Source organism: Lagenorhynchus albirostris, chromosome 6 (assembly GCF_949774975.1).
Source record: "Lagenorhynchus albirostris chromosome 6, mLagAlb1.1, whole genome shotgun sequence".
Taxonomy (NCBI): Eukaryota; Metazoa; Chordata; class Mammalia; order Artiodactyla; family Delphinidae; genus Lagenorhynchus; species Lagenorhynchus albirostris.
The window spans coordinates 2,561,671-2,623,878 of NC_083100.1; the positions used below are offsets into that span (position 1 = coordinate 2,561,671).

The window sequence follows — 62,208 nt, forward strand, 5'->3', positions numbered from 1 at the left end:
ACCACAAAAAAAAAAAAAAAATGAATGCCACCTCTTTTAACAGTGGCATAGATGTAATGTTAAATTTTCTCATAGCCACTTTTTAAAAAAGCAAAAAGCAGCAGGTGGAATTAGCTAACATCCGTGGGGCCCGCATTTCAGGTGTGTGTCCATCACTGCCTTAGCCCGTCCCGCAAGGTGAGGCCCCATCCTCCCCAGCAGCTCAAGGCAGAACACCCGCCTCGGCCAGTGACTTGGTCCAGAAAGCCAGGAACCCCCCCCCTTAACTGAGCCTTGTCCTGGGGGGGCCTGGCGCCCAAGACCCTGGTCCAGCAAGGTGACAGCTGGCGCCCTCGTCGGGACAGTGCCGGCCCCTACTTCGGCTCAGCCCCTCCCACTGCTCTTCGGGCCTCTGCCCCAGCTCCACCTCCCTCATCTCTTGTCTCCCACTCTACAGGAAAACAGGAGCTGCCAGCAGACCCGCCCCCGAGATGCCCCGGAGCGTCCCCGCCCTTGCCTGGCCCGTGCCCAGGCCTTGCAGGCTCATCCTGCTTGGTGCAGGGCTCGGGGGTCTTCTCTGAGCACACCTGCTAACAGTGTCCGGTTTCTCCCTGCGTCTCCCTCCAGCCACCGTGTTGCCATCATCTCATGTGCTCTGCACAGGTGAATTCATCCACATCACGGTTTAGATCACTGGTATACTGCAGAGTGTTTCCCAAAGGGAAGAGCACCCTGGAATTAGGGTGAGCACAGTAGAGTGAGCTTAAAGGACAGAGGTCTGAGGTCAGCAGATATTTCAAACCCTGCCCCGCACTCCCTTCCCTGCAGCTCCTCCCGACGGACAGTGCTCGCTGATGGGCGGGTCCAGCCACTCCGCGGGGTCCCTGGACCAGTACCACCCTTGCAAGATGTCAGGAGCTCACCCAGGAAGACACAATGACCACATGAGAGCCCAGGACAACAGCATGTGGGGCAGAGGAAGGGCACGGGGACAGTCCCTTCTCTCCACATATGCCCCTTCCTTCCCATGGGATATGGGTTACTAGGGTGGGTTATGACCTCCTGGAGGCCGTCCTCCTTCTGTCCGGGATGGAGAAACCCAATCCCCTGGTCCCAAGATGCCAGTGGGTACTCACAGGTTGATAACTGCTCCCCGTTCCTGTGCTGAAGCCCCCAGGTCTACCCGCCGGCCCAGCTGCTTCCCGCCTCATTCAGGGTCAGCCCGGCCCCCTGTGGAGCAGAGGCACCCGGACCCCCACAAGCACCCCAACAGGGCTGAGCGCATTCCTCCCGCCCGCCCCAAATCTGCTCTTCACCAACATCCTCCGCCCCGGTCTTCCCTGCTCCGTCGTCAGACTGGAAGCCTCTTCCTTCAGCTCCCCTCAACCCCTCACCCTACCCTTCTCCTAGGCCTGCTCACTTCACTTCTACATATTTCTGGAATCCCCTGTCCCCCCGGCGTGTTGCCCCAACCTAATCCCTGGTCAGCCTTCCCTGGGACCACAAGTCTCTGCCCATCTCCCCTCCCTTCCAGACCTCGTTCTGTGCTGCCACCAGAGGGACCTGTGTAAATAGTAAAGGACCTGGCACTCTGGGGATCACACCACCCTCTGAGGCCCCCATTCACCCACAGGGTAAGAGTCCAAATGTGTAGTTTGTTTTTATTTTATTATTATTATTATTTTGGTGGGTGGGCTGTGCAGCGCAACATGCAGGATCTTAGTTCCCCGACCAGGGATTGAACCCGTGTCCCCTACAGTGGAAGCGCCGGGTCTTAACCACTGGACCTCCAGGGAAGTCCCTGTAGTTTGTTTTTGAATAAGAAACAAGTCTCTCGATGTCTCAAGGTCAGGAATTGATTATATCAATAAAATTTTGTCTTGTCTGACGGTCATCCTTGCTAAGATCAGATTGCCCCCAGGCACGAGAAACCTAAGTGGAGAAGAAAAGAACTCTCCCGCAAGTAAAGAGCCAGTAAGGACACGCCCTCGGCGCACCACTGGCACCCCTGTCCAGACACCTTCCACCTCCCGAGAGGACAGACAGCACGGCCGTGCTCATCCCCCGCCTCCCTTGCAGAAGTAGAGAGTAACGTTCTTAAAATGTGTTTGAGGTGGATCTAAGTCATCAGCAGATATTCTGTGCACAGGAAAGAGTGCTTCTAACTTTTCAGTCTGAATCCTGGAGGCAGAACAGCATCTGGGCTGATGCCCAAAGCCAGTGCCCCTCCGATGGGCTGCCACAGGGCCCAGCCCTTCGACTGCGACAATTAGGAAACCAAAGTTCAGGGAAGGTGGGGTGATTGCTCCAGGTGGCCTAGCCTGTTTGTGGCAGAGTAGGAACTACAACAAGGGTTCGGAGTGATTCACTTTTTTCCCCTAGTTTATTGGATTTTTAAGTTACAGAGGGGCCGAGAAAGATGGAAGAAACTGGAATTAATACTAATCTGCTTGGTCCAGCTGGGAGCAGGGACACAAGGGAAGGAGGAGGAAGTGGGGGAGCACAGCTTTCGATGCAAAACACAACCCAGTTCTTGGATTCGACTCGACCTGCATGGGGGGCTGTGGCCAGGCCCATGCTTTCCCCCATCTTTTAGAAGCTGTGTGTGACAAGTAGGGACACGGCGAGTCCGTGCAGCGCAGGGATGGGAAGCAGCTCTCCCTGGCACTCTCTCCTGACTGAGCAGGTGCCCATCGGGCCTTCTCCACCCTTGACCTACCCTCTGCCTCCCTTTGGGCACCAGGCTATGAAAAGCCTCATCGTGTGGCTGTCAAGTGGGCAATCACGTGTTGCCCCACAGAGACATCGCCAGACGGTACGACAAGCATCTTGTGAAGCTGGGTACACAGAGTCGGAGAGTCAGCACTCTGTGTGTTTGAGGGACGAATGAACCACAGGATGTCACTGTCCCCAGAACCAAAGGGCACCGACTGTCCTTGTGACCCTGACAACGAGGAGAGAGTCAGCAAGAGTCCTTCTCCCCCCACCCCCGCCCCTACGTGGCGTCGCGTTGGTGCAGCATGTGTCGCAGGTGAGAACGGCAGAACCAGAGCACGAAGAGAGGGCCGGGGACTTGGGGACACTGCAGGGCCTGCTGCTGCCCTGTCCTGTCCTCAGAACACACTGCATCCCCCCTCACGTGCTTCCCAGGAAAACAAGCACCATAAAAAGGGCTGAGGTTGTTTTCAGCCTCCTTTTGAATCTGGAAACCTCATCCCTGCTCTCCCTTCTGAGGGAGGAAATGGTTTGGGTTCGAGGAGCGGGAACGAGGGCGCCTGCAGCCGGAAAGAGGAGCCTGCAGGTCGGCTATGGGCTGCAGTTGCCCGTGTGCCACCCCCCTGATGCTTTCCCGATCTGCTGGAACACTTAAGCAGACCTTTGGGGAAGGGCTTCTGGTACGAAAAATAATCACTGGTTCAGCTAAAAGCCAGAGCACAATAAGAATGGGGAAGCGAAAGCCCAATTTCTCAGTTATTAACTTTATGAACTACACGGGGTTGCAATCGTTCCTTGCATCAGCCTTCCTTTGTCATGGATGAATGTAAACAGACAAAACTTCATTGGAGACTCTGGTCAAAATATTTAAACAGAAAAGTTTATGAGCAAAAGAGCTGCTTTTATTATTTGGTCTGTTACAACCAGCCCCTTGAGTTTTCCCTCAAGTTTATTTCAGCTGGAAGGCAGTCTTCTGTTCATTCTCTAATCTCTGCAACCCAATTAACCTGAAACATTTGATGAAACATGACTGCATCCTAGTTCTTCTTATTATAAAAGGAATTCATGTTTCTTTTACTTCTGGAATGGGAAGCAGACCTACTTTTCCCTAAGTACAGCTAAAAGCCCTGAACATTATATATAAAACAAACATAAAACACACTAAAAGGTGGAGAGAAGATGGCAGACCAGGACCCAAGTGACAACACAATAGGAGATGCCCAGCTTTTCCTTTGCCTCATATATTCCGGACTTGGATATGCACAAGGCTGCAACCCAGAACTGTCAATGGGCAAAGATACCACGCCACCCCACCCCCAGTAAAAACAAGAAAAGTCTGCTCTCTCTAGCCAAAGTATCAGAAAAGAGGCAGCCTGGCAGGGCAGAAAACTTTTAGAGAATGACCGCTCTGCTCCAGCCAAACACCACAGAGAAAACTGTGCCCCCCCTTCACCTACAATAGCAAAGACTTCTTTGCTGGGGAACTCAGACCTGTACTTCCACCAGACAGTAACAAGGCAGGACCCCCTCCTCCACAAGAGCAGGTCACAGGCTTCCAATAAAAATCACCCATCACACCAAGAACCAGGAAGATCTCAAACTGAGTGACAAAAAAGACAATCAATAGATGTCATCAGTGAGCTGGCAGACATTAGAACTGGCTGATAAAGACGTTAAAGCCACCATGATAAACATGTTTCAACAAGCAATTACAAACATGATTGAAACAAATGAAAAAATTGGAAGTCTCAGTAAAGAAAGTCTCAACTAAGAAACAGAATATATTTTTAATGGAAATTTAAGAACTAAAACATTTAATAACTGAAATATAAAGCTTAGCTGAGAAGCTCAACAGCAGAATGGAGAAGACAGAGGAAAGACTCAGTGAACCAGGAGACAGAACGACAGACATCAACCAAACTGAATACTGAGAGAAAGTGTTCTGAAAAAAATAATAAAAAGTCTCAGGGACCTGTGGGAATATAACAAAAGATCATACGTTCACATCATCAGAGTCCAGGAAGAGAAGAGAGAGAGGAAGAGGCTGAAAAATAGTTAAGTATATAATGGTTGGAAACTTCATCAATTCGGCAAAAGACATAAACATCTAGATTCAAGAAGCAGAGCAAACACCAAACAGGAAAAACCAAAGAAATCTGTGCCAAGACACATCATCATTAAATGTCTCAAAACTCAAAACTCAGGACAAAAAAAAGAGATCTTGCAAGCAGCCAGAGAAAAGCATCTTACTGTACAGAAAAAACAACTGGAGTGATAGCAGATTTCTCATAAGAAACCAAAGAGCCCAGAAAAAAGTAGCACAATATTTCTCAAGTGTCAAAAAAAAAAAAAAAAAAAAAAACCCTGTGTCCAGAATGCTATACCCAGCGGAAATATCGCCCAGAAATGAAGGTGAAATCAAGACATTCTCAGATGAATGAAAATTAAGAGAATTTGTCACCAGCAGACCTGTCCTAAGGAATGACTAAGATAAGTCTCTAAACAGAAAGGAAACAGTAAAAGAAGGAAATCTGGAATGTCAGAAAGGAAGGAAAACACATATAAGAAAAAGATATGGAGAATTACAATAGGCTTTCCTTCTCCTCTTGAGTTTTGTAAATTATATTTGATGTGTGAAACAAAATTATAACATCGTGTGATGCAATTCTAAATATATTTAGGGGCTTCCCTGGTGGTGCAGTGGTTAAGAATCCGCCTGCCAATGCAGGGGACATGGGTTCGAGCCCTGGTCCAGGAAGATCCCACATGCCACGGAGCAACCAAGCCCAGGCGCCACAACTACTGAGCCTAGGCTCTAGAGCCCGCGAGCCACAACTACTGAGCCTGCGTGCCACAACTACTGAAGCCCATGCGCCTAGAGCCCGAGCTCCACAACGAGAAGCCACTGCAATGAGAAGCCCTCTCACCGCAACAAAGAGTAGCCCCCGCTTGCTGCAACTAGAGAAAGCCCGCGTAGCAACAAAGACCCAGCTCAGCCAAAAATAAATAAGTAAATAAATATTTAAAAACGAAAAAAAAGAATGGGAGAACAACCCAGACATGTAAGGCACAGGTGTCCTAAAGGGATTCAAGAGTAATAATGAGGAGAGGGGGGTCTTGGCCCATGGGTAGCTGGAGGGCATGAGGTCTCTTCTGTGGGAAAGAGAAAGGGTCCAGGGTCTTGGGTGAGCCCAGTAAGTGGTTCCTCCAACCACCCGCAGGCTTGTGTACCAAACAAGAGGACAGCCTTACCATCAGAAAGGTGATCAGTTTCCAAAACTGAATTAAGACAGCAAATAGGGTCCAGGGGGTACAAAATGAATCTGAACTTTTAGAGGTAGGCTGAGAGAGGATGCTAAATCTTGAAACACCCCATGCTGCAAGGATGACAGGGACTGAAGAAAAGGTTTCAGAAGCAGCAGGTGAGTACGGGGCAGGATGACTCGAGCTTGCACCAGGTGATCAGATAGTTTATGCCAACATTGTGTCCCACGGCGAATGCCAGTCTTGCTCTGGTGGTTGAGTAGCTGAGGCCAGTCACGTAGGCATGCAGTGCCCACTAGCCCTCTGAGGTCTGCTGCGAGGTGGCCGGAGTCCACAGGGACACTGGGGGGCCTAGAATGGAAGCTCCATGAGGGGAGGACCTGGCCAATCTCATTTTCTACTGCGTCCAGGACCTGGCACAGTGCTCAGAGGTACTCAGTGTAAGTTGCTGATGTGTGGATTCCATGATGATGGAGGGAAGAAAGGGGGGAGTGAGGGAAGGAGGGTGGGGGGAGAGAAGACAGAGGCTCAAGTAACCTCCGGAGAAGAGCAAGATGGCACAGGACGTCCCTCCCTAAAACTGCGCTAAAATGTACCCTGGGGCTTCCCTGGTGGCGCAGTGGTTGGGAGTCCGCCTGCCGATGCAGGGGACACGGGTTCGTGCCCCGGTCCGGGAAGATCCCACATGCCGCGGAGCGGCTGGGCCCGTGGGCCATGGCCGCTGAGCCTGCGCGTCCGGAGCCTGTGCTCTGCAACGGGAGAGGCCACAGCACTGAGAGGCCCGTGTACCGCAAAAAAAAAAAAAAAAAATGTATCCGGGATTTTGGCTTTACTCAGGTAAGGTGAGGCCAACAGGTCAGGAGACAAGTGCCACTGAAAAGATAGTTTATTACTCACCGTTCCCAAGAGAATGGGGGCAGGGGGCGCCATGCCATATGGGGCCACAGGAGGAAACACCAAGGCCGGTCACAGGCAGAGAGCATGAGTGAGGGAACTGTGGGAATGTCTTTATGGGGGTTCCCGAGGGAAGGAAGGGGCAGGACAGGGTAAGGGGACTGACCAGGCCAGGATTGGGTGGTTTGGATAATTTTAGCGGGTCTGTAGGGGCTGCCCCTAGTTGTCTGATGCCTGACCCTGGGCCAGTCAGGAAGGGGAAGGGGCTAGTGTCTCAGCAGTGTAGCAGCCCAGATAAGGCAGGTGGGCTGGGGGTCTGCAGGTCAAGCTGTGCTCACCAGCGAGTAGCTCGCTGTCTCTAGAAACTAGCTGACCTGGCGGTGGGGGACCTCTCCCGGGTCAACAAGGCCCCAGATATCAAAACATCAGATACAGAAGCTAGTAAATGTGGTTAACACATAAGCCGAGAGTGGATCTCCCCCAGGTGGTCTGTCCCAGGCCCTGCTGGGAGCCAGGGGAGTGGAGTGGAAGGCCAGGCCTGTCCACCCGTGATCCATGCTGGCAGCTCGGGGCTCCTCGAGAGAGGAACAATTCCAAAGAGAAAAGAGAACTCAAGGATTCCACCCCCTGTACCTCCAAAAGTGCTACTCCCTGGAGGAGGGCTCTGAACCCTGTCCAAGCGTCTCTGTGGAGGGTCAGCATGGGGGGCGTGGTGGGGCCCGAAAAGGCTTGTGCCCTCCCTAGCATGGGCATGCAGTCCCAACCAGTGAGATCCTGGCAGCTTCAGCCTGCCCTGGAGAGAGAAACGGAGAAGAAAAGCAAACACATCCCACAAGAGCCAAAGCACCTCGCTCCAGACCAGGCTTCCCAACAGTGATGCTACTGACATTTGGGGCCATGTCCATCTATGTCAGGAGGCTGTCTTGTACACTGCAGGAGGCTGAGCAGAGTCCTGGCCCCTGCCCACTGGATGCGACCCCCTAGGTGTGATCACCAAAACCGCCTCCTGCCATGGCATTGTCCCCTGCAGTTGAGAACCACACAGCTCCAGGAGCACTTAAGTCACGTTCAATTTTTTATATTCAGCTACTTGCGTTTCTTCAAAACCATTTTTGTCTTATCAAATAGAGTGACTCTCACTCCCCCACAGAAAGCCAACTTCCAAGAGGTACAGATGAATAACTATGCCAGGATGAGTCAAGGATCTTCAAGTGGGCAGACCAGCGATGGGGGAGGGATGCTGGGAAGGGCCCCAGGGCTCTAAGAGCTCAGGGCGGTGGGACCTCCTCCACTCTGGTGGGCTCGTGGCTAGTGGCCCAAAGTGCCCGTGACTTGTGCCCTGGCCCCGCAGATGCCACAGGGAGGCCTGAGGCGGCTGGTGGCGGGGGTGGGTCCTGGGGGTGAAGGCGGCCTCTCTTCCCCAGACAGACACAAGATGAGGACTCATCCAGGCGAGGTGTAAGCGCAGGACAGGCTGACAGACCCAAGGGGCTCTCGTCTGCCAGCTGCCAGCCCTGAGGAAGAATGAACCGCACGGACACCAGACATGGGGGCACACTTCCCACCTCAGGGTCCCTACCAGCCTGAGGGCCCCGCCACATGCCTGGAGCCCAGAGCAGAGCCTGGGACCCACTGATGCCTGTCCAGCCATGAATAGTTGGGCCAGTGGCTGCGGAGGGAGGAGGAAGCAGAAAATTCGGGAAAGAAGAATAGACGCGTGTACACGTGTAACTGACTCACTCTGTGGTGCACCTGAAGCTATCACTACACTGTTAATCAACTATACTTCAGTATAAAATAAAAAGTTAAAAAAAGAAAATTTGGGGAATATCCACCCCAAAGAAAGAGAGCTCAAGTGTACTGTAGGTGAGGTAGGCCGGGGCTCAGACACGGGGCCTGGGAGCAGGGGTTGGACCGGCCACCACGGAGTCAGGAGGACCTTCCACCTCCTGGCCGCTTGTTTGAGGCCACGACCCAAGACAGACGCCAGGCAGGCACCCTCCCGCGGGTCACTCTTTTTCTGGAGGGTTCAGCCGGCCCGCCTGCCACTGTCCAGAGAGCACAGCTCCGCGAGCCGCCCACACATCTCTTCCGATTCGCACCCACAGGACAGTACGTTTCTGTAAACCTGCAGGGGCAGCTCAAGGGTTTGAGACACTGGGGAACTTCAAAGCACAGCATCAGGTGTGAGAACGTGGTGGAGGGGCTTCCAGTCGGCCACCGCCCAGCCGCTCAGCCCCAAAGCCAGGGTCAACGCTTCGAAGGGAAGCTTCATTCTTCCCCATCCACCCGTCATTCCTTCCTTTGTTCCTGCCTGATCCCCAGGCCTCCTGGTACCACGGAGGAGCAGAGGCCCTGTGCTCGGCACCTACACGATTCCCACCCATCCATCCATCCATCCCGAGCAGCCAGGGAGGAGGTCTGGACGCTCAAATGGGCGGCAACCCCGGGGCAGAGGAATTCTGCTTCCAAAGTCGGTCTATAAAATGCTGCTGGCCATTGGTGCATTTTTCCTTCGAGGGGAAGCAGAACAGTTCTAAAAGCTGCCTCTGGGGTACAGGCCTTGCCAAGGGGGAGTCAGTGAGAGGGGAAATTAATGTTCTCTTGAAAATGATGAGTAACTTCACACAGTCACCAGGGCCCAGTGAGGCCTGTGACATGAGCCACGTGGGCCCAGTCTCGGCCCTCCCTCCCTCCCTCCCTCCCTCCCTCCGTCCTGGCCTTTGTGAGGGTGTGGGACCCCGGGGGGGGGGGGGGGGGGAGGGGCACCACGGGCCTGCGGGGAGGGGGCAGACGGGAAGGAGGAGGGGTCTGTGAAACTGAAGACTGCCAGAACAAGATCCCATCGCACGCTCAAAGTCTGATCAAAGGGCAAGGGCAGCCTCCCTGCTTTGGAATAAACTCTAAACACGTTAAGGGAATGTGGACGCCACCTCAGGCCTGTGGCCTCAGTGGCCAGAAAGGAGGCTAATTAGAAGCAACTTTTGGAAAGATGCCGGAACGTGTGGGTCGAGGCACAACGCAGGGTGCAGGTCGGGGAGGCAAGGCTGGGGGCCTCTCAGGGGCACCTGGGAGCCCGTGCCACTGGAAGCCTGGTTCAGACCTTGTCCAGGATGCTACCGTGAAACTTGAACCTTGAACCATGCCCTTTCACCACCATCTGCCTGCCCTCCCCACCCCCACGGGTCCAGATCATTCTGGACAAACCCTCTCCTCTTGAGGTCCACAGGCTCCAGGACACACCAGCCACTAGCCAGAGTCCCCGCGTCACCTGGTAGAGCCCCTCCTCTGGGGCCCACGGGACAACCACTTCCATGTGTCACCTCGGTACCTCTTTTCGAGTCACCAGCTCAAAGTCCCAGGAGGGCAGGACCCGGTCCGTCCTACTTGCCCAGCACCTGGAACAGTGGCTGCTTCTTAGCGGGGGCTCAGGAGACGTTTATGGAACTGCATTTCCCGGAGCTGCCATGACAACGACCAAAAACTGTCAGCTTAAAACAACAGAAATGTATTCTCTCACTGGTCAGGAGGCCAGAAGTCCAGATCACAGCATCGCAGAGCTGGCTCCTTCAGGAGGCCCTGTGGGGAGTCCGTTCCAGGCCTCTCCCCGGACTCCCTGGCTTCCAGCAGCCTCGGCGTCTCCTGCAGCAGCACCGAGCCAGCCTCTGCCTGCGTCCTCGCCGCTCTCCTCCCCTCTGAGTCTCCTCCGAGTGTCTTCACCCAAACCTCCCGCTCCTTCCTTGAAGGGCACCCGTTGTTGGCTTCAGGGCCTCCCCACTCCGGTGTGCCCTCATCCTGATTTGCATCTACAAAGACCCTACTTCTGACTGAGGCCACGTTCACAGGTCCCGGGGGTAAGACTTCAACACACCCTTTGGTGGGTGCAACTCAACCCAGCACCGTGCTGACTGAACAAAGGAAGGACAAACAGCCCCAGCCCGGGAAGGAATCATCGCTCTCAGCTCTGCCAGGGCCTGCAGTGGCGAGCACTTCCCGCACTGAGAAAGCGGAGTGACCAAGTCCAGGTGGTACCAGCGGTGCCCGCGACGAAGGCTTCCCCGCCATCCAGTCCCCGCACCTGGGATTCCAAGCATAGATCCTGATTCCCAGTCAGGAATCGTAACTGCATCCCAAACACACACACCAAGCCACAGCTGAGGGAATACATACGTGGGGTAGGACACGCGTGCGAGTGTGGGATGTGGCGTATGGGGGATGAGGGGTGTGTGTGTGGTGTGCGCGTGCGGGCGTGAGAGCTGAAGCTCTGCTTCACTCCACCCACCCTGGGAGATGTTGTAGTCAGTGGACTTGATGTGCTTCGTGAGATAAAGAACGTTTGTAAGAAACCACGGAAGCCTCCCCCATACAGGTCGGGAGGAGTTGTTCTAGTTTCGGGCTCCGTCAGTGACAGATGAGAGGCGCGCTGGTCAGCTCGGGCTGCTATAACCAAGCGCCACAGAGGGGTGGCTTCAACCACAGAAACTGATTTCCACTGTTCTGAGGCCAGAAACCCAAGCTCAAGGTGCCGTCAGGGCTGGTTTCTGGTGAGGCCTCTCCTCCCGGCACAGAGAACACCTGCTGCCTGGGTTCCGACGGCCTTTCTTCTGTGTGCAGAGAGAGGTCCCTGGCATCTCCTCCCCTTCTGACGGCAACAGCAGTCCTAGCGGATTCGGGCCACGTCCTGACGGCCTCATTTGGCCTCCATCACCTTCCTAGAGCCGCCACCTCCCAGATACAGTCACACTGGTGGTTAGAGCCCCAACATACGAATCTGGGGGCAGACAATTCAGTCCATGACAAGAAGTAACTTGAGGAAATGGATGTCGATGCCACGTCTCTATCTAAAAGGGCACAGCACCAGGGAGGAAGGGTACCAGGCAGTGTTGAAAGAACCCGGAGCGCGGCACACCCTTCCCAGGAGGCCGGGGTCTGAGGGGCTCCGGGAACCTCCAGTGAAGCTGGGAAGTGTGGCCCCTAAACCTGGCGCCCGGGCAGGGAGCGAGTGCTCGCCAGAGGGGTGTGAAGAGTGAGTGTCCGAGAGGGACAGGCCAGCCCAGCCTCCCTCACAGGACCCGTGGTGGCCTCGGGACCACGCACCCAGGGGGCTGAGGGAGGGGTTCCTGGGGGATCGCACACAGATTCAGGAAGCCCGGAGTTGAGGGATCTCCAGGTGAGGTGTGGCGACCAGAGGGCCTGATGCCACCTGTCCTGAGATGACTACCCCACACTCAGCAAACTCGGGAGATGTCAGAGGAGCCAGGGTTCCATCAAGGGGTCACACCAGACACGAGCCATCCGCCATTCTCCCGTGCTTTCCCCAAACACTCCCCAGGGGCCAGTCCATGTCAGCTTCCAGGTCCTCTAGACTGTTCTTCACGCCACACGGGAACAGCCACCTAAGGAGGGCCACTTCCCCTCGGAGGCACAGTGACAATGAAGGGGATTCTTCCCCTTTGCTGCCCTTCCCAAGAGGGAGCCAGGCACAGGAGAAGGGCCCAGGCTCTGTGTCTCAGGTGCCACAACCTCCCAGGGCCTCAACTCCGTTGCCTGCGGGGAGGTGTTGGTGCTTCTCTCAGGAAAGGTGCACCACGTGGTATTCAACCCGTGAAGTCAGTCTGCCCACCATCTCTCCCCACAGTGCTGCCCATGGCATCTGAAGAGGCATTCCCAAAGCAGCCCACCCCCGGAGGGCACCCCACGGTCCCTGAGCCTCTGTTCAACGAGGGCTGGCGTCCGTAGCCCTGCTTCCCAGCGCCTCCGCTCGGAGGAGGTGGTGAGGAACCCGCTCACTGCACGCGGAGCAGGTTAATTTGCTGCCAGGACTTCCCAGTCACTGAGAGTGAGATAACTGAAGCCACGCGGTGTTTGCTTACAGAGCGTTTCACTCATGTTTCATTGAGTGCCTTCTTTTTAACTCAGAGACTGAACCACCGTCCACCAGGTCCTCTTCTTCAGTTACTGCTGTTTCCTGATCCCTGAGCACAGTTTGGATTCCCTTCGATGGTGTCAGGTAGAGTGCAAGTGGCTTTCAGTGTTGAGTAAGGCTTAAAGAAGATGGTCCACCACGAGTTAGCTATGGAAACTCCATCAACCACTTTACCCCTCTAAGCCTCCATGCCCCCATCTGTAAAGTAGGGCCAATAACTCTACTACTTCACAGGACGACAATGGAAATCTGATTTTAAAACCATCTGATAAAATGCAAGCTGCTAATAAAACAAGTGGTCTGGAATTATTTCATCAATCTGCTTCTGGCATGACAGAACAGGTTGTATCAGACCAGACTCGCTGCCAAAATAACAAGGAAAGCTGGATAAGACACAACGCTCCCAAGAAGAAGGGGACTGAGATGAGCCTGAAAGTTAGTGGTGCTTCCACCCTCCAGGTATCTGGAGATTCCTAAGCAGCATGGATTTAAGAGGGTGGAAAGTCAAGCAGGAGTAAGCGCTCCGACGGCGAGTCCGACAGCCCCGAGAAGGAGGCCGAGTTCACGCCCTACCCGCGCACGGACAGCTACAAACAGGAGGAGGACATCGACCAGATCGTGGCGGAGGTCAAGCAGAGCACGAGCTCGCAGAGCCTCGACAAGGCGGCCGACGACATGCCCAAGGCCGTAGGCAGGGGCCGCCCAGACAGCCCCAGGCCGCGGGCACCAAGGGGGCAGCGGGGGGCTGCTGGCGGCGAGGCAGTGCAGCGGTACGGCAAGGAGAAGAGGGATGCCAGCTCGCTGGCCATCGAGGAGGTGAAAACCGGGGCCATATGTTCGCCTTATACCCCCGACGAGGGTGAAAACCGGGGCCATATGTTCGCCTTATACCCCCGACGAGCCCAGAGAGCCCACCTGGGTCATGCGCCAGGACATTAGTCCCACCAGGGATTGTGACGACCAGAGGCCGGTGGATGGAGATTCTCCGTCTCCCAGCAGTTCCTCACCCATGGGCGCAGTCTTCGAGCACATCCCTTCATCTCAGTGACCCCACGGAAGCCTCCACAAATAAAGAGTCAAGAAAAAGCTTGGCTTCATTCCCAACCTATGTCGAAGCTCCCGGACCTTGTGACCCTGAGGACTTGATCCATGGAATCATTTTTGTTGCCCATCACCTTGGCTCCACCCAGCTGCTCTCAGACAAAACTCCCTCCAAAAACATGCGCATGACGCTGGCCCAGGAAGCAGGATCAAGAGACGCATCTTTTCCTGCGACTCCCAACAAGACGACTCCCTGACAATGACCTTCCTGCCCTCCGCGTCTTTCAGACTCAATAATGCTGCTGGTAGAACATCAGGTTCCTGTCAAGCTGCCCAGCCAAGCTTGGCCTGACTCTTTTTCACTGTCTCCGTTACCATAAAGAGGTGACGTTAATACCCACAGATGTCCCCACAGCCTTCTCCATCTTAATTTAGGATCTCCCAGGCACAACGTTCAAAACAAGAACGCACAAACCTCTCTGAGAGAACAAGCTGCTTTCCAGGCACTGTCCTCCCTTATTTCATACAGAGCAGAGAACTTTAAAAACACAGTCTTTGGGGACATAGTTCTGACCCCTCCTGTCCCACAGTTACCAAACATGCTATGATTTTGTTACATTCACATTTGCTAAGTAAACCCCTAGGGTGCCAGATGTTAAGCAAAACGCCACAAGAGAAATTGCGAGAGAAGTTTATGACTCACAGGCCCTGGAGGAAGTACCTGCACACCTGGAGGGGCCACGTGGGGAGGTCAAGGCGGGACCTGGGCACAAGCCTGTCTTTATTGGGGTCTGCGGGTGGAATGCTTTGAGGTTCCCAGACTAAGGCCGGATTTTTCACTTCAAACCAAAATGGGGTTTTGGTGAGCTCCACGGGGGTCTTACCTAAGGGGCACCACAGGGAAGGCCCTGGGAGGCAGGTGGACACTTGTCCACAAGGGCCGTTGAGGGGTCCTTTCAGGAGCTTTACATCTGCACCTGACTCTGCGGGCCACTCCACACAGCACTGCTTGCATGAAGGAGCCATTGTCAGTTTAAGGCCCACACGGGCTGCTTGGCCAAACAAAATGGACGCTGATGCAGTAATACCGTGGAGTAAATCAGCTGAACTCTTAACCCAGCACTTAGTTTCCCAGGTTAGTGGTACAGTTAGCTCCCCCGGGGTCAATGGGTGTGCAAGGACCCGGCATGGTTCTCTGACAGATGCGGACCACCTGTCAGAGAACCACGTGTTTGGAAATGGTGGGGGGGGGTGCTTTTGGTTGTCACAGTGTCTGGGACATTTATATTGGCATTAGTGGCCAGAACCAGAGACACCTGACACTGTGTAATGTCCAGAACGGAGCCACATGACAAAGATTTATCTCCTGCAGAATGCCAGAGCACTTCCCTGAAGAGGAACACTACCAGGCCCCATTCAGATGAATCCTCCAGAAGAAAGCAACAGTCCACCCCCAAATAGTACTGAAGACCCCTGAGACCAAAAACTCCATGTTGCTTTTAGATGAGTTTTTCCTAGGTTCTCTTTATTGGCCTCCTGACAGGTACCCTTGACTCCTACAGCTAGAGTCTGTCTGTCTCTCCCCTGCCCTGTGACACGTATGAGGACTCAGTGACCCTGAGGGGAGAGCAGGCACAGACACATCACCTGAACACAGAGCAGCACTTAGGGAAGACACCACATCCCAGTACCAGATCCTGCCCAGTGCCAAGTGTTCTGTGCACTTTCTGATTTCCACAGTGGTTTCTGAGAGTGTTTTTTTCCCTTCTTTAAAGTGCAGCTCCCTGATGAAAAACCGGAAAGCCTACTTTGAATCTTCAAAGGATTGGTATCCAGAAGTTCCACAGGTCATTTGAACAAAAAATTAGATGGCTTTGTCGATCAGAACAGGCAAGACAGAGGCTCTCTGATTATAAATGGATTTTAGACCTGCCTAGAGCAGAGAAAGCATTTGGAAAACGTATATTTATTTTTACAGCGAATTACTCTAGGGTGAGGAATTCATTATAGAGCAGTAAGATTAAATGGCTGCGTTTCATTTATAAGTATCGTTTCACAATGTGCTTCTTGCATCTGAAGGAACTGTTGCCTAACATGAAATATTTTCTGCCTCATGAAAAAAAAAAGAAGTCAAGCAGAAAGTGGGTACTACGAGTGAGAGAAGTTAAGCAGAGTCTCATCAGTCTTACAGGGATAAGGGGAAAAAACCCTGAGGTTCAAGGCTACCAAGTGAGCCAAAACCTGAGGGCTCAGGAGACCACGGAAATGCTCAGCAGTGAGCCCAACACTGCACCACTTATCTCCCCAAAGTGATTGCTGATTTGCAAACAGTACCCCAGAGGCTGACCAGCCCTGGAGAAGACAAAAGTTGAGAGTCTGAAAAGCCATCCGAGCTCTGGGCACTCTCACTATACTGTGGAGTAACTAGAGCTCAGGAGGCACTGAGGAGCGTCACCCATGAATATGGATGATCCAGCAACGTACTTCACTTTACAAAAACTGAAAATTGCCTCAAATCAGCTTACTACCCGACTGCATTAAATCAGTCTGCGCCAAATGTAATTGCCTGTCATAAGCAAAAGTAAACTCTCTCTGGAGGAAGATAACATCATTCAGAGCCACAACAATTTATGATCAAAATGTCCAACATTCATTCAAAAATTACTAGACACACTGGACATGGGACCAAGAGAAAAAAGTCACAAGAGAATAATACTGTGAAAAAATTCAAGTGTCCGTCAACAGTAGAATAAATAAAATGTAGTATATTCAGGCTTCCCTGGTGGCGCAGTGGTTGAGAGTCCACCTGCCGATGCAGGGGACATGGGTTCGTGCCCTGGTCCGGGAAGATCCCACATGCCACGGAGCGGCTAGGCCCGTGAGCCATGGCCGCTGAACCTGCACGTCCAGAGCTTGTACTCCTCAACAGGAGAGGCCACAACAGTGAGAGGCCCGCGTACCACACATACAAAAAAAATGTAGTATATTCATATAATGAATTGCTACACAGCAATTTTTAAAAAACAAACTATTACTACACAAAAAAGCATGATGTATCTCAGACACAATGTTGAGTAAACATGTCAGATAGAAAACAGTACATACTATGGGATCCATTTATAGGAAACGCATAAATAGATGAAACTATGCCATGATGACAGCGGTCAAAAAATTGGCTGTCTTTGAGGGAAATATCAAATGCAAGGGACATAAGGGAGAGTCTGGGGTATTAAGCACTTTAAATGTCCTGATATGGGTGATAACTGTTTGGATATGGAGATAGATATAGATATAGGTGTGTGTGTATGACAATTCATCAGGCTAAATAAACACTTAGGTAACTTTACAGTCAGTCCTCCATATCCATGGTTCCACATCCACAGAGCCAACCAACCACAGATCATGTAGTACTATTATAAATATTTAGTGAAAAAAAATTAGTGTGTAAGTGGACCTGTGCAGTTCAAACCTGTATTCTTCAACTGTATATGACTTTAAAAGCAGATCATACACAGCTGAAGAGAGAATTAAAGAATTAAAAGACAAGTCAGTAGAAGTTAAATACAGAATGAAATATGTAGATGAAAAATACAGAAAATCAGTTGAGAGAAATTTGGAACAAGGAACATTTGACATGGGAACAAAGAAAAAATAACAAGGTGGTAGGTAGATTTAAGCCCAAATATATCAGTAATTACAATGTAAATTTAAATATACCAATTAAAAGACAAATTATCAAATTGGATAAAAATACAAAGTTCAACTCTATGACACTTGTAAGAGACACACCTAAAATATAAGGATACAGAGAATGTGAAAGTAAAAGAATTTTTTAAAAAGATATACTATTGCAAACACTAACCAAAGGAATGTCAGTGATGTTATACTTTTATCAAATTAAATTCAAAAGCAACAAGCATTAATAAAGAGATATTTTATAATAATAAAAAGGTCAATCCACCAAGGAGACATGGCAATTCCAGCTGTCATGCACCTAATAATATAGGCTTAAAATATATAAAGCAAATATCTATACAAATAGAAGTGAAAACAGATGCAACTGCAATCAAAATGGATCATTTTAACAAACATCTATGGATAGAATGGGTAGAATAAGAAGCCAGAAATATCAATAAATATACAGAAGATCTGATCAACATGTTGAAATCTCACCAATTTCAAAGAATTAAAAACATACAGATCATATTCTCTGTTTTCTGACTACAGTGGAATTAAGCTACCATTGGGGAAAATTTTTAAATTCCAAATACTCTTTTAAATAACCTATGAGTCAAAAAGAATTAATAATGGAAATTAGAAATTAATTTTGAAATTAATGCAAATGAAAATATAACAACAAAATTTATGAGACTAAAGCTAAAGCCATACTCAGAGGGAAGTTTTATCACTTTAAGTGCACATAGAAGAAAAGAAAGGCTAAAAGCAACTATCAAGGTCTTCATCTCAAGAAATTTACAAAGAACAGCAAACTAAACCCAAAGAAGGAAGAGAAGCAAAGCTTAGAGGCTTATCTAGAACAGATTTGTGAATGTAGCTTCTGTCTAATGGGGTAAACCCCAATGAGATTCACATGTAACCCACAATTAAATTAGAAAAATCACTGCCAGCCTAAAATGAACACAATTAAATTAGAAAAAACACTGCCAGCCTACACTGAAAGGGACAGAGGTAGCCCTAAATTAAAGGAGCCAGTTTGACCCCAAAAATTCTACTGGCAGGTATAAAGCCGTGAACACCACTCCACTGCAAACATGAATTATCCTTCACAAAAAAGGAAGGATGACTCAGAGGGTGGAATCAAGAGGCCAAACACTATGAAGAATCATTTCCAGGCCTGAAACCTAATCAAGGAACTGCAACTTGTGTCCAACTGGACCTTAGAATTGCTATGGACCAGGGACTCCTTTGTGCCTCCCATTTCCCCATTTTTAAAGAGAAATACCGGGGCTTCCCTGGTGGCTCAGTGGTCAAGAATCTGCCTGCCAATGCAGGGGACACGGGTTCGAGCCCTGGGCTAGGAAGATCCCACATCCTGCGGAGCAACTAAGCCCGTGCACCACAACTACTGAGCCTGCACTCTAGAGCCCGCGAGCCACAACTACTGAGCCCACACTCCACAACTACTGAAGCCCGTGTGCCTAGAGCCTGCGCTCCGTGACAAGAGAAGCCACCTCTATGAGAAGCCTGCGCACCACAATGAAGAGTAGCCCCCACTCACTGCAACTAAAGCAAGCCCACGCACAGCAACGAAGACACACACAGCCAAAAATAAAAATAAGTAAAACAAATAAATTTATTTTTTTAAAAAAAGAGGAATATCTACAGTGATAGATGATCTTATGCCTATCTGACCATTGCATGTTAGGAAGCAGATAACTTTCTCTTAATTTTCATGGGTCCAAAGGTGGAAAGGAACTATACGCCCAAGGAGCTGTTCTTCAGGAAATGTATTTGAAGAGCCTCAAAGAGGGGCAGCAAACTTGGAGGAGGTGAACCATGCATGGGAGGAGAAGGGTAAGGTGGGTATAGCTGGGGGAGGATGAGGGGTTGAGAAAGATTGGAGGGGGTGTTAAACCAAAGAGACCTGAGCCTCCCATCAAGGGTTGGGAAAGTCTACTCTGCCTCTCAAGGGAGGAACTGGAATGCCACATGGTAACTGGTGTGGATACAAGAAAGGGTGAAAAAGCAGGGCCAGGCTTCAGCTGAGCTCCATATCAGTACTTCCAAGTAACCTAGCCCACATTTTTCACTGGAACGTCTCAAAGGTACCTCAAATTCGGTATTTCCAAGACCCAGCCTTGTCTGGTTGCTTCCATCTCAGTGAATAAGAAGACTCTACCTGGCTGCATACGGCAGAAATCTAGGAGGTACCTTCCTCTTCCTCACAGTTATCCAATCAGCCACCAAGATCAGAAGCTCCTACCTCCTCAGCAACCCTAAGACCTGCTCACTTCTCTCCATCCTCCACCACCATCCCGCCAACCACCACGGCAGTCCAGGCCACCAGCATCGAAGCTGGCCTCGGGAAAGCACCAACTCGTCCCGCCCTGGACGTCCAGGCTGGCTCCCACAGCCACTGTGCTCTTTTCAAGACGCAAGGCCCCTGCGACTTTCCCTGCTTCAGCCATGAAGGGGCTTCTCAAGGCTCTTGGGACGAGGAGCAGAGTGCTACCCTGGCCCAGCAGGTGCTCCGTGGTCTCCACCTGCAACTGGAGGGGCTGAGGGGAGGCAGGCAGCAAGGCTGGAAGGAGGGAGGAACAAGGTCGCTGGGCGCCCCTCCAGCCCAGGCCTCTGCACAAGCTCCCCGCTCCCTCCGTGCTCAGACCGGCCTCCTGTCGACGAAGAATTAATCAGCCGATCTAAGAAAGAACTGGACGTTTTTATTTGAGCCAAATTTGAGAATTATAACCTGGGAAGAGCATCTCAAAAAGCTCTGAGAACTGTTCCACCCGTTGTTAGTCCAGGCACAGTTACGTAAGTTTTCTGAGACACAGGGCTGTACTTCGAATGACGTATGGGTGACAGTTTACATAATCCAGATCTAAGTGTCATCCTGGTGGGTCATCTGACCCCGTAAGATCAAGAAGGAGTGTTATCTTCTAAGGAGCTGTCGTGTTGATGCTGGGAGAATGCTGCTCCCTGTGGCTGAGTGGGTATTCCTGCCAAGGGAGGAGGTCTGGTCCATGCATGATGCAGACACACAGAGCACAGTGGGGTTGAGAAGCGAGACCAAAAGGCAGAGAAGATGTTTTGTGTTTAAATGTTTCTTGCCTTGCCAGGAAATATGAATTTTATTTCACACTCCTCTCCTAACGAACTCCTCCCTGACATCAGATTCCTGCAAAGCGCAGCTTCGTGCGGGGAGCCCTTTCACACGCACGTGCACCACACGCACACACACAAACACGCGGCTCTGATGCATGCCTGAGTAAACAGTGCTCCTTTCCTCAGCACCCCTTGTTCGGGCTCATTTAACCTCTACAGTGAGCCTAAGCTGTGGACAACACACGTGCTCAAGAAGAGACACGGGCCCAGAGAACTGAAGAGAAACGGCCGAGGTCACAGAGCCGGGGACAGTTCCCTCCCGCTGAAGAAACCAGCGTCAGTTCACGTCTGATTAATGGAGGGAAAAAGCCTATCAGGAAAGTACACCTTACCTGGAAAATTATGCTACTAAGAACACGCAGAGAAGTAGAATGCTGTGATAGGGGTTCCTCACTCTTCAATTCCTTTCTTTCTCTCTTTTTCTTTCTCTCTTTTTCCCCACTGTTCTCTTCCTTCCCTGCATTCAGTAGCTGACCTGTCTCCCTTTAAATACTTCCCAAGGAAGCAGCCTGAACAGTCTTTCCCACAGATTTGAAAATTCCCTGCAATAAAAATGTCAAGGGTGAAATAAGACAACGCATTTTCTCAGCCCTACATCAGGCCAAATTACATATTAAAGGACCAACATCTGAACAATAAAACTCAGGAGAAAAGCCCCCTTCAACTTGCTGGAACCCAGGCTGAGGTCTGGGTTAAACGGAGTGGGCGATGGCGCTAAGGCTGCCATTCTTCAGGGTCTTTCTTTGTATACGGGCCCAACTCTGCTTGGCCCGTCCGCCAAGCCCCTCCCCTCCCCACACCTCGCTCCCCTGCCAGAGTGATTCAAGCCTGGAGAGGTTCTGATGAACTGGGGCGGGGGGAGGGGCGATTGATGACTGAGAAACTCTTTTTTCTTGCCAGAAGGAAAAGCCTGCAGAGTGCCCACTCAGAGCTCCTCCAGCAGAGCACAGGTACCCCGGGGGCCGACTGTCCCTGGGGCTCTAGAAGCCGTAGCTCTGCACTAGGTACAATGTACCTGCTGAATTCAGTGAAGGATTGATCACAAACCCCAAACAGACCAGCTCTGGCTGTGACAGCACAGCCACCCTGGGAATCCGGGCGGCACTGGGCCCGTCCCCGCACATCTCCCCCCGCCCCCCCGGGACAGGTGGGTGACGGGCCCTGCTCAGCGCCCCATCTCTTTCATCAGGGCAGCACTCACTCCTGCTTCCCACGGACGGCTCTTTGTTTCTTAACTTTCTCATTCAGGAGAAAGGACACAAAGGCTCCTCTGCCCAAAGTACCTGAAAACCCTCCTTCCATCCAACACCAATTTGCACTTTCTCCTTCCATCGATGAGGCACTTTCTTTCCTGGGCTTTTGTCATGTTAGACAGAGGAGAGAGTTGCCCGAGAGCATCTGACTGCTGGGCACCAGCTCTGGGTCTGTGAAACCCCTCGGGAACGCTGCATCCTCTCTGCAACTGTGCAGGACAGGGTCAGGGCCCAGCCCGGAGGGCCAGGTACAAGCCCTACCCAGGCCACCTCCCATCCCCAAGATGCCCCATGACAGGCCAGTGTCACAGCTGGACGACACACCGATTTAGACTTTAAGGGCCTTTGGGGAAAAATGCTAATTGTTTCTAGAGTCAAACCAGACATGTGAAGTGACCCTGTGAAGTGCTGTGATCCCCACGATTTCATGCTGTTCCGTTACTCACGAAAACTGGATTCAATCTCCTAAGCTCCCCATGTTCTAACTGCCAGAGTAAATTCAATTTCCCCACTTCTGTGAGCCTTCCGTAACTTTGACTTTTGCCATCACAGACGAGAATGGGGAACGCCAAAGATGCTTAGAGTCATTCAGCAGAGACAGCCCCTCTTCCTGATTTACAAATGAGAAAAGCAGGACCCAGAGCGTAGATGACCTTCCCAAGACTGGAGTCCCACTTGGCCCCAGACGCACAGCCCCAAAGCCCTTCCTGCAGGTTCTCTGTCCGTAGGAAGACTCGCTTTAGGGCAGGTGTGTTCATCTCCTTCAACATGAAGACCATACAGGGCTCAGACACTGTGACCAGCCCCCAGCAGTCTCTGCTTGACATCCTGGCTCTGTAAAGCTACTGCTTTTGTTTTCCATTTCATTTTCTATGAAGATTAAGATAATGCTTGAAATCTAAGGTGCTTTTAAGTATCAGTGACAAGGCGACCCTGGGTTTAGGGCTTCCCCTGAGATGGCTGATGAGCTATGACATAGACTTAGTCTAAAGGAAATTAGCACACACACATCCTCCACACACATCCTCTGCACTACACCTCTTCCCCCTGCTCCTCCGGTGTCAGCAGAGGTCTAGTGCAGAGCCAAGACTTTCACCACTGCCCAGTGGTAACAAGGTAACCACCCTGCCACCCCACACCCCTGTGGTTCCAGGGGGGCATTCTCTCCATCCCCCACAGTGTCAGCAGAGGCCAAGAGGGGAACCCGGATTTCCACCCCATCTGACAGTAACAAGGCCACACTCCCTTCTCCCAGGGACAAGGTGGCAGAGGTTGCCTGCTAAAACAGATTTAAATAAAATCCTGAATACCTAAAATGTCTGGGATACAACTGAAAATCACGAGTCATACCAAGGAAATCTCAACTTGAATGAGAAAAGATAGTCAACAGATGCCAACACCAAGATGACACATGTGCTGGAATTATTATCTGACAAGGATTTTAAAGCAGCCATCGTAACCATGCTTAAACAAGGAACTATAAATACACTGGAAATAAATGAACAAATGGACGCCTCAGCAAATAAACAGAAGATATGAAAAAGAAACAAATGGAAATTTTAGAACTGAATAGTATAATAACCAAAGTTTTGAGGGTTTTTTTTTTCTTTCACTCACTGGATGGCTCCACAGCAGAATAGAGAAGGCAGAGGAAATAACTGGGGGAACAACAGAAATTACCAATCTTAACAAGAGGAAAAAAATACTAAAAAAATATAATAATAACAGAGCCTGAGGGGCCTGTGGGACTATAATGAAAGATGCAACATTCATGTCATCAGAGACCTGGAAAGAAGGGGGGACTGACAAATCCTCAAGGAGACAATGGCTGAAATTTTCCCAAATTTGGCAAAAAACAACAAGCCTACAGATTCAAGAAGCTAAACAAGGACCAAAAAGGATAAACCCAAAGAACTCTGCACCAAAACACATCATAATGAAATTTCTGAAAACTAAGGACAAAGAAAAATCTTGAAGGCAGCAAGAGAGAAACATGTTACCTAAATGAGAAAAATAACTTCAATGACACGATTTCTCATCAGCAACCACAGAGGCCACAAGGAGGTGGGATGATATTTGTCAGGTGCTGAACAAAAGTGTCAGTGAAAATACCTTTCAGAAATGAAGGAGGAACCAAGACATTCTCAGATGAAGGAAAACTAAGAGAATTTGTCACCAGCAGATCTGCCCTAAAGAATGACTAAAGAAGATCTTGAAATGGAAAGGAAATGGTAAAAGAAGGATCTTGGAACATCAGGAGGGAAAACTGAACAAGAACAAAAGGTAAAAATATAGGTAAATACAACACATCAGGCTTTAGGAAAATATTCTGTTAAACATTCATGCTTTTTCAGGCCTTTTCAATGGTTATCATTATCAGAGGCATGGATGGTGAGTGCCTGGGAAATTAGCTGATACTTTTTAAATTTTTTTGAAGCTAATTTAGAAGAGTTTTATTCAGGTTTCATAAATTAAAAACAGTGTCTCTCTGATTACTTTGTTTGCTTCTCAAAATACTCACCATCCCTATTTATAGGTCAGATTTCCCACTGACAGAATTACATACTCATAAAGACTTTAACTTTATCCCCAAGTTTCGTCCAAATAGAATTGCCAGATCTAGCAAATAAAAATATGGGGTGTCCAGTTAAATTTAAATATTACATGGGACACAGTTACACTAAAAATTAGTTGCTGTTTATCTGAAATTCAGATTTAACAGGGCATCCCGTATCGCCTGGCAACCCTATAGGGCTTAAATCATCAGCGTCTACAGAACAGAAAAACAACTCTCCTGGAACCTCATCCTCTCTCAGCAAGAACCTGCCCAGGGACCCACCATCTCGTGTCGGCACATATTAAACAATAAATAAAGTCCTTCTCAGAAGTGTCCCATTTCCACAGATGAGGAAGTTTGGGGGTTAAGTTTTAATTCATAAGGGTAAAACTTATCTGCTCCCAGGGACCCTACAGAAGAAACGAAAAGCTTTAGAGCTACCACCCTGCAGAGGCCAGCTGTGGTGGGGGGTTGTATAACGCAGACTCCCTGAGCACATGCCCCCAGCCCTGATCTACACACATTCACGGAGCAGACGTGAAGACCAAAGCCTGTACTCAGACCCTTACGACAAATGTTTAGGGGTGAGGTCACAGGCCTTGGGGAGCACTGTTTTAGCAGGGAAAGAAGGGAAGGCCTCCCAGCAGAAGTGGCATCTTGGGGCGGGGGCAGCCCCAAGAGGGCTTCCAGCACAGCTTGTGAGAAGGAGCATGGCATGTTGGGGGTGGTGGGGGGGAACGAAGCGGCTCCATGTGACCAGGAGGTGGGGGTGGCGGCAGCGGGGCCACATCAGAGCTGGAGATAACGAAATTTACATGGGCAGGTGGGAGGCGGAGCCACATTCGGAAAGCTCCTTCCAGCTGTGGGGGAGGATGGAGCAGAGCAGACAGGAGGTGGGATGCTCTCCCAGCTGGTGCAGGAGCCGCCAGGGTCAGCCACGGGGAACAAGATGGAAGGGGAGAAGGGGGGCAGGAGGTGATGCAAGGGGTAAAGGTACACCCACCCAAGTCCTGTTCAAAAGATTCTTCCCTTCCACAACGTTCTCTGAACCCTGCCATGTGCCGGGCATGGGCCTGGGGGTCTTCCCTGCATTGCCATAGCAACGGCTGGGGGAGGTGGGAGCGAGCTGAAATTGGCAACGCTGGTCCACCAGGCTTTTTGAGGTCTGTCCTCAAGTTGCCCACCCTGGCCATTACTTGCACACTAAGTGTGGTTTTATCTCGCACACCTGGAATTCCATCTGGGTTTTTTTTTTTTTTTAATAAATTTATGTATTTATTTATTTATTTTTGGCTGCGTTGGGTCTTCCTTACTGTGCGCAGGCTTTCTCTAGTTGCGGCAAGTGGGGGCTACTCTTCGTCATGGTGTGCGGGCTTCTCATTGCGGTGGCTTCTCTTGTTGTGGATCATGGGCTCTAGGGCTCACGGGCTTCAGTAGTTGTGGCACGCGGGCTCAGTAGCTGTGGTGCGTGGGCTGTAGAGCACAGGCTCAGTAGTTGTGGCGCACAGGCTTAGTTGCTCCGCGGCATGTGGGAACTTCCCGGACCAGGGCTCGAATCTGTGTCCCCTGCATTGACAGGCGGATTCTCAACCACTGCGTCACCAGGTTAGCACCCCATCTGGGTTTTATAGGCCGTGAAACTCAAGCTCTCCCATGTCCTGGGCCCTTCGGTGCTCTAGAGCCGCCCTCGAACCCACAACCCACCACAGCATGGTTTACGCTCCTTCTGAAACAGTATGGATATCACTTTTGGATTTCAAAATCATAAATGCAGTTTCCAACGCCCCTCCCCAGGGCTGCTGGCCGTGAAGCCAGACACCCCAGATAGGAGATCCGGGGGAGAGGGAGCCTCAGGGGACCCACTGGTGCACGGTCACCTGGGGCCAGACGGCCTGCACGTCAGGGTCTCAGCAAGGGGCTCTCCGGAAGCTATTTCAATCCACAAAATGATTTCACTTTTGCTGAAATACATCATTCACCGGCGTTTATGAGGCACCTACCAGAAGCCAGGCCCTGTAGGAGGGGCCAAGGATACACAGAAAATGAATGGGCGGCCCCTTCAGAACAAAGGGCACTGGTTTCCCCAGAAAACACCAGTTGCTACCGCAACTTACTTCCCCAAAGAACGGCCTCTTTTTTGGCCGGAAAGGCACTGCGACCGACATCCAGGTACAAACAGATATGCAGAGCTGAGGCCCTGGCTCAGTCCCTGGCGCCACGTGGTGGGGGGGGCGTGACCACGGCAGGCCACGCCCCCTCCTCCCTGAGTCTCAGCGCTTGTGGAGAAAGCCAGACTGAGCCAGGGCCTTCTCCGACCAGGAGGGTCAAAGCCAGTGTCCTCGTGCTGGGGCCGCCATTCCCCAACGCTCACAGTGGGGTCACGTCCCTGATGCATGTAAAAAAGCCCCTTAAATCATCTGCCCTCTGTCCTTGGCCCAAGGATAAGCCACTTGAAACCACGGAATAGGCTTTACTCGTGTCATCAGTACATGTGTTTATACCCACAAGCACCTTGCCCTGGACCTTTGTGTACATCGATGTGCAGGACACAGCCTTGCAAGCCCGCCTGCAGCACACAGGAGACGTGCTCACCGCAGTTCCTGGCCAACATCAGGGCCGGCTGCCCGCTCCAAACAAAGCCGGCGTGGAGGCAGTGTGGCCCCCCATCCACGCAGCAGCGCCCTCCTCGCCACTTGCTGTCAGCACGGGTCCCCACATACCTTTTTCAGCACATCTCCCATCCTCCTGGAGCATAAATTTTCAATAATAAACAGGACCAGAAGTTCCAATTGTCCCCCCTCAGACATGTTCTGAGTACACGTCTCTGGCTGACTCACAGTCTGCACATCAAGGCTAAATCCAAGCCGAAAGCAAACTATTCGATGACGTGGCCTTGGGACAGAGATTCTTCCACATCCCATCATGTATCAACTAAAAACATTTGATACAGAAGCTCTGAGTTAACCCTTTGAGTTCTCCCAGGCAAGAAGGGCCAGGAACCCTGCCTTCCTTTTCCAGCTTCTCGAGGTGGCTCACTTTCTTTGGCTCATGGGTGCATCACCCCAGCCTCTGCTTTGTCATCTCAGCTCCACCTTGACCCTCCTGCCTCCCTCTTATAAGAGGAAAATCCAGGATAATCTCCCCATGGCAAGATCCGTAATTTAAGGCCATCTGCAAAGTTCTTTCTGCCCTACTAGGTAACATATTCACAGGTTTCAGGGATTAGAGCACGGACATTTTGGGAGAGCCATTATTCTGGCTATCACAACACAACAAAGAATTTTTAACATGAAAACTTAAGCATAAACAATAATTGGTAAGTTTCATGAAAATACGAAGCCCAGAAAAACTGCACTCTGTTGCCCAGATGGTAGCCCCCGGAAGTAACACAAGCCTTGCTATGCAGCCCTGTGAAACCTTCGGGATACGATCCGTTAAGACCGGGACGCCTGTGAAGACCATGGTCTACCACACACTTCAAACGTGTGAAAGGAATGCAATCAATGCCGGCTCACTGGTTTTCTTTATGAATTTGCCAGCCCTCTTTGGTGTTTCTTGGAGGGGCCCCCAAAGGCACACGCTGAGAAACATGGGTCTGCAGGCTAAAATCTAAACTCATCTCCTCGGCACGCTCTCTCACGCTCCGTCCCGCTTCAGCCCCTGCTCCTCTGCCCCAGCAGCCCAGCCATTCTGAACCCACAGAATCTCATGACTGCACACTCTCAAAAAGCCACTTCCCTCCTCCTGGGACACCAGTCCCATCCCAGTGCCCCAAACACACCTCGGCCCCACGCGCGACAGAGCCCTCATCCTAAGAGGCCAAGGGCGTTTCAGGGTCCTGCATGGACCACCTGAAGGTGTCAGGGTATGGCCAGCATCAAGGGACTGTGGTACGCTGTGGTACGCAGAGGCCCGAGAGGGGCAGGGGCACAAACAGCGAGGGGGAGGCGGGGAGGCCACAGGTGGAGATACAGGGAGTGAAACGTCTGCACACCCAGGAGAACCGCGCCCAGTGGAGACGGCCTCGCTCCTCGGCCACAGCAGATGGAGCTAGAAGTGGAGGACTTGGAACCCCTCCTGGACCCCCCGCAAGCCAGAACACCCCCCAGGGGCAGCAGTCAGAACTTGAGAAATAGGTTCACTGGACACTTGTGGGGTTTTACTTAAAAGCAATTGGCAGTTTGAACTACTCTGTTTTCCAATCATGCCGAAGGCCCAGGATTGTGTGGCTTTTCTTCTTGTTGACTGAATACAAGGGGTTTGGTTTTAACAGCTCTACCGAGGGATAAACCGACTTAACAGTAAACTACACACATTTGGAGTGCACAGATGGATTCAGCTGACACACGGGCCCCCCGTCGCCACACTCCAGGCGGTGAGCACAGCCACAAGCCCCTTGGTGACCCCCCCTGTCCTGCGCCGCTCCACCGCCCCACGCCAGGCAAGCCTGGGCGGCTTTCTGTCACTAGAGTTTGCATTTTCTAAAATTTTATATAAAGGGACTCATACAACATGCGGCCTTTTGTGTCTGGCTTCTCTCACTGAGCGTGCTTTCACGGTTCATGTTGTTGCAGTAACACTAGTCCGTTCCTTTCTATGCTGAGTAGTACTCCATTATATGGGTGTACCACGGTTTATCTCCTCTCCTTGATAGATACAGAGATCTTTCCAATTTGGGACTATTATGAATAAATACGAATATTTGTATATAAGCCTTTGTATGGACAAATGTTTTCATTTCTTTGGGGTAAATCCCTAGGAGTGGAATAGCTGGGTCCTACGGTAGGTGTATGTTTCACTTTTTAAGAAACTACCACACTGTTCTCCAAAGGGCCAGTGCCATTTTACATTTCCACCAACAGTGACAACTCCTGACTTTCTGCCCATCTGTTAGGTATGTACTGGAGTCCCACTGCGGTTTTCACTTGCATTTCCATGATTACTACTGAAGTGGAACACTTTTCGTGTGTCTGTTGGCCGTTTGGATTTCCTCTTTTATGAAGTTCCTGTTCAGGTCTTTTCTATTTGGTTATCAGTCTTCTTTTCTTATTGATTTGTAGAAAATTATTTACTTAATTCTAGATGTAAGATCTTTGTCTCATCCCAAATATCTTCTCCCACTTAGTGATGTCTTTCATTCACTTTATAGTGTCTTTTGATGAACAGAACGTCTTCATTTTAATGCAGATTAATTTATCAATCTTTTCTTTGTGGCTTACGAATTTTGTGTCTTTTTAAGACTCTGAGATCATGAAGATTTCCCTATTTTATCTGCAGTTTTGTTTTTTTTTTTGCCTTTCTCGTGTCTATCAATAAATGCACCTGGAATTGACTTTTTATTATGGTGAAATGTGGAGATCCATTTTCGTGTGTGTGTGTGTGTGTGTGTGTGTGTGTGTGTGTGTGTGTGTGTGAGACTGTGGATCCCCATTGTCCCAACATTATTATTCAACAGACCATTTTTCCCGTTGTTCTGCAGTGTCTGTTTCACCATAAATCAAGCACAAACACATTGATCTATTTCTGGTTCTTTGTTCCGGCCATTTGTCTCCCCTTGTACATAACCCCATTCTCTCTCTTTAGCTTTATACTAAGTCTTGAAATCTGGTAGAGCAAGATCTCTCAGCATCTCCATTTTCTTCCAGAACCTGTTGACTAGCTTCATCCTTTTAGGTTGGCATATAATTATTAGAACTGTCTTTTCAAATTCAAAAAGAAACATGTAAGGATCTTTATCTGGATTGCATTAAACCTACAGGTCAATGTGCAGAAATTTGACATCTTTTATATAGCCTCCTTATTTGGTTCTTCTCTCATGTTTCCCAAAGTTTTCTTACATGTCTTTTGTTATACATATTCCTGTGTACTTGATTTTTATGCCATTGTAAATTGCACCTTTTTAAGTCTTAATTTCTAATTTTGTGGTTTTGGTGCACAGAATGCAACTGGTTTTATAGGTGATTATGTATTCAACAACTTTAAAAACTTCCTTATTAATCTAAAAATGTACCTGTGAGTAATTTTGGATTTTCTACACTTACATTGTCAAATAAGTTCTGTTTTCACCTTTCTAATTCTTATATCACTTATTTTGTTTGGTTGCTAATTGCCTTAGTGGACCCAACTCAAAAGTAAAGCTTTAAATTTTTCACCATTAGTTATAATGCTTGCTGTGGGGTTTTTTTATAAATAACCTGTGTCAGAACAAAGACATTCCCTTCCACTCCTAGTTGCCAGGGGTTTTTTATTAAACACTTTTTCTTCATCTGTTAACATGATCATATCATTTTTATCCCTTAATAAGCTGTAAATATAGTGAACTATGTAACTTATAAATATGGCTAGGTAAGGCTAAAACACACACATACACATACATACCTATGCCGAAGTGGGCACTAGCTCAAAACATGAGAAGTTTATCACCTGTTTAGCCAGGATGGTAGCTGGATTGGCAGGAAGCTCTTCACAGGCCACCACCTTGTAACTCCTCCATCCCCAAGGGGCCGGTCATCATCTGCACCGGGAAAGCAGAAGGGGAAAGAGATGGGGAGGAGGCCCACGTGCTCTCTTCCTAAAAGCCTTAGCCTGGAGGCAGCATTCCACTGATGAGGTCACCTGGTCACAGCTGGGTGCTTCGCAGTTAGAGAGCCAGCGGACACCAATATAAACCCAAGGTGGTCTTAATGCATTACAGTTTATATATTGCTAAATCCAGTTTTCTGAGTTTTCTTTAGCGTTTTGCATCCATGCACACGTGACACAGACCAGTATTCTTTTCTTCCTGCTGCCTTTGCTGGGTTTTGCCATCGAGGGTGTGCTAGCGTCATAACATGACTTTGGTTGTGCCGGTGGTAAACGCGTGGCCTCTCAGCCCTGACCCCACTTCCCACTGTCCTGCTTCTGGTCCAGACCACGTCTTCCTTGCAGCTGGCGCAACGTCAGGCTCTGTCGCTAGAGGGAGCTGGAGGGGCACTGGAGGAGCAAGTTTCTCCTCCTGGCTCTGGGCGCCTTCCTTCCTCCTGGCTCCCCGGGTGCTTGGCTGGAGCGCTGTGCACCCAGGAGCTCGTCTCCCAGTAAGCTTCAGGGCACCTGAGGTGGCTTCCTGGTGGGGAGCTCAGGGGCAGCCCTGTAAGCAGTTTCCAGAGGGTTCAAGGGCACTCCCTGGAGGGCTTCTCAGCAGCTCACCGGCAAGCCCAGCCACGACCCAGCAGGCTTCTAAGCCAAGTTGACAGCACCTCCCTCCCCCAGGGCAGCTTCCAGGTGAATCACGTAGGCACCCCAGTGCGGGGGAGGGGGGCGCTGGGGATAGGGGGGGTCCCGCCTTCCACTAGCTCAGAGCTCTTGCCCATCAGTCACACGGACCAACTCTGGCCCAGATCAACCCTGCGAACTTTTCTGCCATCTGTCTGTTGAGTTAAAACACCACCATCTCCAACAGGTGTCAATCCAGCCTTGGGGAGGGCTCCCTGCCTTCCACATTTGTTCCTTCCGTGGGTACTCTCCCTTGGGGTATTCCTTCGAATGCTCTTTTTTCTCCCTGGAAATAGTTAATAATTCTTATCTCAAACCTTCCTTGCTCATATTATTGTGTGGTTACCGTATGCTGGACTGGACCCTGACTGATTCAGAACTGGTACCGGGAGTGATCACAGGAGATGGACTTGCAAAGTGGGATCTGGGAATTGATCTGTTGTGATTTCGAGCTTAAGCAGTGTTGAGCTCATTGCCACTGGGAAACGGGAAGCTAGTAATCCGTGGCACGCCCGCATGCACCAGTATCAGAATTAATCGAGCCATCGCCTTTGGTTGCTTGTGACAAAGTGCTGACTGAAGCAAGTGACTTGGAGCACCTGTGGCTACTGAACCTTTTTCTTTTTTTTAATGGTATTAAAGATGGCTACAGGCGGTACGGTACGGGATGGAGCTTCGAGTGCACTGGAGTGCACACAGAGAGAAAATGACAAGTCATGGTGACTTAACTCTCAGGACAAGTAATAGTGAGAACCAGAATACTTCAGTAAAGAACCTTTTTCTTTTTTTGCAGTCATTCTGTTCATTGTATTGCTTGTGAACGGCTAGATTCAGTCTCACCAGTATCTCAAGGGAACGTCAGGCACTGACTGAGAAAAGGTGGGAACATGAAACTGGGGTGGGGACACTTGGTTAGAGCCAGGGAAACTGACCAGCCTAAAACCCCAAGTTGTTCTAAGCCTCCCTCACCAGTAGAGGTCGTCTGTCCGTGGCGTCTTCCTTTGCTTGAAAATCCGGTGACACCCTTGCCAAGGGGAGACGCCTTGAAAAGGGACAGCTATTCTCAAGACCCAGCACAACTACCCCCTGTTGCCACCAGTCACGTGACTAAGGTCAAAGCACAGCATGCTCCAGTGGGACAGGAACACACAATGCTCCGGGAAGACTAGCTAACCCACCTAGAAAATGAGCAAGCCTTTTCTAACGTATACCAGAAACATGGGAAACACATGTGCAGTGGATTCTAAGGGTGTTAGAGCACAGAGGGTGGGACATAACACTAGATCAGGCCAAATTTATGGATGATGGTAAAGGGACTAGAGTTCAGATTTAATGCACTCATTTGAGCAGCTGGAGCTGTTTCTAAACAACATATCTGACTGAGACTTATCCTCAGAAATGGCCTACATTTAGCTAGGGTGAGATGCCAGAGCTTCCCTGGCATGGAGGAGGGAATCCAAAGGCCTAGGGAGATAGGAATGTTGGACTGGATTCATCCCGTGTGACCTGCACACCTACCTCCCAACTACGGATTTCCGGAAGACCCGGAAGACGTTCCTTTCACTAGGGCACCGAGAAACCCCTTAGTAAGAGGGGCTCACGTGCTTGGAAGGCTTCGGGATTGTTCTCCTTGACGGCACGCATGGTGGTGGGGATGCTGCCGCTGAGGTGGGCTCCCCAATTTCAGTGGAGATGATGGGATTCCAGAGGAGCAGAGGCCAAACGGCAGGAATCGACCACCAAAGGCAAGGGGGGTGCATCCACCGAGAGAGACAGCAGACGTGTACCCGCAATCAGAACACCTTGGTCCCCAGGGGTCTCTAACAGTGGTTCACTGAACACAGTGCTCCTAAGAGTACTGACTGATCTATAAAACGGGGGGAAAAAAAACAAAAAACCTTTAGGCCCAAGAGCCAAAATCCTGACTTGAGTCCCAACTGTGGCTAGGAACTGCCTCTCACCTGGTTCTCAGACTCAAGTCAATTCACAGGCCAGACCCCCTGACTGCAGGGGAGGCTGGGTCTGAGACTCCTCCCCCAAGCCTTCCCAAATCCCAGCTCCACTGCTCAGCTGTGATGCTGGAACTGGAACGATGTTAAGCTGGTCAGGAGAGGGTGCTGGAGGGATGCTGGAAAGAGGGGGGTTTCTCTTCGTAGTTCCACAGTGCTTCCCTTCTTTCTAACCCCCTAGGCACCTGGCTGGTATACGCGACACCGGTGGAGCATACCTGCTGCAGTGTCAGCGGCACCCAGCAGGCAGCTTCCCGGGTGAGCTCCTCAGGTATCCCAACAGGCTTCCCTGAAACTTCAACTTCCCCACAGGCAGCCTCCCAGCTTTCCCCGGGAGTCCAGCCTGCTCCCGCCAGTGTCCCACCAGGTTCAACGGAACCCCGTGCAAGCAGCTTCCCAGCGAATCTCTCCGGCACGCCAACAGGTGGTTTCCTGCCCACCAGCCTCGGTCCAGCAGCCCAGGGTAACCCAGTGAACCTCTCAACCCTGGAGCAGGTGCAACCACTACAGAACCTTTAGGTTATTTGCTGATGGTAAGCTTGGAGAGACACGCGTCTGGAGGCCTGGAGAATTTCTGTACACTCATTTTTCAGAGCCAGAGTTACCAGCACACTTATGAATGTGTGTTTAAAAGGGGCACACTGCCCCCTAACTTTGCCACAGACTCCCCTGTTCCCTACTATTACGCCTAGTGTTTCTGCACTAATTATGGCTCCTACACGGCCCCTGTGGGTCTTATGGTCGATGACACATGCCTACCAGGTTCTTAACTTCAGGAGACGAGGCTCCTAGACAGGTGCTGGGAAAAAGCTTCCCCTCTGCAGTGCTGGGGAATGTGAGACACCCCCTGGATACAAGGGACCAAACTCATACGGCTCTGAGATGCACTGGGGCTGTCACACCAACCACCCGTCCTCAGGGTGATCTCTGTGTCCAAAATAATCCTGCTTTCCAGCCCATGGGATTCAGCCCACTGAGCTTCACTCATTCCCCGAAGGTCCTGGGCAGCAATACAAACTAAGCCAAAAGGGGACAGAGTTTTTCCCTGTCATCTTCTCTCCCCTTCCCCACCGCCCTCTTAATGCTGGCAGACCCCAATCCTGTTCTCAACTCACCCTACACAGTAAGCCGAAATCCCCAGATTCAAGATGGCTTCAGTTACAAGGCCTTTATTTCCACACCCAGCAGACTAATGGGAGGCAGGCAGTTCCCTTGGAAGTCTGACTTGGAAGCTGGACAAATCCATCGAGAGTCACATGAGGCCAACAAGGTCCCTGAAAAAGGGTAAACCATCCCTGAGAGCCACAGAAAGGACCCAGCTGAGGTCCTCCTAGCCAATGCTGGGTCACACCCACGCCCTCACTAGTCAGGAAGGAGACGAGGCCCATCAACAGGCCCAGGCTGCTCATGGGTCCCTCCAGGGACTGGAACGAGCACAGGTGACGAGTCCCTCCCAGCTGGCAGAGTGGTGAGATGGCTTCTGTCATGGGCCCTGCCAGCGAGAGAACTCTGGCAAGGGCCCCGGGGCAGGTGAGAGCACCCGAAAGCTCCCCACACACCTAGCACTCATCAGGAATATCCCGTTTGACCCTACGAAGCTCTACTTCCAGCCAAGGGCATCCTCACAGAGGCTCCCTCACCTCGTCTCTGGCACGCGTCCTGTTCCGCTGAACGGGGAGAGAGCACGTTCCCTGCACGCTTAAGGCATTTCCCCAGCATGAACTTCGTGATGCTTTACGAGGTGAGGCCCTTGACTGAAGGTTTTCTCACATCGGCTGCACTCATAGGCCTCTCTACCGCGAACTCTGCTGCTAAATGAAGAAGCCTCTTGGGTGGAAGGCCTTCCCCCATCTCTGCATCCATGAGGTCTTCCTCGAGGGTGAACCTGCGAGGGGTGAATGGGGTTGGACCTGCAGCTTAACGCTTTTTCACACTGGACATACTCAACAGACTTCCATGCAGCACAAGACTGACGTTTTGGCAGGAGGTTTTCCCACGTTTGCTGCACTCCTAACACTTTTCTGGGCGGTGAACTTCCAGTGTAATCAGAGCACACCTTTGGCAAAACGCTTTCACTCAAAGGGATTTTCTCTGGTATAAACTTTCTGAGGCCGACTGAGCTTAGAGATGTCGCTAAAGGTTCTCTGATGTTACTGCACTCATCAGGCTTTTTTTTGGGGGGGGAGGGCGGGGGCGGTGCTGCGCCCTTTGGCTTGCGGGGATCTTAGTTCCCCGACCAGGGATCGAACCCGTGCCCCCTGCAGTGGAAGCGCGGAGTCCTAACCACCGGACCGCCAGGGAAGTCCCAGGCCTTTCTGCTGTGAACCTGGTGCCAAACAAGAGCGTATCCTTCGCTGAATGCATCCTTCCCACGGCGGCTGCACTCATAAGGCTCTTCTCCAGCGTGGATTCTCCGCCGTTGAAAGAGGCGGGGGTTACCTGCACTCAGACCTGCCCCGGTATGGCAGCCGTAGGCTCCCTCCCACTTGCCGTACAGTCCGGGGTGAGCGGCCTCCCAGCCCGCGGCGCTCCTGCCGGCCTTCCCCGTCCTGGTGCTGGAGGAGGCCGGCGCTGGACCCGTCCTCCCCGCACACTAAGGGCTTCTCTGACACGTGGATCCACAGTGCCCCGCCACGAGGCTCTACCCTGCCCGCCTCTGCTGGGTTTCTCTCGGCTGGGCTGCTTTGGGGCCGGGAGCGCTGAGGCCGAAGCCTCTCCCCCACGCCTCCTCACTGCAGCTTCTGCCCGCGGCGGCTCCCCGGTGCTCAGCCAGGAGCAACTCGTCTTTCCAGCCTGGGCCACACATCTTAGGGAACGCGCCCAAGCAGACAGACCTGCGAGGGGCGTGCTGATCTGAGATGCGCTTACAAAAGCGCCCCGCTCGGCCGGTGCCTCCCGCTCTACGCCACACCGACCACCCGGGGCCGCAGGTGCCAAGTTCCCCCACGTCCAACCTCCACGCAGCAGGCGCCGGGCCACTCCTCCTGGGAGAAGCACAGGCCACATCCTCCGAGACCACGCGGCCCTGCCGCCAGGGGAGCCCCAGCCGAGAATCCTCCAGGACCACCCCACTCAGCTCTCGGGTCCTTCGGGCGAGGGCCTACCCCCGGGCCGACGGGAATCCCAGGAGGACGGCTCCGGAAGTCCGGCCCCCACCTCGTCCACACGTACAGGAACGCCCCACCCCCGGGTCCTCATTGGCCCTCCACGTCGTGACGTACATCACAACGGGCGCTGAGAAATGGCGTTCCCACGTGGGGCGGGGCTTCACCTCCTCTTAAAGGAGACGCGCCAAGATTTCCGCGTCAAGTACTCAAATGCCACTTCCTTTCGGGCGGTAGCTGCCCCCGCGGCTGTCCGAGTACTTCCATAAATTAGGTAAATTCTATTTTCTAGGAATGTGTCCATTTCCTCTAAATTTTCACATTTACTATCGTAAAGTTGTTTATAATATACCCTTATCTTTTTATATGACCTATAAAATTGCCCTTTTAAATTTTTAAGTGACTTGTATGTCCTTTTTGTCTTGATTAGTCTCTCTGGAGGTGTGTCCATTTTTTCCTTAGAAAGCAGCAGCTTTGGGCTTTGCTGCTGCCCTCTGTTGGTTGTAATGAATTCTGCTTTTTTAGCTTTCACCCACACACACTTCCCCACCCTCCATCCCCCCAATAGCGTTTATGGTAGTAGGTGCACGTTATTAGGACTGTGTAAATACTAGTCACAGCTGAGGCATCTAGTATTACCGTGGTAACTTTTTCTTTCTTGCCCAACCTTTTGTTTTCCTTGGAGTTATGTCCCTTGGTTTCCTAGGTACTTGTCAATAAACCAATCCCAACTCCTATCTAAACATGTTCAGAGACAACAGTTATTCTAATAATTAAGGCATCTTCTCTGGGGCCTCAGCCCCTCACACCTAGTCTCGATCGGGTGCCTTCTGTGCCTGATGCATAGCTGTCGTCCTCAAGGCTTTCACTGTGTTCCTGGGAGTCACCTTGCCTCTTTGCGTTGGATCCACATTTCCTGAATACCAGGTTTTCTCCTTTCTTCGTTTACCCCTTTGTTCTGGAAGAGTACATCCTCTAATAGTTTCTTAAGAAAGGGTGTGTGGAACATACATTTTTAAAGAAACTACAGGTCTTTTTAGCATGACTTTTATATGCATTTCCTTCAGAATTCTGAAAGGTCCCAATTCCTCTGTTATCCAATGTGACATTTGAGGATTCCAAAGCTATTTTGATTCCTGATACTTTGTATGTGTCCTGTTTATCCACTCCAGAAGTTATAGAATCTTTTCTCCCCAGCACTCTGAAATTCCACAGTGATGTGCCCTGGCTGGTCACCAGCCGTGGTTAGTACTTGGCCAGTCCTTGTAATTTGGAAACATAGCCTTCATTCTCAGAATTTTCTTGAATTATTTACTGGAATCCACTGTTAGAAGTGTGTGATTTTCTTTAGCCACATTCAGTATTGGTATCATTCAGTGTTTCCTTTTAGGCTGGTGAGATCTCTCAAGAAGTCTCTTTCTCCTTTATTTCCTGCCTGGAGGATGCAGCCTGTTTCCTGAGCTGAGGATTTTACATACTGAAGGCCGATGTCTCGCCTCCCTCAGTCTCACGCCGGGCTGGGGCAGGAACAACTGCTCAACTGTGTGGAGTGGAGAGTTGTAACTGCTTCTGAAAAGGGCCTTCAGCCAGCCCTCCTGCTTTCACTCTTTCACAACCACTTCTAGAGGCACCTGGAACTGCCAATCCCAGAGCCTCTGGGAGCTTTGCAATAAAATCAGATTCTCAGATGCTCTCATTTCTTTTTTACAACGTTGTCTCCTCGGGTATTTCTAAGTCAGTTACCATTCATCTGTTTTCTTGAGAGGTTCCAAAATTTTGTTGCTATTTATAGTCATCCTAGTGGATTTATGCCTTTAAAAAAATTAAAATTCCCCGTAACGTTAATGGGATTTCAGGAAGGAGCTATGGTAAATGGTCACATCGAGCTGTAAGAAGTCTGGGAAATGAAGACCTATTCAGAGAATTCAAGTCTCCAGCTAGAACTGTGGGTCTGTTATCACAGATGGAGACAATGAAGGAAAACCAGCAATCTCTGCCACACAGATGCAGCTGGTTTTGAGGTAGACTGAAAGTGAGGCCATCTTTCAGTAGAGCAGGAGAAGTGTACATATGGGGGTAGGGGGTTGGGCATCGGTGTGAGGAACAAAGAAAACATCTGAAACAGCAAACAGAGAGACATGCCAGGGAGTCACTGAGAGATGAATAAATGCTTTATTTAGTTCATTCATTCCCAAAGCTTCACACCTCACCATCCCACTTTCAAACTAAGTCACAAAGAACAGGGGCCCGCAGTCTCCACCACCTCCCCACCCGACAGAGCACTGTAGGGACAGTGTCACCCTGATTGAAAGCCATGTGTTTCACACACTTTTAGGAGCACACTCTCTTCACACTAGAAACCCCACCAAGTAAAACAGGCTCATCCATCAGTTTAAACCTGGGCAACATTTTGGGTGCCTCCCTAGAGCGCCAGGGTCCCCCAGAGCAGTTTAAAACTCCTGTGTTAGCTAAGCCCTTCTCTGCGAATTAGGAACTCTCCAGAGAGCCAGCTTCTTCTACCGGAAGTTCATGTACAAAGATTTCACATGGTCAATTCTTCTATCCAATGAGATAAACAGTGCACTAAGTTAAGGCATTGGGGGGAATTAAAGGGGAATAAAGCATTTACTAAAGTTACAATAACATATCAAAGATGTCCATTGTATTTCTGAAAGCTCTTAACCAGGCACAGGTGCAAAGAACAGTCAGGTCCCAGCTGCTGCGGGCAAGCACGCAGTCATGACCAGAGGAGGAAGGAGAGGCTGAGGGCTGGCGGTCAGCACTCCCCTTCCGCACGCCTGCAGGCACACGGGCCCCAGCGCGTGTCACACCTCACGTGCCCGACACCAGACAGAAGCAGCGGGAGCTATGCCAACACGCGGGGCGGAGCAGGGGCACTGCTGGCTAAATCACAGCAGCAAACTGATGTTATACACAGGAGAGCCGTGCCCACAAATACCACACTAAACTGCATGGGTGCACACGCATACGTCACTTGGGAGAGATCTGGAATCAAGCAACTTAAAAAAGAAAAGCTCCCCATGCATTCCAGACACTGAGCGATTACAAGTTAAGGCAACAGAAGTCACCCTTCCCCCCGCCTCTCTTTTCCATCCGACTGTCTTCCTAGAATTTATAGCATATATTCCGCACGTCACTGCACTTCAAACTCTGCACGTCCCCCCCGTGGAATTCTCCTAGGACATGATCCCACTAACCACTCATGTGGGCACATCAGTTATTTTATTCCACATCAAGAGAGTCAGGCTGGGGGCGGGGGATGAGGAGGGAAGTGAGGCATAAGCGAGCGAGGAGAGAGAGGTCATGGGGCCAGATGAGGCACTTCCAAGCTGGCGGGGAATCCAGACCACTCGGGACTGGCCGCTGAGTGGCAGGCGGCTGAGAGGGGCACAAGCAGAAGCCGGCAGCCCCGGCGCCAGAAGGCTCACCACCAGCGCCAGCGCCAGCGCTCGGGGATGCCTCAGGTGCCCAGGCCTGAGGTCAGGGGCAGCCTCGCTAAGGAGACCACACGAACCTCCCGAGAGTGTCTCTTAGGGGATTCGGGGAGGCCAGAGGCCCATCACCCCAGGGTCGTTGCTCTGCCGTGGGCAGGACACAAGCACGCACTTCCTAACAGCTCACACAGTGATCTCAGGGCTTGTTCTTGGACTACCAGGCAGAGCAGACGCTGGGCTCTCCTTCAACCACGTACAGGCTGTTTCAAGACTCCGAGAGAAATTCCTCGGCACGTAAACATACACGGTAGCGAGACTGCGGGTCCCCGACGCTGGATTTCAGAGACAGGCAAACTCAATAAGAAATTCTGTGCTTTGACAAAAGGGCAGCTGACGTTTTATTCTGCAACCAAGAGCATTTTAAAATGAAAATATTGCCCTCTAGTATCACCTTCATTATATAAGAGGACATTTTATCACCCAAATTAGGAAGGACGTAATCTTAGAATAAAAGACAACCCTTTAAATTGAATGAACTTGACTTCCTATATTATTTAACATGTGTCCTTGTACTTCGACCTGCACAGGAGGCCTATGCCGTGGGCGCCGTGACTCTTGCTGCCCCCTGGGGCACAAGCCCAGCCGACCACCAAGATCACAGGCTGTCCCAGAACCATCATGGCCTCGAAGACCCATCCACTGAGAAGAGGGACCACACTCACAAGGACAGCAGTGTACACGTCGCAGGCATGGCTTAAGTGCAAAGTGCTTTCACATACATTCTCTCACATGCCCTCCCAAAAGCTCCATGGGAAAGGCACGGCCAGACCCGGCCCGTGTAAGAGAGCAGCCTCCCTGGGAACAGGACCTGCTCAAGGCCAGGCAGGAGGCAGCAAGCACAGGAGAGCGCTTCTCTCTAGGGCCGATTTTCCTTTGCTCAGCCTGACCTTGGCTGCAAGTTCCTCTCTTTCTATTTACGCGTGGACCTTTTATTTGAAGAATCAATTCATGGAAGCAAGAGGAAAAAATTAAAATGATGGCACTCAGGCCTGATAACAGAAACATATTCAACATCAGGAAACTGCTAATTGTCCTTTCCTTTTTTAAAACTACCTGTTTAACAACAAGCGCATGTTGACTACAACTTATCAAATGTTAAAAGAGAACATCAAAAAATAAGCATCACTGCCTTAAACCCTTTTCTGGAACAAGGTAGGGCATACATAAGTAAATAAATACATAAATAGCATAAGTAATATGAAAAGGCACAGATATGTATGACACTGATGGTTCTGGAAATACATGCAGAAACGCCACCCAGGATGCCACAGCTGAATTCTCAGAGGTTCTCAGAGGTGTCAGCGCTGCCTCCACCACACCCCGCCCGCCCCCCCCCCCGCCCCCCGCCCGTCCGCAGCAGCCAAGGCCCAGGCACAGGACTCCGTTCAGTGGCCGGCAGGCGCCCCAGCAGGGACAACAGCAGGACACTGCCGGGACCAGGCTGGGGGGACCTCGGGCTCCTTCCCATCGGTGCATCGTGCCCCTCCCTGCGGAGGGCTCTGGGGCCGCCGCCTCATCAAGTACCACCACACTTCCTGGCTGTGTGGGGCTGGGGCCCCAGGGCTCAGAAACATGATTTTGTAAAGTGCTCTGATGGAGAGGGTGACTCTTGCCTATTCTGGATCCTATCGCTGCCAGCAAAAGAGAAAGGGAGCTTTAGCAAAGCGCCACTCAAAACAAGCAGGAACGGCCGTAAGCAGCTATCTACGTTATGCTCAGATTCAGGTTTGGCAGCTGTGAAATGTCAAACTAGAGCCTGAACCTCGAAGTTGCTGGGATTGTGAAAAAATCTCTAAAAGTTGGCTGCACAAAGAGAAAGCCAACCTGTCTCTGCAAAGGAAGAGCTGAGGCCCTGGCCCCTGCGGACCGGCCCTGAGCACACCATGCTCGGGGGCCCCACTCCCCAGCTCAACCTCTCCCCAGTCCCACTGCCTCCCCGGCCAGCTCTGGGCCAGGCCCAACAATGAGCGTCGACTCAGTCCACTCCTTCCAGAGAGATCCCAGAAAAATGGTTCCAACCCCCAGAAGCAAGCCCTGCACTCACTTCACCTGCAAAGGAGGCTGACGCCCACTCCGCTGGTGCAGCCCCAAGGTCGCACCGGCATGGCTGGGACCCCTGCACTGGCAGCATTCCCAGATGCGGCTTTCCAGAAGGTCTGAGAACAGAGACACCCTCCTACCCAGGGCCGGGCTGGGGAGGCTCTGTCCCTAACAGACCCCTGAAGAAAACACCAAGCAGGTCAAACTCAGAATGTCCTGCAAGCCTGCAGCAAGGCTCACCCGCAGGGACCCCGAGCCAAAGGGCAGCTGCAAGAGCTTAAAAGTAAGGGGAGGGGCTTCCCTGGTGGCGCAGTGGTTGAGAATCTGCCTGCTAATGCAGGGGACAGGGGTTCGAGCCCTGGTCTGGGAGGATCCCACATGCCGCGGAGAGGCTAGGCCCGTGAGCCACAACTACTGAGCCTGCGCGTCTGGAGCCTGTGCTCCGCAACAAGAGAGGCCGCGATAGTGAGAGGCCCGCGCACCGCGATGAAGAGTGGCCCCCGCTTGCCACAACTAGAGAAAGCCCTCGCACAGAAACGAAGACCCAACACAGCAAAAATAAATTAATTAATTAATAAACTCCTACCCCCAACATCTTCTTAAAAAAAAAAAAGTAAGGGGAGCTAACCACTCCTGATACACCTCTCTCAGCCCGACCACGGAGGTGACAAGCCAGCGCTGACACACCCCCAGTGACACGAAGCCCCCTCCAGCGGCCCAGCCCACCTCTGGGTGGCTCGAGCTTCCACACAACCCTTCCCTAAGTGCAGGCAGAGCCCCAGCTCCCCGCAGCTCCTGGCCCAGCCGCAGCCCAGCTCGGGTGTGGTCCCACCACACGTGCCACAGGAACGCAGCTGATCCCCGGCCCGGGGTTGAAGCCCTGCAGCACTCAGCTCCGGCTGCAAAGGGCCACGTCGGCCGCCCACCCGCAGCGCCTCTCCTCTCAGGAAGCCTCTCCTGACTCCGAGCTCTGAATGCGACCAGCCAAGCAGGCTCCCCGTCCTGAGGAGCAGCACACAGCCCGGGCTCGGGCCTCAGACGCCATCCAACACTTACGCCTTGGCCACCGCCTGTAATGAGGTGAAGCCTCCAGCGGCTACGCTGGCCCCCCCAAATCATCGACGGCCCCCCCTCAGACCTCATACGTACATATACGGGCCAGCCTGGCTTTCCAACACACGTCCATCCATGACACAGGAGGTGGCGTTCAGAATTCCATCCTCGAGCCACAGAAGACAATGGCCAGACACTGCCTGTCTGGTCGGTGAAGACACATAATGACGCTAATAATTAAATAAATCCCTATCATTAGTTCAATTGTTACAAATTAGATTTCTCTTATTGCAGAAAATCCAAACTCAGATTTGAAATCTGCCCGTTTCTAAACACTTCTAAAGGTCAGAATCACCATAGATCCACACAATGGCCCTGAGGCCTCAAATTACCAGATGTGATTTCCCTGGAAACAGCAGCACCTGGATGCTCCAAAGAAGCAGCCTCTGGCCCACCTGTGCCGACATGGCCACACACCTGGCCACGCAGCCCAGGTGTGAGTGAGCCCTGCCCACAGCCGAGCCGTCCGTCAGGTGACAAGCCAGCTCATTCCTCTCACTTCTCACCACCCCCAGCAGGCCAGGGGAAGCCCTCTGACCTCACTGCTATCCCCTTTCTTTGGTTCTAGGAGCAACTACCAAGACATTAGGTCCAGAAAAGTGAAGATCAATCAACCAAAGAGCAGATGTTTTGTCCACTGAACACAAAGCAACTGAAAGCTTAGAACCCTCCAGAAGATGACTAAAGTTTGCACTTTCTGGTATGTGCAGGGACGAGAAGACAGCGCCGCAGGCATCTTCCTCTTTTAGAACTGGCAGTGAATGCTGTTGGACAGTCCTTGGTCCGAATGTAGGCAGTCAATTACTGGCTATTTCAGCATTGGCCTCCTAAAATCAATCAACTGTCTGGAAGCTCCCCAAAGTGAAATGGCAGAGAACTCATGAGACCTGTTGGCATGATGCTAGGCACAGGTGGGTATCAGACAGGTGCAGCGCTGCAGAACTCTGAGCGTTACCTAAAGAGGCTGTGAACAAATGCAAGTATTGACTTTGAGACAGTAAAGCCCATCCATGTGGCCAGGAAACCATCCTTGAATGAAGACAATTAATATGGCGCCTCCGCCACAAGGAGAGAACAGTGAAGCGGCAAGGAAACGGGGTGCGCATGATAAATGTCACACGTCTACCCCAGCAGCAGGGGAAACAAACTAGTAAGTTCAGGAAGTGCATCTCTGTACTTTTATAGCAAGACTCCTTTTCATTTCGCGTTAATCAAGCTGAGAGGCAAACGCAGCAGCACAGCCCTGCACGGTGCTAGTTCCCCCTCCTGGGGAAGTCAGCAGGCCTCCAAGCTCAGCCCGAACTTGCTCACATTTCGAGGCCCATTTCATTAATTTCCAAAACACAGACACTGAGGAAGAACAAAATTAATTTTGTACGAGCCTTTCGGCTGATACCGACCTAAGGACTGTCCGACGCCCCAAGCACCTGAGATGGGATACAATCCATGAGGACAAGGCTGATTCCGCTTCACCAGCAGCCAGGTGGGGTTTAGGCAGCAGCACAGGACGTGGTCACAGGGGCAGGAACCGGTGTCGACTGGCTCTGGAGATGGCTTCCTCCTCACTGCAGTCAGCCGCTGCCCGTGAGTTCTGCTCATACAGCAGGAACTTTTTTATGGGGTCTGGCAGAGGCAGCGAGGGAATCAGATGGAGTCGGTATTTGCCAAGCGCTCTTCTCACGGCCACGCGGCACAGATTGAGCAAGGTCCTGGGGACACCTGGAACGCACGGGAAGAAAGGGAGAGACAGAGGGAGAGGTTAAACGCCTCTCCTAACCCTACAGACCAAAGGCTGGCTGTGAGGACAAGCGGGGCTGCGCCAACGCTCGCTGCCACTTCCCACCTCCAGAGGAGAGCAGGCCCTGGTGAGAAAGGTCTTGTTATCTGCTCAACTCTGTGGAACTCCCTAGACAGAGAAACAGAGCTGGCCACTGCACGCCCCAGCAGGTGTGACAAACTGCCCTCTGCCCTCTCTCAGTCTCTGCTCTTGGTCCCTCCCAGAAGCTCCAAGGGGGTCTGAAGGGGACGGGCCGAGCAACACAGGAGGAGGGCAGGCTGACAATTTTGCTCTGGTCGAAACAGCCTCGCCGTGTCTCTGCCCGTGCAACAGGCCTGAACACAGGGAGCCTAACTCTGTCAGCGTGGCTCCAAATGACCAGCCAGCAACTCTTTTGGGGAAGCCTCAACAGGACCATGCTTTAATGACTGGTTTAAGGAAAGCCAGTAACAAGAACACAACAAACATAAGTTCTGCGAGAGCCAAGGGACTGGGGAAGAGGTGGTCACCCAGATGCCCTCAAGACCCAGACGGGAAAGGGGCAGGGTGTGGGCAGGTCAGAGGGCGCACAGGGTCAACTTCTGAGTCCTGGAGAGAGAACGACAACAAGTACCAAGCCACGGATCAACTACAAACTCCCTGGCCATCAACTTAATTCACGGGCAAAATCCTTCTTCATGAATAAGCAAACTGTACGCCTCATTCTAACAAAACTCATACTTAGCACACAATGCAGAACAATGGTATTTGAGTGGAACCGAAGAAGGGGACGTGAGGCGCCCTAGAGAAGGAAGGGCTTGCAATTTGTTGTAAAGCAAACACTTAAAAGCCATAAACAGCAGTGAAAGAATCTGGGATCACAAAGCAGCGCAAAGGGGTAAAGAGAACATAATTCTAGGAGCTCTGAGAACATGCACTTTGATAGGCTTCTTGGTATTAAATCTTAGTGTCTGGGAATTTAAAGAGAGAAGACCAATCTGGAAGACCATTCTAGAAAATTCCTAGTCCTCGCTGAAGGCGGTGACCGAGTGCTTAGCTGGAGGTTGTTTTTTTTTAAATTGCTACAACTTGGTTCATTCAATTGACTTGAAGAGACTGCCAGTCAGAGTTCAACTAAGGCCACTTACTTCTGGCCTCTTTAAAGACCTGCAGAGCCTCAGGGTCTACCTTCCTTCTGCCTCTCGACTCTGGGCCCAAGGATTCCCACTTCACCAGGTTCAGGTTGGCTCCGAACTCCACAAGCAGGCTAACGAAGGCCGCCTCACAGCCGTGACGCAGGACGGCATCCATGACGCACCCGGGGGAGCCCCTGTAGAAGCCCTGCGTATTGACGGGACCATTGCAGTTGAAGTCCGGGTTTGCCCCAGCCTGCAGGAGCAGCTTGAAGCACTGGAGGTTGTGGTAGGCTGCGCTGATGTACAGGGGGCAGACCACCAAGGAGGTGAGCCGCCGGGAGAAAGGCGGCTGGACGTCAGGAGTCAGGTGGTGGTTGACATCGACATCGGCCCCGTACCTGCAGGGTAGACACATGGACAGTGAGACCTCACAGCAGGCCAACCGCAGTCAACGCATCCTCACGGCACCCGGTGGAGATGGGCCCGAACTCCAGGAGCACTGGGAGCACCGGAGAGCCCCCCAGTCACAGTGGTCCCGTGACCACCAGCAGGTACCACGGTAGTTAGGAACCTTGGAATCCACTCACGCAAAAGAACTCGTAAGGGAGTTCTTTCAAACCTTTGAAGATCCAACAATCCCATGGCTATTTTAACTATTTCAAAGCAAAGAAAAAGAAGGAAAACTTCCAAATTCAGCTTATGAAATTAACAAAACAATAATCTCCAAACCTGACAAAGGCCTCACCATAAAGAAAAACTACCAACTAACTGCACTTACGAATATCAACTTAACAACCTCCAATAAAATGTTAGCAAAGAGAATCTAAAAACATTAAGAAAGCAACATACAATGACCTCATGGGGGTTATTCCAGGGGGTAGTTCTTAAATTAGAAACTATTAACATAATCCATCATATTCATAGAACTAAGGGGAAAATCCATGATTATGTCCATAGATGCAAAAAAAAGGGCATATAACAAAACTCAACACTTAAGCATGTTTGCAAATACTTAATAAAAAAGAAAGTAAGGGATATTTCCTTAACATGATAAAAAAGATTTCCTCAACCCAGAAGTCAGCCTCTCGCCTAGCAGGGAAACACAAGCAGCAGCTCTGTCGGGAGCAAGGTACACAGCCCCACTTTCCAGCCCACTCGTTTTAAAGACTCTTTTTTTCTTTTTAAGTACTAGTGCAATTAGACAAGAGAAAGCAATTAGCTGACTAAAATTGGAAAGGAAGAGGTAAAACTTTCCCTATTTACAGAGAATATAACTGTCTGGAAAGCCTTAAATAATTAATGAAAATGCAGTTAACAAGCAATGAGAGAATTTATTAAAGTAGCAAGTTTAAACCAACAGCCTTCTATATACAAACAAAAACAAGTTGAAAGATAAAATGAAAAAGACCTCATTTCTGATAGCAAAATAAATTTTAAAGTGAGATATCTAAACATAAACTTAACAGTATATGTCCAAAATTTGCATGAGTAAAATTATAAAATACTACTGAAAGTCACATAAGTAGACCTAAGGAAACAGAAAGACATACCGTAGTCTTAGACAAGAAGACTCAATATCATTAAGATGTCATTTTCCCTAAGTTTATTAGATAAATGAAAATACCCTCCCCAGAACTAAATAAGTTGACTATAAATGTAAATACATAAAAATAACATCCCTGGAGCTACATAAGTTGATTATAAAGTTGATTTGGAAGATCAGGAAAAGATATAAAAATAAAGATTTTTAACATAAGTAAAGTAAAACAATAAGTTACAAATTGGGGGAAATGTTACATCCTTAATATATAAAGACCTTCTAAGAGGAAGATCAACAGCTCTATAGATAAATGAGCCAGAGATGGATACAGACACGTGCAAACAGCTCTCAAGCAGATGAAAAGATGCTCAGCCTCACTCATAACAGAAATGCAAATTCAAACTACTTGGAGGCACCACTTCTCACCTATCAGATTGGGAAAAATCCAAAAACTTATTGACCGAGCTTTAAAGAAAAAGGAAGTCTTATACATCGCTGGGGGCCAGGCATGATGCAGCAATCCCTGCAGACGGAAATCTGGTGATAGCTGGCAAACTTACCTATGCATGTACCCTCTGACGCACCAATCACAACTCCTGGAATCTAGTCCCAACACACATTTGCAAAACTCTGAAAAGATGGCGTACACAAGGCAATTCATTAAAACAGTACCCGTAATAGCCAAAATAGCAGGAAACGAGGCACAGGTTCGTCAAGAGGGCCTGGCCCATCCACATAAAGGAGCACTGTACCATCTGAAAAGGAATGAGGACCAGGGCTAAGGACTGCTCTGCAGTGACCTCCAGGACACCCTGATAAGTGAGAAAAGCAGGACGATGAACGGGAAGTATGCCACTGTTTATCCTGGGGAGGAGGCTGCAATACCAATGTGTACGTGATACACACCTAGACACATACCTGCCTAATTTTTAATGATGGAAGGATAAACCACACAACTTTTTAAATAGTTATCTATAGGGCAGGGATGAAGCAGATGAGGATAGAAGCTAGACTGCTTTTAATATACTTTGTTTTATAGATTTGACTTTGGAACCATGTAAATACATACTATAAAAAATTAGGGGTTTCCCTGGTGGCGCAGTGGTTGAGAGTCCGCCTGCCGATGCAGGGGACACGGGTTCGGGCCCCGGTCCGGGAAGATCCCGCATGCCGCAGAGCGGCTGGGCCCGTGAGCCATGGCCGCCGAGCCTGCGCGTCCGGAGCCTGTGCTCCACGACAGGAGAGGCCACAACAGTGAGAGGCCTGCACACGGGAAAAAAAAAAAATTAAACAGCAATCCTTAGAAACGGCAAAGCAGAAAGAAATACTTTACCGCAACTGTGTACCCAGTTGGTGCCATCGCGTGCTGCCCGCCAGGACGGCTCTTCCCTTCAGGCACTGAGCCTCCAGAGGAGCCAGCCCATTCCCAGCAGAGTCACCTAGAAGGACCCAGGACAGGATGCACAGCAAGGCAGCCTCGCGCAGCCGCCAGAGGTGGGAGCGCTGATGACAGTCCCTGAGCTGATCTGTATGGCTGCCCGGGAGCTCTCCTCTTCTGACTCCCAGAGACAGCCCAGATGTGAGGATGAATCTCACACAGGCCGACGCAGGGGCCGCCTGACCCGGAAGCCTCCTTTTCCAGCAGAGCCAATCTCTAAACGACTCTACAGGCAGAGCCTTCAGGATCCCCTCAAGGGACCTGCCCTTGTCCTTGCACCCAAGGACGCCCAAATACATGGCTTTCTATGGGACATTTAGGGTTCTCCCAGGCCAAGCACAAACTACCAACGGGGTCATTTTACACTAAGCGGGGGCCGCTGACTACAGCAGGGAGGGCGGCCTGCTCAAGCTGTTGGAGTCCTGGCCGAGTGAAGAGGGTGCTTCTAAGGATGCTGCCTTGCAAGGGTGCTACAGCCCGCGGCGGGGGAGGAGGCATGTGTGGGAGGGGCAGCAGCATAGGAGACTGGTTCAATATGGGGGATTGGCAAAGTAAGTTAACATGTTAAAGGTAAGGGAACCAGGTCTCTCAATGTTGCAAAAGAATAATAAATTTGGAAAGGGAGAAAAGTAGGATGAACCCTGTGGTGCTGGATTGGATTAGAGGCATCAGGGTGAACTCTTCAACTGTCAATGTATAAGAGATACAGAAATGTAGACAGAAACATGTTTAAGTAACCTTAGCTCTGTCCAGTAGGAGAAGCTGAAAACAGTGACACCCCATAAGCAATAAGCACTCCTAGTGTCCACACGTTGGCTTTTAAATAGCATTCGCCACAAACAGAAACCAGGATTCCTTGGAGAAATAACTAATTCCAGGGGTGAACCAGGCAAAGTACACAAGAGCCTAGAATAATTGTAACTCCACAGGAAACCATGAGTCTAACATAAATAAATGAATAAATTAAAAATCTGATGAGGAACAGGATATACATGGTTCCAAAGTACCGAGCCACAAAAATATTTTTTAATCACTGAGGGAAAAAGAGGAGCTTTACAATGGAAAAAGCTGGCAGACGCCACCTTAACCAGAAGATGAAAGTGAACAGCAGCAGTACTGGGACCAACTGAAACATGTGCAGCCTGAGAGGATGTAATGAGAAGAGCACAGCCCCACTTCCGTGAGACTGCCACCCAAAAGGCGTTACCCACCTCTTCCGTGAGGAAACATTAGCCAGCACCCGTGTACTTGAGCTTCCACTGCCCTAGACAGTGCTGCAATGCCTCACAAATTTTGTCATCACATATTTCATCTGAATTAGGAAATGACAAAATGTAGGCAGTAATGATGATGGGGTCTGACATGCAGGGGCCCGGGAGGAGGGGAGAACATCGTTTTCCATGCCTTAATAGAAATAGCTGGCCAACACTCACAGCCAGCAATCATGTTTTATCACCCGTCTCTTCAGCACTATTGCAAGCATCCGAAGGAACTTGCCCCTAGAAGCGACACTGCTGCCTGTCAGCAGCACAGAGCTGAGGAAGACAAAGGACAGCACACAGCCCAATGAGCTCACATGACAACCTGCTTCCCCACTGACGCCATGCAGCATCGTCAGCCACTACAAATGCAAGTATCACCCAATGTTCTCCAAGATATCCTAGGAGTGACAAGAGAAACATTCTAAAACACATACCAAACCAAGCAGAAGCCGATATTTCATTTCACACACTCAATCAATTAAGAGAACTAGATTTCAAGCAGTGACATTGTTTTCCCTCCTTATTCTTACGGATATGTCTTCTAGAATGTTTGTAATTTGGGGCAATATGACAATCTGGTATTAGCTGAGCTATGGGAAAGACAGTCCTTCATCCACTCATAAAAATATAATGGATGGGATCCAGTTAATTTTAATCCTGAATATTTTCCAAAATTCCCCTACTGCTTTTAGTATCACTGGCAAGGAACCACCGGGACGACTCAATAAATCAGTATAACTTTTGTACATACATAAATACCACTCCTTACCTTTTTAAAAAAACATCAGTAATATATATCAAGGGAAATGAGAAGTAACAAAATGGAGGTTACTTGCAGAGGGACACCAAATCACAACAGTGACAGAAGAGAGCCCTGCCTATGAGGGACAATGACACAGGGAAGAGGCAGGAGTTGCGTTTAGATTGTGTTTAGATTGTATTAGCTGTTCAGGAACTTAACCCCATTTTCCAAAAGTCAATTATCTGGTAATTTAGAATCCAGAAAACTTTTCAACAGAATAATATATGCTCTTGGTACCTCACTGTAAAAGTAATGTCCTGTACTCCAGCGGGGCAGCAAAATGTCTTAGTAACGTTTCCTCAAGAAGGGCACCTGTAAATATCTCTGAAAGTCAAGCCTGCGGTTAATTCAAAGCAGTTGCGCATCATGAATTGACTGAAATGCCCTATGGGATTTCTGGAACCAAGATGAAATTTCATGGATTGATCCTACTGAAAAACATTTCCAAATTAATGACTTACATTCTCCAAGATGCAAAGATACGGGACTGAGGTGATTTAGATTATCAGGCTAGAAATCCTTCAAAAGAAGGGGAAAAAAGCATCATCATGTCTTCATCACCCTCCAGTATAACCACCATACCATCCTCAATTATCTTTCCAAAACTCAATTCCATAGCCATTTAATATATAAATCCTTTTGATATAATAAATATATTCTCAGTACCTAATTTAAAAAACGATGTCCTGCACTGGGCGAGGGGGACGCCAGGTCCCTGCTCCTCAGAACACCCCCAGTGCAGCCCGTAATGATGCTGTAACCCTCTCCTGTAATACTTTCCCACACCGACAACGGGCTACCTGAACTGCACTCAGTCCAGCCACAGAACAAACAGCCTCCAGAGCCGGGGGGCGGTGGTGGGGGTGGGGGGGGCTGCTGGGCAGGGAAGCATCTTTAGTAGAAAGAAGTCACTGGAGACATGAGACTGAGACTGAAAATGCAATCTGGCTCAAATTTTTAAAAAGGTAACCGTTAGTACAATTAAAAGAAGACCAGAAACCGTCTAAAACCACAGAAAGGGAAAGCAAAGAAAACACAGATCATGGAAAAAAGATATAAAATAAAGGTACAGTTAAGACACAGAAAGACAACAGTAATAGACCTAACATCAGCTATGGCAACAATGTTAACTGTATTAAAAAACAAAGAATCCCTTTATCCTACAAAAGCTTCTTGCTTTTCACCCCATTTTGCAGTTCTCGGAGACTATCCACTTCCTGAAGTGTGAAATAAAAGTTCATTTGTATCACCTAAAAAAACAAAAGAATCCCAGACAGTCAAACAGTAAAAGTGAGCTCACAAAGAATTACTTAAACCCACTAAGATGAAAACTAAAAGTTACAGAATGCTACATAAATGAGCCCTCAATGAAACCAATGGTTTCCTTTTGGTTTGATAAAGGGCACAATCCATAAGCAAGAACGTTCATGAGCCCAACGAGCATCAAAATACGGTGAGCAAAATTATTAGAAATACAAGGGGAAACTGGCAAATCGCAACAGTACTTACAGACTAACAGACTTCTCTGAATTTGGGGAAGATCCAATGGTTAAAGATGTAAAAACAAAAGAGAGAGGAAGTCTGAATAACATAACTGAGGCTGTCATCTTGTACTATACAAATAAAACCCTGTGGTTATATACTTTGTTACAAGTATCCACAACAACGTAGTTGGACATTAAAAAATAACTTTAAAAAAGCCCAAAGAAGGGCTTCCCTGGTGGCGCAGTGGTTGAGAGTCCGCCTGCTGATGCAGGGGACACGGGTTTCTGCCCCAGTCCGGGAAGATCCCACATGCCACGGAGCGGCCAGCGTACTGCAAAAAAAAAAAAAAAAAGAAAGAAAAAGAAAAAGAAAAAAGCTTAGCAGACACAGCCAAAGCTATAGGCAAAGGTAAATTCATAACCTTGAAAGTTTACATTATTAATCAAGAAAAAAATGAATAAGCATGCAACTCAGAAAATTAGGGAAAATATTAAGTAAAATTAAGGAAAATGGGAAAAAATAAAGATAAAAACAGAAATTAATCAGTAAGTAAAAAAATAAGAGAACTGATAAAGCTAAGAAGCAGCTCTTTAGAAAGACTAACAAAATAGACAAATCCTCTAACAAGTCTAATTGGAGAGAGAGAGGAAAAAAAGGCAAATGCAGAAAACAAGAAATGAGAATGTGGCTGCGAGAACGTGCTGATGCGGCCACGCTCCCCGTGGTGGCCATCGCAAGGGCAATGGTGGCCCGGCCCCTGTGGTACTGACCTGATGAGGGCCTTCAGGATGTCTGCCCTGCCCACCCGGGAGGCGTGGTAGACAGGGGTGCTGCGGTGGTGCCGGCTTCCATTGGGGTCGGCGCCGGCTTCCAGAAGGATCTGGGCGCTCTCCAGGTGCCCGTTCACCACGGCCACGTACAGGGCCGTCTGTCCCTTCACGTCTACCAGGTCCACCTCAGCCCCCTTCCGGATCAGGAAGTCCACGCAGTTCCCGTGGCCTGCAGTGGCCGCGATGCGCAGTGGTGTGCAGGGCAGCCAGCCGCAGCACCACACAGACTTCTCGTTGATGCGGCTGAGAGAGAGCACAGGGAGCCAGGCTGGGAGGGGTGCTGGGAGACCGGCCAGCCGCTCCAGCTCCTCTCAGGTGGGATCCTGAGACAGGGAGCAGGAGGGCAGCCTTCGCTTTAATAGTGCTTCCAGGTGCTCGTTTCATGAAATGCTTTCACATAGCCACCCTGCTGGGTCCACGCCTGAGGCAAGACAGGCAATAAATTAAGAGCCCAGTTCTACAGATGAGGAGATTCGAGGCGCAGGTAAGACTGCTGAGCACTAGAGTTAAGATCTCCAATTTCCCGACTCGCGTCCAAAGCTCTTTGCTCCACAAAGGGGAGAAGGGCCTGCCCGGGAGGCAGCGCAGGATGGAGGACAGCATACCTGCTCGGGACCTGGGTCAGGGCCCCGAGGCCCCTCTTCACCAGCTACTACCTGTGAAGGCCTGAGGCTGGACCGCTCTCTGGGCCTCGGTATCCTCACTGGGGCTAGGTGACCACTGTGGTCCCTCTACCTCTGACACAGCACAAAGGACAGCCTGCAGGAATCACCACACTCCTGGCCAGCAGCAGCAGAGGGAAACCGTCCAGGCTCAGCCCTCATTGCAAGGGACACTCAGACCACAACTCCCCATCAAGGGATGCCAGGGTCATGCAATGCATGGACCCATCATGTCACCAGCTGAGGCTCTTCACCTCAAGCTCCCAGCGCAGCTCTGAACAAAGCTGAGGAATACAGATCACTAAAGCAGTGACCCAGAAACATGCAACAGGTCAGGGTTCCTCCTTCAGCTGGTTACTAGCTTCCACTAGCCAAGGAGGCCAAGGAACGCTCCAAGGACTCATCACCGAAGAACTACATAGCAAGAGCAAAATATCGTCAAGAAACCAGATTCACTGAACCTGAGTGAAAGAAAGAAAAACGGTACTTGAAAAAGCAATATGAACATACCTGGTCTATTTTAGTAGCTTAACTCTATTCTACTGTTATATCTGCAAATTTAAGGTTTTCTTTGGACTTGAGTCATTCATGTTAAATATTCATGTGCAATCCACATCATTTCTCTTTATGACGATCCTTTCTGGCTCTTTGGAGCTTTTTTATTTTTAACATGAATATCTATTCTAACGAAATAATGCTAAGACATTAGAAGGGAAAGAAGAGACACCTATTCTTGTATTGTTAGAAATCCTTCTCTTGGGAACTGCCCACGAAAAGTGGTATAAGTTTCAGTATCAATACACAGGCATTTCTTCTATCACCTCACTGGCATCCTAGCCCTGGAGGGGAAACAGAAACACAGAAAGAGCCTGAAGGATTTTCTGGTTGCAGGTGAGTTTCAAGTCTACCTGAGACTCCAATCTTAGACACAAGGAGAACAGGCAGTCTCTGTGCTCCCCGGGTGTCTCGAGTGGGGAAAAGTAACAGCAAGACTCTGATGCCATGAGGGGCTTGAGCCGGTCTGGAGGAGCTAGCAGGATGTGGCAAGGCAACAGGCAGGGCGCTACCAACAAAAGGAGCGTGTCCCTGGGTAATGAGACAGCTGGCCAGAGGCTGAGCCCCAGGCCCTGGAGGCAGATGACTGAGGCCCTGAGAAGCCAGAGGAGAGCGCGTCAGGAACTCTGTACAGGTTTGCTCCATCAGGAAGTCCGGACCCAAAGGGGGATAACGATGCAATAATTAAGGGAGGAGAATTTATGCATGCGCCTTAGGATAAAGAGCCAGAAGAGACTCGCAAGGGAGCAGGGCCGCTGTTGAAGACAGTAATGACGCTGTCGTCGAGGGTAACGTCAGGGAAGCTGACACCCAGAGAGCACCAGAAGTTGCTGGAAAATATAAAGGTGACAGAACTGGACTTGAACTCGGGTCTCTCTGCCCTCGCCATCAGGCTGTCGCCTACAAGTCTGACCACGCTTCCGGCAGTCCCCTTTTATCCCACCCTCGGAAAGTGGAAACGCTCAGGGTCTCCACCTGCAAATCGGAGACCGCTGGGCCTCCCTCACAGCTCCCGAGCCTTAGCTGCGTGCAGACCCACAGGCCAAACCCTGGGCAGCCCCGGGGCGGGCAGCGGCGCTCACCTCCGGTAGCTCTCCTCCTGCAGCAGGCTCCGGAGGGTCTGGAGGTCCCCCACGTAGGCTGCATCGTGGAGCCTCGTGTCCTCACAGTGCTCCAGCGGATGGTCACAAAACTGCTCCCTCAGCCACTCCTTCAGATTCGGACCTGCACTGAAGAGAGGGGCGCCTGTCAGTTCAGGGAAGCCTTGCCAGCACCAACTGTGAGGGGCCGCCCTCGGCCGCCAGCCCTGCCTCTCCCCAACACGGGTGCTCTCTAACTCTCAAGAACACATCATTCCCCTGCTCCAGAAGCTTCCAGAGCCAGGAAAATGTAAAAAGTTTCCCTTAATGAAGCTAGCACACTCCTGACACCAAACCTGGCGAGGTTTTAAAACTTTGATGGGGTGGGTGATAGTAAGCCCAAACTAGTTAAGGATAAAGACCCTAAATAAAATATTAATAAAGTGAAATTTAAAATATGTATCCAAAAAGTCCCCATAAAATTACTCTAATGTATTCCAAGAATGTCTTAGTGTTGGGAAAAACCATATAATCAGCTGCTACGTTACAAAAGGACACCTGACTTTGGCATAACTCAACAGCCAGAAAAACACTGCTGCTTGTAAACCTGAATGACTCTGCCATGTGATCTGGGCAATGGCCTCGCCACGCGGGAGTCCCCGCGAGTGACAAATCTGACGTAACCTAAGATGGGTGTACTTTTCTGAGTACAAGCTGCACCGCAGTAAAAAGGAAAATTTTTAAATACACGCATACAAATAGAAAGCCAGCCCTATATAATGAAGATAGAAAACAGAAAAACAATAAAGACTAGAATAAATGGTGAAAACCATACCGTGTACTTGAGTGACAGTCAATGCTAGGAAAATTTTAAGTGATACCAAATAAATTAAGAGGTTAAACAAATCTCTTTGGGGTTTTTATATGAGATGTGACAAAAATCTTCTAGAAGTTTATTTGGAAATAAAAATAAGAATCACTTTTGGTTTTTTTTGTATGTATGAGAAGAGATCTATCCTACTAGATAATAGAAATTCTCTCTCATCAGAATAAAAAGATAAAGAAATCAAACAATCAACTGCCCAGAAAAGAGCTTAGTATAAAAAACTTGGTATGTGAGAAATGGGCAACAAAATCAGTGAGGAATGGGAGGAGTAGCTGCTATAAACTGAATGTCTGTGTCCCCCAAAATGTCCTGCCAAATAATATGCTGGGAGTCCTAACCCCCAAGGTGATTAGTAAGAGGCAGGACCTTTAGTAGGTAGGACCTTTCGGTCATGAGAGTGGAGCCCTCATGAATGGGATGAGTGCCCTTATAAAAGAGACCCTGGAGAGCTCCCTCACCCCCTCCACCACGTGAGGACACAGTGAGAAGACAGCCGCCTAGGAACCAGGAAGCAGGCCCTCACCAGACATCCAACCTGCCAGTGCCTTAGTCTTGGACCTTCCAACCACCAGAGCTGTGAGAAATAAATTTCTGTTGTTTATAAGCCATCCAGTCTGTTCTGTTATTACATCCTGAATGGACTAGAACAAGTACCATTGATCACTGAACAACGCAGGTTTCATCTGCAGGGGTCCACTTACACGTAGATATTTTCAACAGTAAACAGCACAATACTGCACAGTCTGTGGTTGGTTGAATCCACAGATGCCTAGGAACCTCAGATGCAGAGGACCGACTAGAAGTTACATGCAGATCAACCCCCAAGTTGTTCAGCAGTCAACAAATTTGTACAATTAGATACCTACAGCTGATCCTTGAAGAGCATGGTCTGAGCTATGTGGGTCCACTCACACATGGATTTTTCTCACTAAATACATACTACACTACACAATCCGCAGTTGGCTGAATTCTTTTTTTTTTAATTTTTTATTTTATTTATTTTTGGCTGCATTGGGTCTTTGTTGCTGCACGGGCTTTCTCTAGTTGCGGCTAGCGGGGGCTACTCTTCGTTGCTGTGCGCAGGCCTCTCACTGCGGTGGCTTCTCTTGTTGCAGAGCACAGGCTCTAGGCACGCGGGCTTCAGTAGTTGTGGCACGTGGGCTCGGTAGTTGTGGCTCACGGGCTCTAGAGCGCAGGCTCAGTAGTTGTGGCACACGGGCTTAGTTGTTCCGCAGCATGTGGGATCTTCCCGGACCAGGCTCGAACATGTGTCCCCTGCATTGGCAGGCGGATTCTTAACCACTGAGCCACCAGGGAAGTCCCTGGCTGAATTCTTAGATGCAGAACCTTGAACATGGAAGACCAACTGTAAAGTTTTATGGGGATTTTTGACTGTGCAGGGCTTTGGCAACCCCCACGCCCTGTGTTGTCAAGGGTCAACTGTAACTGAGTTCTTCACCTCACACTGGAGCCCAAAATATCTCTTTATAAACATAATTGCACAGAGAGGGGCATAAGAAAAGAGCATGAACTCAGACGGCCTTCATTCAAGTCCCCACCGCGCCAGCTGTCCTACTGGTGGACTCTCTCCAATGCCGAAGTTGCTTTTTATATCAAATCAAATCTCTTTTGAGTACCTACTGTATACAAGGCTGGGCCATAGGACAACAGGGGTGATGCGTACGTCTCCTTACACTCCAAGATTTGATAGTTCAATGGCAGAGGTAAGACACAAAGGCCACAGGCAGGTGGGCAGCGCAGTGGGGGTTCACAAACGCATGGGTCACTCGAGCTCATGCCACAGCCAACAGGCAGGCATCAAGGACCCCTTGGGCCCCCATGCCAATGCTCCTTCGGTAGTTATCCTCCACTGTAGTTATCCCACAGTTTCACTGCACAGGCTGAAAAAGTTCAAAGTGGGGGTAAGATTCAGAAGGTGTAAGGAGACTCTGACAAACTTTTGCTAAGTTCTCCTCTAGGCCTCCCTTTGCTGGCCTCTTTCTGACCCACTACCTGCCCAGCTCAACACAGCCTCCTCTCCCCCAGCTCCAGCTCCAAGATATCTTTCAGTTTGCATTTTTCTGATCAGCTTCTCCAATGACAACACAATTACTCGACACAGCACTTAAGCTTTAACTGTGGCCCCTCCACTCCCAGGCCTGCAACACACTCAACAGTAAAACAGCACCACCTGGATATTGACAACAGTGCCTCTGTGTAAGGCAGAGCTGGTCTTCCTGCCACAAGACTCTTCTCCACACTGGGAAGCAGCTGCCAGTCCTCCTCCCCCAGGTGAACACCTCTCAGTCCCTCCCGCACTCTCACATGAAGTGATGTCCCAGACCCTAAGGTCCTGGCTGCCCCTGGGATCAAAGTCAATACCAACCAAAGCCCAGGACAGAAGAGGCTTTGTTTGTATTTGTATTCACTGCAGTATCCCCACCCCCAGCCAGGTCCAGCCAATAGCAGGTCCTCAATAAACCGTTTGTTGGATGAATGAATGGATGGAGGGAGGGATGAAAGGCACTACTTGCACCCGTCTCCAAATCAACATTATACCTTAAATTTTGGCACATTTAAGAGTAATAAGCTCCTTAGTTTATTACTAACTAATAAACTCTTTGGAAGGGTATCTCTCCAGAGACACAGATGAGCGTGTAAAGTCCAGAGCACACAGAAGCATTTGGTACCCGGGGAAAACTGAGACAACAGACAAGGAGGGAACCTCCGCCCACCCCACGACCCCGCAGGTTAAGAGGAAGCCTCTCCCGAAGGCGGGCAAACGCACTTCCCCGCAAATTCACATTTGTTTGGCAGGAATATTTCAAGGTGGAGACCCTCAGTCAGATGGCTGTTTTGGGCGCGAGCCTTTCGAGCCGCCTAAACCGAACTATGGCACGGCTGCCTCCTCTGCCGGTGGGCAAGGGCCCCTGGACCTGCTGTGTCACTGACAGCTCGCTGGGGGTGGCGTTATCGCTGTCCCTGGCCTGTGCGGGGAGGGGGGCGGTTGTTGAGGGGAACCGATGCCAGGATGGAGAGAAGGCACCCGCCCTCCCGGGAGCTGACCTCTGGGGGCTCTCCCGACCGCTGCGCTCACAGCTGGAGGATGACCCACGTCCTCTCTTTACAGTTGGGGTCCCACCCAGCCCTAGAGGCCAGCCGGCTGGCAGTTACGATGCAAGTTCCACAGGAGGGGAAATCGGCGCGAGGGCTGGTCTCGCGAAGCCGGGCAGCCGGGCACCCCGTGAGCCGCGCTGACCGACCCCCGGCTGCGGGGCGTGGCTCCGTGGGCCCCGGCCGGCCGCAGGGCAACACGCAGGGCCCCGGCCCGGGCAGCCGCCCCGGCCCCCCGCCGCCCCGGGGCCCGGCGGCCGCGCGCACGTTACCTGCGAGCCCAGGTCCGGCCCGCCCGCCGCCCTCCGCCATAGGTGCCGGCCCTCGGCCAGTCGGCAACTCGCCTCCCCCGCGGCCCCCGCCCAGAGCGCCTCCCGCCGACCGGAAGCAGCGCGACCGCGACCACTTCCGGCGCCTCGGGCTGTGGGCCGCGTCGGGGGCGCGGCTTCCGGCAGGCGCGCGCCTCCCTCAGGGGCTTCTGGCGCCTCTAGCAGGGCGCCAGGGCGTCCACCTCCCGCTTCGCTCCAGATGTGAGGACGAACGAGCGCCGGCGCTGGGCGCGCGCTGTCGGAGACGCGTGCTCGGGGGTGCGGGCTGTCGGGGGCGCGCGCCGTCAGGCCCCACCGGGGCTGTGTTTCGCCACAGAAGAAGTAGAGGAGTCTGGGAAAACACGCTCACCTGGGGGACGGAGCTAATTTGCATGTTCTGGGAACTCTGGTTGGTCGGGCCCGTCCCCGCCCCCACGGAAAGGGCGAGGCCTTCTGCCGGGAGGGTGTGGGCGGGGCCGCGGGAGGTTCGCGCCGGTGTTTGAATCCCACCCGAGCCGGGCTGATGGGGCGTCCCCGGGGAGTGCCGGCTGAAGGAGGCCTGCGCCGGGCAGCGATGGCTCAGCGCCAGTGTGTCCCCGCGCGCTCAGCCGGGGGCTGGGAGCAGCCCCGGGAGAGCGTGGACGTGAAGGTGGGGGACTTTCAGCTCTGTCCTTGCAACAGATTCTGTTGGAGAGGCACGGCACGGCTGGGCATGTATTACTGTGGTATTAGGTGAAGGCCCCCCGAAATTCCTTCCATGAAGTCAGGGATCATGTCTATCAAATTACTGTAGCCCAGTGCCTGACACAAAGCGTTTATTGAATAAATTAGTGAACGAAGGAATAACTTTTCTTGCCCACTCGCTTATTAAAATAACGTCGGACCATGTGTACTGAGTTTTGGTTTGTAAGCGTGGATTCCTTAGGCTCCTTCCACGCTCCCCACGGGTGGGGAGTAGGGTTCTGCAGGAGAAGGAGGAGGTCTCCAGCAGACGGGCAGGGAGGGGGGACTGAGGCCAGGTGAAGAGCGGGTTCCGAGTTTTACAGGTGGAGAAAAGGAGCTCCAGCAAGGGACCGATGCGTGTGAGGCTGGAGACCCCCCCCAACAAGCGTGCGTGTGACCCGCTGGCCTGGCCTGTGTTGTAATCACAGGACCGGCCTGGCGTAGGCGGAGCCACACGGAGGGGCTTCGCGTCCCCAGGAGGAGTGTTCAAGTTCAGTGGGGGGCACCACCTGGGCAGCAGGCCCTGCAGGGGTGTCTGTTGGGGGAAGGGAGCTTCCTGCAGCTCTGTTTGGGCTTGATAACAGCAGAGACTACCACCGGCAGGAAAGCCAGGAGTGACGTGCCCTCCAGGGAGCCAGGGGCTTGCCATGCCCACTGGCCCTCCACCAGACCTGCACCTCAGGAACACCTGGGAGCTTGAAAAACTCAGAAGCCTGGACCACCCAAGTGTCCATCAGCGATGAATGGGTGGGTAAACAGTGTAGTCTACCCATACGGGTAGATATATATATATATCTACAGGCAGATATATATATCCCGCCATACAGTGGCATATCATTCAGCCTTAAAAGGGAAGGAAATTCTAACACATATTACAGCACGCGTGAACCTTTAAGGACATCAAGCTGAGTGGAAGAAGCCGGTCACCAAAAGGCCAATACTGTTTGATTCCACTCATGAGTTTCCTGAAGAAGTGAAAGTCATAGAGACAGAAAGTAGATGGTGGTGCCAGGGGCTGGGGGAGGAGGAGCGGGAAGTTGCTTGATGGGCCTGGAGTTTCAGTTTGAGAGGATGATAAAGTTCTGGAGATCCGTTGGTTGCACAACAGAGTGAATGTACTCACTA

General features: G+C 50.7%; 1 protein-coding gene and 1 long non-coding RNA gene across 3 annotated transcripts; both read right to left on the bottom strand.

The window, feature by feature from the left end:
- Nucleotides 1-34,888: 34,888 nt before the first annotated feature.
- On the bottom strand, nucleotides 34,889-36,849 carry LOC132521579 (uncharacterized). The gene is made up of 2 exons (XR_009540920.1): nucleotides 36,690-36,849; nucleotides 34,889-35,620 (listed from the first exon to the last, which is right to left on the bottom strand). It is a non-coding gene; the product is annotated as an uncharacterized LOC132521579 (long non-coding RNA).
- A 2,143-nt stretch (nucleotides 36,850-38,992) lies between these two features.
- Nucleotides 38,993-60,588, bottom strand: ASB1 (ankyrin repeat and SOCS box containing 1). 2 transcript variants are annotated; one of them, XM_060151675.1, is made up of 6 exons: nucleotides 60,325-60,588; nucleotides 57,462-58,839; nucleotides 56,056-56,197; nucleotides 53,697-53,999; nucleotides 46,412-46,797; nucleotides 38,993-45,226 (listed from the first exon to the last, which is right to left on the bottom strand). In XM_060151675.1, the coding sequence occupies exons 2-6, from the start codon at nucleotides 57,466-57,468 to the stop codon at nucleotides 45,021-45,023; spliced, it is 1,044 nt and encodes a 347-aa protein (XP_060007658.1). In that variant the 5' UTR covers nucleotides 57,469-58,839; nucleotides 60,325-60,588; the 3' UTR covers nucleotides 38,993-45,020. The 2 variants fall into 2 exon arrangements, with proteins under 2 accessions (XP_060007658.1, XP_060007657.1); XM_060151674.1 differs by lacking the exon at nucleotides 57,462-58,839.
- Nucleotides 60,589-62,208: the final 1,620 nt, after the last annotated feature.

Coding starts and splice junctions, on each gene's coding strand:
- ASB1 (XM_060151674.1), bottom strand. CDS start 60,364: ATGGCGGAGGGCGGCGGGCGGGCCGGACCTGGGCTCGCAG. Junction 56,198..60,324: donor GGCCGGACCTGGGCTCGCAG/GTAACGTGCGCG, acceptor TCTTCAGTGCAG/GTCCGAATCTGAAGGAGTGG. Junction 45,227..46,411: donor GGTCTTTAAAGAGGCCAGAA/GTAAGTGGCCTT, acceptor CGTGCGTTCCAG/GTGTCCCCAGGACCTTGCTC.